This window comes from Astyanax mexicanus, chromosome 5, assembly GCF_023375975.1.
Source record: "Astyanax mexicanus isolate ESR-SI-001 chromosome 5, AstMex3_surface, whole genome shotgun sequence".
In the NCBI taxonomy this organism is placed as follows: Eukaryota; Metazoa; Chordata; class Actinopteri; order Characiformes; family Acestrorhamphidae; genus Astyanax; species Astyanax mexicanus.
Window position 1 is genome coordinate 5797717 of NC_064412.1, and position 72089 is coordinate 5869805.

At 33.9% G+C, this 72089-nt stretch overlaps 3 protein-coding genes and 1 long non-coding RNA gene across 4 annotated transcripts in view; all 4 read right to left on the bottom strand.

The window, feature by feature from the left end:
- Nucleotides 1–528: 528 nt before the first annotated feature.
- On the bottom strand, nt 529–24223 carry tnnt2b (troponin T type 2b (cardiac); the record flags this gene model as incomplete). The annotated part of the gene is made up of 12 exons (XM_022675573.2): nt 529–681; nt 7045–7085; nt 10064–10154; nt 10314–10423; nt 14180–14287; nt 14373–14450; nt 17350–17466; nt 18278–18338; nt 18442–18463; nt 19731–19757; nt 20159–20188; nt 24103–24223. Coding segments are annotated over 12 exons (846 nt in total), but the record flags the coding sequence as incomplete, so codon positions are not given.
- A 2503-nt stretch (nt 24224–26726) lies between these two features.
- Nucleotides 26727–33003, bottom strand: LOC125802211 (uncharacterized). The gene is made up of 3 exons (XR_007439207.1): nt 32780–33003; nt 32348–32390; nt 26727–29713 (listed from the first exon to the last, which is right to left on the bottom strand). It is a non-coding gene; the product is annotated as an uncharacterized LOC125802211 (long non-coding RNA).
- Nucleotides 33004–45800: 12797 nt separating this feature from the next.
- tnni1b (troponin I type 1b (skeletal, slow)) lies at nt 45801–53185 on the bottom strand. Its single transcript, XM_007237592.4, has 6 exons — nt 53079–53185; nt 52819–52950; nt 51435–51524; nt 49517–49693; nt 49271–49379; nt 45801–47388 (listed from the first exon to the last, which is right to left on the bottom strand). The coding sequence occupies exons 1-5, from the start codon at nt 53085–53087 to the stop codon at nt 49275–49277; spliced, it is 513 nt and encodes a 170-aa protein (XP_007237654.2). The 5' UTR covers nt 53088–53185; the 3' UTR covers nt 45801–47388; nt 49271–49274.
- A 17749-nt stretch (nt 53186–70934) lies between these two features.
- The window catches only part of csrp1b (cysteine and glycine-rich protein 1b), an 11811-nt gene continuing 10656 nt past the window's right edge, over nt 70935–72089 (bottom strand). The window contains exon 6 of the mRNA XM_022675575.2: nt 70935–71475. Coding sequence (XP_022531296.2) covers nt 71399–71475 — 77 coding nt within the window. The 3' untranslated portion in view covers nt 70935–71398. The remainder of the gene's footprint in view (nt 71476–72089) is intronic.

Below are 72089 nucleotides of genomic sequence, written 5' to 3' on the forward strand. Positions count from 1 at the left end.
TGAAGCAATTTTACATTAAAATGCTTTACACATGCTTGCTTCACCTAAATTGCAAGCAATATAAACAGCTTACATGGTTAATATTTGCCCTTTACCTTTCTAATGTTACATTTCTTTTAAAAAGTGCTACTCTTTTTTTTTTTATTAGTTTTTTAATAAAATGTAAAAGAAAATGAATTAAACTCAAGATATGAGTAGAAAATTTGTTTAGTTTTAAATTTACAAATGAAGCAATGTTTATTAGCCCTTGGCCAAACATACTGTATGTAATATAAATGTGTGTGTGTGTGGGGGGGGGGGGGGGGATGGGTGTACAGTGTGTGTTTATCGAAAATGTGTTTTGATATATGTTTTTCACAAAAAATGAGCCAATGCCAATGAGTTTGAGTTAGAAAAAATATTTTTTGAATATCATTTGATGAAAAATAAAAAACGGGTCCCGCAGAGGGTTAAGATGTTTATTAGCAGAAGTGTCAAAACTGTCAATAAAACAATCATATAGTCATTAATGATACACACAGTTTGAAATCAGGTCATCATATGTCATGGTTTATTAATCACAATCCATTATAGAATAACAAGGAACAGTCATGACGTCACTGAAGAACCAACGCTCCTCTGGTTCCTCCAGTGATGATGTTCTACTTCCTCAGGCCTCTTTTGCTCCTCGGTCCTTTGGTACTGAAGAACAGACAACAAATATTAAGCAGAATTGTATAATTGATACACCAGATGGTAAAAAAAATACTATGATATGCAAAAAGTCAAAAGTCATGGGACTGCAGTATGTAAATTAATCCTAACTTATGCAATAATCATATTACAAGACATGTAATGTCACAACGGAAATTACTTCAAACAAATAATGCTACAATTTACTTAATACTAAAGGCTAATTTGCTCTATTCTCAATTTCTGTTTAATAAAATAAATAATGAACCACCTAGTACCCTTTTAATTTATTCTAAGTGTGACATATTAATATATGCATAGTAAATACAGAACATATAATGTTCTCGCTTTTTTTATTTATTTATTAATCTGGCCATTTTTTCCATTACTGAATCCTAATTACTGAAGCCTAAATAAGTTTTTTTTGCCTTACTTTTCAAACAAAAAAAAAATAACAAAACGCCATATATTTTTTTATATATTGTAGCAGACATACCGACAAAGCACGATGTGACATAAACCTTGAAATGCATCGCAAAAGGCAGGCACTAATTCTCCTAATCAATCATGTGTATGTGTTTTGTGCACGTTCACGCTGTGAAGGTACAACAGCAGGGGAAAAGCAATGTTATTTTATTTTGTTCTTTATTCTGTTTTTTGTTAATGTAAAAGCTGGATTTGCGCTGTGCTGAGGACGCACAACATGCACAGAGCTCCTGCAGGGCTAAGATAGAATTTGGTGGCTGACTGTTGACTGTTGTCAGGGTTTTAATCAGTCAGTGGCGCCCAATGTACAAACATGCTAGAAATTTACCTGAACACACCTCATCTCCAGACCACCACACCCATCAGTGTAAATGTATTCCTAAACTCTTCCTAAACGCTATTTTAACAGTGCAATAGCAAGGTGTGAAAATAGGCTGTTAATGGGGTGTAAGACAGTAGAGTCTCCCTCATGAAGACATTGAGATTAAAATACCAAGAGTGTGCAGATCTGTCCTCAAAGATAAATGTGATACTTTCTAGAAGAATCTAAATTATAAAACATATTCTGTTTTCTTTAACACATGGCATGTAGCATGTCAGTGTTTTTGTTTTTACTAGTTCCTAGCAATAATAGTGGTTGTTTTTTAATATAAAAGTGAAGTTAAAATTGCACAAGAAAAATGTTTCTGTGGAAGGAGGAAGAGCAGCTGAACAAGGAAGTTCATTAAGAGTGATATTTGGAAAGACTTGGAGCTGTCATAAAAAAAATAAAACAAACCTCCCTGGGCTAAGTGTTCATTAACTGATCTTCTCCCACTCCAATCGTCCTCCTTTCACCCTGTTCTTTTTATACTCAGCTCAGGTTAAACATTGTGTTTAAAAACTCAAGCAGCACTGCTGTATCTGATCCACTCACTGTACCAGAACAACACACACTAACAACTCATACACCACCATACACCATGCTAATCAGTGCTAGTCACTGCAGTGCTGAGAATAATAATTATCCACCACCCTAAAAAAATATATATACAAAAAAAAAAATAATAATAAAATAATAATAATAATAATAATAATAATAATAGCTGCTCTGTGGTGTTTTCTCTCCTGTGGAGTCCTGAGCTGAGTATTGAAGAACTGAGTGAAAGGATAATAATAATAATAATAATAATAATAATAATAATAATAATAATAATAATAATAATAATAATAAAATAAAGTATACAGAGAAACGAATACAGAACTACAGTCTATAATTTATGTTTTTATATAATCAGTAGAGCAGATAAGATGGACAGTGAGTGTAGAAACAAGCAGATGGTCATAATATTCTGACAATAATCTGAATATCTAGTTTATCATTAAAAATGAGTTATGAATGCTGATACTGTGTTGTAATGTGTAATCAGATGGATTTAAAGGGGCTTGTGCTTTATTCCCTGATTCTCTGTAATAAGACGGATTAGCCATTAGCTCCATTTACCATCTCTGGATCTGTACAGCAGTAGATCTGCCATTCAGATCACATCCGTTTAAAAGCCCCGGCGTCTGCTCTGAGACTGCAGCGCTCAGTCTGATCCCCCGTCTGCATCACAGCCTTAACCTCTGACCCCACAACAGCAGCTGATAACATACCCCACCTGACCACTATCTCTCACTGTGAGCTTCCTCCTGACCTGGACTACAAACTCTAAACTACACAAACACAGAGAGACAGACGGAGAGGAAACAACAAAGAAAGAGACCAAAGAATGCCAGTGAATCAAAGAGAAAAAGCTGGATGGATGGATTAATTGATGAAAATACCAGATGAAAGGGACAGTGGTAGACAGACAGACAGATAAACAGATATAGAGACAAGCAGATAGATAGATAGATAGATAGATAGATAGATAGATAGATAGATAGATAGATAGATAGATAGAAAGAAAGAAAGAAAGAAAGAAAGGTATAGAGACAGACAGAGAGACCAATGAGAGATGGAAAATACCGTAATAAATGGACGGAGACAGACAGACAGACAGACAGACAGACAGATAGATAGATAGATAGATAGATAGATAGATAGATAGATAGATAGATATCGAGACAGACAGACCGATAGACAGGTATAGAGACACACAGACAGACAGATATTGAGACAGACAGACCGATAGAAAGGTATAGAGACAGACAGAGAGACCAATGAGAGATGGAAAATACCGGAATAAATGGACGGTGATAGACAGACAGACAGACAGACAGATAGATAGATAGATAGACAGACAGGTATAGAGACACACAAGAGGGTTTTCCATCCACCAAGTTTTTGCGCGTTTTGAAAATGCGCATGAAAAAAGCTGGATGGAAAAAGTCAAAAATTTGAAAAAAGCCCCAAATATCGCAAAACGATTTTTACGCTAGGAGGGGGTGGAAAAGTTAGAATATCGCATCGCCAAAATTCGGAAAAACTGGATGGAAAAGGGTTTTTCGCATAAAAAATGACGTATCAGGCCTCAAGTCATGTGATTCTGTGCCACGTTATTGCGCTGTGCTATTTCTCGCGCCTCCGTCGCATCCGGTAATGCAATGTACCGGTTCATTAGTTTTATTCGTATTGCTTGGCATACAGCGTACACACAACGATGGACTGTTGTTACGCTTACACCAAATGTTTCACCCACTACTCTGTACTCAGCACAGGTGGCCAGCTTGTATATGGCGATGGCGATTCTCTTATCAGTTGGCACAGGTGGGCGATGACTGGAAATACGTGGCCCTACATATGGTCCAATCATGACGCAAAGCTTTTCAAACGTTGTTTTGGACATTCTAAAATGCCGAATCCAAAGCTGATCAGAAAAATGGCTCTGAACGATGTTCTCCCAGAACAGTTTGTTTCGTTTGCGCTCCCAGGTATACGGTGGCTGTCGCCGTGGTCGCGCCGAGATTTCCGCCCTTAATAACATTTCCAGTGCTCGTCCTGCCCGGCGTCTTTGAACAGCAAACACCATCACCATGTAGAGATGGCAAATGGACACGAAAATAATTCTGCACAGAGCAAAAACAGAATCAAACCTCTCCATGCTTGTTTGGCGTCCTCTCCCACGTTATCTAAAGTTTATTCGCATAACTGTAGTGAATGGAAACACGGCTTAATTCGCATTTTTTTCTGCCGAAATTTGGAAATTGCGCATTCTTTTTTCGAAAGGTTTGGATGGAAACCAGACTACAGACAGATATTGAGACAGACAGACCGATAGAAAGGTATAGAGACAGACAGAGAGACCAATGAGAGATGGCAAATACCGGAATAAATGGACGGTGATAGACAGACAGATAGACAGTAATAGAGACAGACAGACAGATATAGGAATAAATAGATATAGAGAGACGGACAGACAGATATAGAGACAGACAAACAGATATAGAGACAGACAAACAGATATAGAGACAGACAGACAGGCAGACAGAAATAAAGACAAGCACAAAGACAGACAGAGAGACCAATGAGAGATGAAAAATACCAGAAGAAAGGAACAGTGATAGACAGACAGATATAGAGACAGACAGATAGATAGACTGATATCAAGACAGACAGGCAGACAGATATAGAAACAGACAGACAGGCAGACAGAAATAAAGACAAGCACAAAGACAGACAGAGAGAGACCAATGAGAGATGAAAATACCAGAAGAAAGGGACAGTGATAGATAGAGAGACAGAAATAGAGACAGACAGCTAGATAGACTGATATAAAGACAGACAGACAGACAAACATATATAGAGACGAGCACAAAGACAGACAGAGAGACCAATGGGAGATGAAAAATACCAGAAGAAAAGAACAGTGATAGATTAAAAGACAGACAGACAGACAGACAGACAGACAGATAGTGAGATAAGTAAAGAGATAAAGAAAGAGAGAAAGAGATGAACTGGGTTCAGGGTTCGAGCCGCTGTTGGAACTGTGAGGGACCTGCATAATAAACCAGTGCAGCAGTTTTAGATTAAAAGAAGCTGCTGAGAAATGATGAGATGAGGATGAATAAACGGATGTCTGCCACACGTCTACAGCAGATTTACATTCAGTCATTCCAGACGTGAGCCTGTAGACTGGTGAAGATTACGCACTCGGCCTCTGCAAGACGGCACAGATCCGGCATGAGTCAAGCACCACAGTCCTGACTCACAAACACCATCAGAATGCAGCCAGAGAGAGTCTCCACGGCACAGATAACAACAGACGACACTCTGGATCTTATCTGTGTCTTTTTAAAACACACACCTGTGAGTTTAACATTTGCTCCTGAACAGGGGGTGGGTGGTTAGGGGGGTAGAGCAGATTTGGAGCAGAGGGGTTTAAATGCCAGTGGGGCAGTTTATTTTCTACTACACCGGCTCGTATAATTATACTCCCTGACTTCACACACGGATTAGTGCGGTTTTGCAGCTGTTGTTGCTGCTCGCTGATGTATCCGTCTGGATTTGAGAGCGATTGTGTTGTTGTGTTGTGTGTGTGTGTGTGTGTGTGAGTGTGTGTGTGTGCGGGTGCGTGTGTGTTTGGGACTGGGATGCCATGCCCTGCCCTTTTCTGAGACAGTGTCTTTGTGTGACTGGTCTCAGTAGGCCTGATTTAAAGGCTGTGCCACTGAACGTTCAGTACCGCGCCAGCTGCTACTTCAAACAGCCCCTTCTGGAATGAAGTAAACATGAAGAGACAGAAGAAGAGCCTCCATAATGTCACTGTTCTATCTGATCTGGGCATTATCTGATAACTGTGACTATCACTGTGAAGATAAACTATTCAAATGTGTTGGAATAGAATACCGTATTTTTCGCACTATAAGGTGCACTTAAAATCCTTTAATTTTCCCAAAAATCAACGTTACGCCTTTGATCTGGTGTGTTTTATAAATGAATTCTACCAGTCAGGTATTTAGGAGCAGTAAAAAGGACCACTCTGCTGAAGTACAGAGTTATACAGAAGTTTCAGTTTAGTTCTCCAGCAGTATTAGCATTAGCTGCTACCTGTGCTAAGCGCTAGCTCTTTCACTGTTCAGAGGCGAGTATATTGGATTGTAGCCTGCATGTTTACCGTATTAAAACAAGCTACATAGGATGAACCGCTAGCTAACATTGCCTTGGCTTACTGGAACACTCTTAGACAATGTTTTGTTTAAGAATTACAGTTTTGTTTACTTAGCTTAGCTTTACAGATCTCATCACCCAGTGGCCCAGTTAAATGGAAACTGGAGGATAACGTTGCAAACCAACCCAGATTAAAAGTCATCCAGACTTTGAAGGAACACATAATAAATAAAAAAATCATTCAGTAAACTTGCCATTTCTAAGGCTTGTAACTCCTGATGAGTGCCAGTTTCACCATAACATTTTTGATGGTCTTTGCGACTGAACTTGAGTTCTGACTGAGAAAATCCAGCAGAGATGTGCAAAGCTGTCTAATCTAAGTAATAGAAGCTACTTTGAAAAAATCTAAAATATGAAACATATTCTAGTTTGTTTTTTGTTACGAAATAATTGTTTTATTTATTTCAAATAAGATAAAAGATAATGCCCAGACTTTTGTTTGTTTGGCGCCTTTGTTCTTGTTTTCCCGCCCTTTTCCTTCTCCTTTGTCTAAACTGCAGCAGTGCTGCAGCCATTTTGTTTCTCCTCAAATAAATTTCCTTTCTCTGAAAAGCACACCACAACCCTAAAGAGTAGTTTGCACACAAACATTTCACAGTGTGAAATCCAACTCCAACCCTGGTCTTTACACCACTCATTATCAAGTTTGGCCAGTGCACAGTGATATATGTCATCCGGAATAGTGAATGTCTGTTTGCTTGGTCTTCATTAGCAAACACACATGTGTGAAAGTGGAGTGAGTAACGTCTACTCACCTCTTCTGGTGGTCACTGACTCTGTTCCTCAGCACAGTTACCTGCAACACAGAGAAAACCAGAAAGACCAGAGAGTGAGCTTCTCTTTGAATCACCACCAACATCATGTCTGCTTCCTTCTCATGCCAATCAAATGGCTGGGAATCTATCCAAGGACTAGATATACTGTATAACCTGATAGTCTTGCCAAGTCTGGCCTGGGTGTGGCTGCTGCTGCAGGCGGTGTGAGTTATAATTTAATGGCTGTGTCAACATGCGTTCATGTGAAAGCTCGGGCTTAAACAAAAGGAGGTAGTAAAGCCGTATAACACTGGAAACAGCCCTGCCTGAAGAGTGATTGGTCAGTCGCGAACGGTCTGGCTCTAAGAGCCAGTGTTCTGTCGAGTTGTGCTACCCCTATGGATACGTGCTTCCTAAAAGCACTGCACATGCGCTGACCTACACCTTTGGATTATTTATCGTGTTTTCTTTTATAATAAATCAGTTTTTTTGGCTTTTTTGTGCATTACAGAAGCTGGACTGTCATTGCACAGAAAAACAATTTTAGTAAACAAAATTATAATAAAAAAAAACACAAAAGCAGTTTAATTACCGCTCATTGCCATAACTTCACTATGATGCAGTGATTTATGATTTATCTAAAATAGCTTCTTTCGTTTTTTCACAGGTAAATATAGTTAGTTACACTACGGTAGCACGGTTTGACAGTGTAGCAGAACTCGGCAGAACACTGACTCTTTGAAATGAACGATTAATTTATAAATTCAGTGCAATTATATATAAAGTGTAATTATCGGTTATCATGCTGTCAAACTTTTTTTTAAATATATATAAACTTTTATTTAAAGTTTTTTTTTAAGATGATACATATAAACCACAATCGAAGACAGCATAAATATAGACATTAAGGACAAAAAATAAAATAAAATAAAAATAGAGAAATATTAACGAGAGGCCAGTTAAAGCTCATCATAAATTCTTACAGTTTTCAGGCATTTCATTTTTCTTAGCAAATTTAGAGGATTTCAAAAGCGAAGTACAGTCTAATAAGAAGATATCAAATGTTGGTAGTGAAGTAAAGTATTTACAACTGTAAATGTAAGTAGTATTTACTCAATAAAATAATACAATTAATAATATACTCTATATCAAGATCAGTGTATGAAAAAAACATTATATCACTAAGGTTCATATTCACAGAAAAGTTAGTTTTATAAAAAAAAAAGAAGAAAAGATACAATGGAACATTAAAAAAGATGAGGTGATACTGATTCACATTTTGATTGACAAAAGGAGCATTCACCGTTGAAGAGGAGTGCTCAATCTACCCACATCTTACACATGTGATATCACATCACATAAACTGTGTATTGTAGCAACATCTGTTCCTTTTTCCAAAAAAGGGCAGATTAAAACAGAATCAACCCCTCAAAGATGAGCTTCTTTTTTTGAATGCCAACCTTTTCTAAAGTTCACAAAAACATGCTTGGTTTCTTTTTGATTTGCACATGTATTTTTTTATTTTGTTGAGTGACACTTTATTGATGTTGTTCTGTACTGTTTGTTTCACTGTATATAGTTGAAAATTTACAAATAAAGTACAGTACAGGCCAAAAGTTTGGACACACCTTCTCTTTTTCAATGTGTTTTCTTTATTTTCATGACTATTTACATCGTAGATTCTCACTGAAGCATCAAAACTATGAATGAACACATGTGGAGTTTTATGTACTTAATAAAAAATGAGCTGAACCTCCACAGTCACCGGACCTGAACCAAATCCAGATGGTTTGTGGTGAGCTGGAGCACAGAGTGAAGAAGACAAAGGAGCAACAAGTGCTGATAAACACCTCTGGGAACTCCTTCCTTCAAGACTGTTGGAAAACTTTTCATTTCAGGTGGCCACCTCTTAAAGAAGCTCATTGAGAGAATGGTGCCAAGAGTGTGCAAAGCAGTAATCAGAGCAAAGGGGGGCTATTTTGAAGAAACTAGAAGATAATATTGTTTCACCTTTTTTTGTTGAGTACATAAAACTCCACATGTGTTCATTCATAGTTTTGATGCTTCAGTGAGAATCTACAATGTAAATAGTCATGAAAATAAAGAAAATGCATTGAAAAAAGAGAAGGTATGTCCAAACTTTTGGCCTGTACTGTATACATTTAGAGATTGGACCTGTTTGTTTACTTGAGATAGGCCTTTGTTTTTGTATTTCATAATTTATGTTTGAATACAAAAGCCATATAAATAATACATATTTCATACAATGTATGTTTTTACACTAGTCATTCATTTTCTACATTCAATTTGGTAATAAATTGATTTAAGCAACCCAAAGAAATCTAAAGAGCTGCTTGGGAGCCGAAAGAGACGGTTCTTCTTAGTGAGCTGAGCCAGAAGAACCGGCTCCCTACAAAGAGTCTGAAGAGTGGCCTTCTTTACATACAGTACGGTTTAGAGACACCTTATCAGAGGTGGAAAAAGTACAGAAAAATTGTAATTAAGGAAAAGTACCTTTACTTTGCTAAAATCCTACTCAAGTAAAAGTAAAAGGACCCATCTAAAAATCTACTCGAGTAAAAGTAAAAAAGTACTCAATTTAAAATGTACTTTGAGTAAAAGTTACATAGTTATTTTTAATTATTTGATTTACAAATTACAAATCATAAATTAAATAATTATTAAATTAAATAATTTGGACCATTATGCTTTAACTGCTATTTACATGTTTTAAAAAAAAAAAATTCAGCTGCGCTGCCATGGAGAACAAAACTTTTTTTTTATTATTCAAACAATTTGTTTTTTTCCCCAGCATTTAATTTTTTTACTCAGTAATGGGGAGTTTTCCAAAGTAGTGAAGTAAATGTACTTGAGTAAATGTAAAATTAAAATTTAAAAACTAATTTAAAAATTACAAATCACTCATAAAATCTTCTCAAATACAGTAATGTGAGTATATGTAATTAGTGACTTTCCACCTCTGCACATTAGACACATCTTTACGTTGTAAAATCCGTACCTCGTATTTCTGGCGGGTGTATTTGTACTGCAGTTCGAATTTCTCCGCCTCCAGTTGGTACATCCACTTCCAAAGATCATTGGCTTTGTCTCTGTGAGGAAACACGTATAATAAACATGAATAACCTGTACGCCAGCAGACTGTGGCTTCACACAACGTTTATGTACGTCATTAAAGACATGTTCTTCATTACTAGACTTTATTTGGGTTGTGGTTCATCTGGTATTCCCAGTCTGCTCTTCAGGCGTACCTGAGCTTGTCTGCGTTCAGGTGGTCGATGTGTAGCTCTTTACGACGCTCAGAAAGGATCTTCCTCTTCTTCTCCCTCTCTGTTTGCTTCTTCGGGCCACGCCTGTCCGTCTGTTTCCAACATAGATGATGTAAATCGCATTAAAATCACATATAAATTGTATAAAGTCTCTGAAGCTACATGAAGTTTGGAGGTGTGTAGTGAGTGGTGAACTCTGAAGCTACATAAAGTTTGGAGGTGTGTAGTGATGATGAACTCTGAAGCTACATAAAGTTTGGAGGTGTGTAGTGATGATGAACTCTGAAGCTACATGAAGTTTAGAGGTGTGTAGTGATGATGAACTCTGAAGCTACATGAAGTTTAGAGGTGTGTAGTGATGATCTAATCTGAAGCTACATGAAGTTTGGAGGTGTGTAGTGATGAACTCTGAAGCTACATGAAGTTTGGAGGTGTGTAGTGATGAACTCTGAAGCTACATGAAGTTTGGAGGTGTGTAGTGAAGAACTCTGAAGCTACATGATGTTTGGAGGTGTGTAGTGATGATCTAATCTGAAGCTACATGAATTTTGTAGGTGTGTAGTGATGATGAACTCTGAAGCTACATGAAGTTTGGAGGTGTGTAGTGATGAACTCTGAAGCTACATGTAGTTTGGAGGTGTGTAGTGATTGGTGTAGTGACTCTGCAGAAAGTTGGAGAACTCTGTGCACTCTGCTCCTCAGCATCCGCTGACCCCGCTCTGTTATTTTAAACTGACAGAGCACAGAGTCGCTGTTGTTCCCAGTCTCTTACACTGTGTTATAATATCACTGACAGTTGGCTGTGGAATATTTAGTAGTGAGTAGTGAAATTGCACTGCGACTGGACTTGTTGCACAGGTGCTGCATCCTATCACCTGTGGTACCACAGTGCTGGAGTTCACTGACCTCCTGAGACCCAGAGACCCATTCTTTCACTAATTTATTTGTAGAAACAGTCCCAGCATGCCTAGCTGCTGCTTTCATTATTATACACCTGTTACTATAGACATGATTAAATGAATAGGCTTGTGACAGTGATCTGTATCTACTGTGACTGTAGATAAATTTTTATTGATAAACAGACCTATTAAGGCAAACAATCTGACAACAATCTACGAACTATTCAGTGTCCAGTGAACATCTTTCAAAACATTACACACAAGAGACAATAGCCTGGAGGAATAACTACACACTGAGGGTGAGTAAAAGTGAGAGAGGGACACACCCAGTATGAACCAGTATGAGCTCAACAATTTGGATGGGTGAGGTATAATTGTGTTTAATTGTCTTAACATTGACTCACATCACATGATAGAATGTGTAATAAAAATAACATTTTCTTTGTAATAAGGCCATTAATAGCAGCGACAGTGGAAGAGATAAATTGGACAGAAAATCCACACTAAACAGCATGTTTTAGTGGATAACAAATGGATTTCATATATTCCATTTCACATATAAGCACATGGAGCCAAAATATATCATATATATTATATATGATATCTTTCGGTTCCATGTGCCCTCCCATGTGTCCTTCTGCCCTCTGTTTTCTGTCTTGTGTTCGCAGCCATGTGCTCTTTAAAACACATGGGCTGCGTCCAGAAACCCCAAAAGTCTCTCCTTTTTCCTACCAATCCTCCTTCTCTCCTCCGTAATCAAATATACGTCATAAATGCATTAATTAACTAGGTTCCTTATCTTATTAAACAGCCAGTAAAGCAGTAATATAATTTATAGTTTAGATAAGCTAACACACTCTTCTTTTGCCACCTGGCTTTATCTACTGGAACTGAGCTTAAATGTTCTTTACTGCCCACATATATATTATTTATATTAACTAATATTTTCTCACTTCAATATGTATGCAAAATGTAATATTTATTATTATATTTACTATTCAATATTTATTAATATTTGTTATTTGTTTTATTACATTCAACAAAATCATATTTCACTATTAAAATAATTTAATATTGAAGCTGTCATTGGCTGGGCAGTGTCTGGCTTTTTTCCTTTTCCCCAATTACAGCTCCTTCCCTCGATTCCTCCTCCTCCTCTTCTCTCCTCCATTCCTCCACCTTCTTCCGGGGTAGGAGAGGAGGAGTAGCAAAAGTTTCTGGACGCAGCCATGGCCTTGTTTTGTTATTGTCCTGGCTTCTCCTACCCCGGCCCTAGCCTTAAGTGTTGTCACCTTGCATCTTGTTTGTGACTCCGCCCCCTCGTTTCCTTGCCCAGGTGTTCCTTATCCTCCTCGTGTATTTAAGCCCCTCTGTTTCAGAGTTCTTTGTGGAGTCATTTGTGTGCTTATGATGCTATGTTTGTGTGTCAGGTTTTTTTATTTTTTTTTATTTTTATTTATCCCTGCGTTATTTTCAGCTTTTAGGTTTCTTGTTTAGTCTTTATTTTTTGTCTTCTTTTCATTAAGTTATCCTAGCCTTGGTTATTTGTTTTTTTTTGTATGCTTTTCTCATGTTTGTTAACTGTTTATGCTTTAGTGTTCCATATTTTGTTAAATAAATATATTCCTGCTGCTATGTCTGTCCTCTAACCCTTTCCTGCATTTTATAAATATATTTAGATATGACATGATCTAGGATATGTTCGTGTTTATCAGAATTAGTTATCTAAAGGATTTACCCTGTCTCTTTACGCCCAGAGGCAAAAGCTTGTTTCCTGCTTCCTTCTTTTGGGGGCAGGTGTAAATATTTGCAATAGTCTCATACTAGTTAGTAGGTACTCATTTGTGTGGTGGAACCCCGCAAAAATGGATGCCCTACATGGACATTAAGAATACATGAACGTGTAGTGCAGTGAGTATATCTCTATTCTATGGGACAGTGTATTAATTTTGCAGGTATTTGACACTCTGATGAATTGTGTGAAGTTGTACATTTCCCTAGAAGGAAGAAGGAATTCCCCTTTCATTTTTTTCCTATGTTGTGAAAGTTTAAAATCAAACACCAGTTTTTCCTGTAGAGAAATTGTACACAGCAAAAACTGGAGATTTGAAATTTCAGAGTTAAAGAGTTGAAAGTTGATTTTCACTCTTAAAGTGTAATTTTAACTCCTTTGCATTTGAGTGGTTTTAAATTTTGGAATTATTTGTCAGAGCTGAATATTTTAGTGTAAACCCAAATAAATCAATTCTACAGAGATTAGATTAAACTCCGCCCACTTATTTAACTTTTTGGTTGGAGACAAAGTGATGTCCGCACCATCCTGTTAACCAATTATAGACAAAAAAAAACCTTTGTTTGGACAGAGTTCACAACATATTTTCAGCAAATATTACCTAAATTTAACAGCTGAGACACCCTAATCTTAGCACATTCCCGAAAACATATTTTTCCTATTTCCTAATTGGCTCCTGGCATCATCTATTTGCAATATGGGTGTACCCCCTCCTAAATCCTAACTTACCATCAGTGTGTAGTCATGCCCTCCAGGACTATCTTCTATTGGTCTGTTCTATTATATTTTACATATTTGGTTGTGCAGGGGGAAATACACTGGCAGAAGGTTCAGTACATTACACATATATATATATATATATATATATATGTGTAATATTTAGTCATATCAATTAAATTATCTTCTCATTTATTTTTTTAACCTCTTTTCAGTGTTTTAGAGAAATTTAAGGACTTAAAAAATACAAATGTATGTTAAAAACAAACTCTGGCTCTAAGGTGTTAAATATTTAACTATTTTGAAACTGTTTTAACTCTTATTTAACTCTAATGATTGTGGAGCTACTGTATAAAAACCGTGGGAAAGAGTTAAAATCAACTCTGTTGTAGTTAATTCAACACTTAATTCAAGACTTTATCCTCTATAATGAACATTACCTTCTGCATGTATCCAGTGTACTGAAGGTTGGTAAGAACTTTCTTTTTCTTGGCGTCGTCGTCGGCCTTCTTCTTCGCTTCTTCTTCTTCCTTTCGCGCCTTTTCTTCCTAAACGATGCAAAAAACCCATCAGTTCTCCGTCGGAAAACCCCGTGACGAGTTCGGAGATAAACAGTCTTAAAGGATGACTCACCGCCACCCTGTTCTGCCGCTCTCGCTCTTTCTCCGCCCGGATTCTCATCTGCTCAGCTCTTTCAGATCGTCGTTTTTCCTTGTAAGAGGAGGATCGTTTAGCTTACACTCAGCATTCTCTACACTGTGCCAAACATTCACTTTTACTTTTCTATAACAACACTGAAACTGAGTTGGCAGGGGATAAGCTGTAAATATTCAAAGACATTTTCAGAAGTATCTCAAATATCTTAATTGGTGGTTAATATGAGCTGTTGATGATTTTTTATAAATAACTGAGAAATTTCTAAACCACAAAGAATGACGTCATAAGAACATTAACATCCAGAATATTTCCTTATTTTAAAAATAATGCTTACTTAAAGCTCCACTAGGTAGGCTTGAGATTTTGTGCTCGTGGGCTCCCCCTACAGTTGTAGAGTGTAATAAATGTTTCAGGCGGATTAGTTTCTCTTTCTCGTTTTCTGGATTTCACAGACATATTCGGTCTCTTTCCAGCTTCTGCCAGAGTGTCTGTATGTTAGTTTGTAAAGAATCAACCAGTAGTCCTTGTAGAACTGTTAGAACTAAAGGTCGGAAAGCAGGTCGCAGTTCTTGCGAGCGTTGGTCGCGGCCGCCTCGGAAAACTTATAGAGTCTGGTTTGAGCTCAGAGGAGCTCCGGCACAGACACGAGAGCACTGCTATTCCTCCTATTACACCTCAATGCAGCGCTGCAGTGAGTTTCGAACTGTAATTTTACTTCTTTAAAAAGTTCAATAATCAAGGAAATCCTACCTAGTGCAGCTTTAACCCTTTCAGACTCTGTGTCAATTAAACTGAACATCATGTAGTTTCTTATTTCAAATGTTTTGCTGCACAGAACACTAGCTGAGGCCTGTTGTCCGTCAGAAAAGATCATTAACCAGCCAATGAAACAGTAGCTTAGCCCCGCCCACTGCACTGGTTAGTAATACAAGCTCATTTTTACAAATTTATTTGTGATTTAGAACTTTTTTTATCATGTTTAGAAATAAGCATTTTAGTTTATTAGATTTATTTTATATAGATTTATATTAGGATAGTAGTGCATAATTTTGTGTGCATTACAGACAGAAAACAGCATTCTTATATTTTCTATAAGTGTAATGTAATTCAGGTCTGAAAGGGTTAAATGATGAGACATAAAATGAATGCAAACAGAGTATAACACTCTTAAAATCAAAGATGCTACAAAAGGTTTTTAGATCAATGGCATAAAAGACCAATTTTTAGTTCAATTAAAAATTTGGGTAACACTTTATAATAACTTTCATTAATATACCATTAACTAATGATTAATAACTGTTATTTTTCACATTTTTAGAAACTAAAAAGTTGCTAACACATTTGTTAATACTAATAAATGCATTGGCAACATGAACTGCAATTGATTAACATTTGCCCGGTTTAAAACTTGCATTTACTAGCGAATTATTAATGTTTCAATTCTGATGAGCTAATAATTTGCCATCATTTTTAATATGAATATCCATGCTGATAAATAAGTGTCATGTGTGAGCATTTCTTAATATTCAAATTCTGATGAACTACTGCTTTGTTCACATCTACTGATCATTAGTTAAAAATATATTAATGAAAGTTAAAGTGTTACCAAAATAGGTTTGTTAAAAATATAAAGTGATGTGAGTGTCAGTAGCTTCTAAATCTGATCTAAAAAAACACATTCACATTCATATATTTAGATTTTAAAAGCTGTTCTTTCACACACATCGCTTTAACAAGCATGATTCTGTATGGAAATTATTCTGTATGGCATTTGTTAAATATATTTTTAAGAGTATTGTTACACTTTAGCCCTTGTTTATAGTGTTTGTTCATTTCTTGGTCCTTTCTGTTCCTGTTCCGCCCTGTTTTGTAATTGTCTTGTCTCCACCCTAAGCCTAGCGTGTCTATCTGTCTCATTTGTGACCCAGCCCCCTCGTTATCTTCCCCAGGTGTTTCTTGTCTGTGTCTGAGTGTGTGTGTATATATATATATATATATATACCCCATGTTTTTCCTTGTTCTCTGCTCTGCTTTTGATCCTGTCATGTTGGACTCTCTCTTGATGTTTGTTTGCTGCCCTGCTTTTTTTTGTGTCTACAAAGTTTCTGGTTTGTTATCTTTAGTTTGTTTGTTTTTGTTCACTATACTTCTTGTATATTAGTCCTTATTATGTTTTATAGTGATTTTATATATTGATTTTTAGTCTTAGTGTTTGTTTTGCTGTCGTAGTTTTTGTACTTTTTTTTTGTAATGGCAAATAAAAAACTGACATGCATTTGCATCCTGCCTCTGAAACGTTCCAAGTATAGAGTTTATTAGGTATATTTTAGGAATAAATTATATAAAAAAAACAACTTATAAATATAGTCAATAGGTTTTTAATAGCAGCAGTGGAAATTATCATGAGACAAATTCTCAATTTTGCATTTTTTCACAGAGGTTTATCAATCAATCAATATTTCTATTAATTTTTTTTTTTTTAAACAATTGTCATTTGGGAGGAACCAAGAGTTAATAGGATGAACCCATCCTCCTCTGGTCGACCCAGACAGAACAAAACAAAAACAACTGTACACAGAGATATTAGAGATAACTCACAGGTTCTAAGTTATTAGTGTAAGTAGATGATAAACCCATAGGGTTAAAGTTGAATCAATACATGATTAATGATGATTATGATCATGACTAAGGACTGGAATGGGTAGATTGACTAATACCACTGATCCTCATTGTTTTTAGACAATAGATACAACCAGACATTGGACCTTACTCATCTACCATCTACCACAAGATATTTCTTCTTAAAACCAATTTGTGCAGTTTTTTATTAAACTTTGAACAAAGTTGGAATTATTTGTTGTCTTTCTTATCCAGGAGATCACAAAGGCTCAGCACTAGACTTTCTATGAAACTGTAAATTGTCTTCAAGATTAAAGCAGTATTTATGACTCACGATTCGTAGAGTAAGGGCGACGAGTTCCTCTTCTTCTTTCTTTCTGCTCTCGAAGTGTGCCTCGATTAGAGACTGAAGCTCAGTCAGGTCCTTCTCCATGCGCTTACGGTGAATATCCTGCAGCAGAGTCATAATAGTTTTTAGTTTTTCATTATAAAAGATTATTTACCTTTTATTTTCCTAACGTTTTCAATTGTTGTAAGCAATTCTGTGACAGAAAAATAAATAATGAATGAAAACAACTAAATGAAATGCACCTGAAATCAGAAAATTATTTTCTAATGGAAAAAAAAAAACATTCACTAGTTTACAGGACATTTAAACATGTATAGAAATAAGAGAAATAGTCTTATGATGATTCATAAACTAGTGTCAACATCAGACTAAAAATGCTAGAAGTAAATTTAATTCCCTTTTTTATTCACCACATTCTGTTATTAGATGATTCCTAATTGGTCGAACAAGCTTCACACTGAGCTCTCTCTCTTAGGGGAACAGTAATGCTATTTTATTCTTTATTCTATTTATTGTTGAGTTAAAAGTCGAGTTTAAGCTCTGCAGTGTGTGTGTGTGTGTTTTTTAATGAGTGTATGATGCTGGGAGCACCTATAGGAATGGACTTTGATGATTGACTGTTGACTGTTGTCAGGGTTTTAATCAGTCAGTGGAGCTCCTGTGTTTTCCACTACCAAAATATTTAGAAACACACCAGAAATGTACCTAAACACACCTCACTTCCAGACCAACACACCAGACCGTCAGTATAGATTTATTCCTAAACTCTGAAGCTATTTTAACAGTGCGGGCACAAGGTGTGAAAATAGACTGTTTACAGGGTTTAAAATAGCAATGAGCATCACAACATGTTTTTGCAACAAAACCTTTGCATACAACTTTAATATTCAGTCATGCTTCCAGCTGTACTCACATCAAAGTCAACTTTCTCCCCATCAGGGATTTTGGGAGGTACTAAAGGTGGTAGAAATGATCTGAAAATGAAGAAATAACATTGTTCATACTGTATATAAACCAGTTTACTGTGATTTAATATCAGAATCTGTGATGCTGTTTTACAGTCGCACTTTCACTCACTTCGGTTTCGGTTTTGCCTCTTCTGTAAAAACCCAGGAATTACATAACAGAAAAGAAAATATAAAAAAAAAATCACAATTCATCCAATGATCACAATCAATTTCTTTGTAATTCAGTGATTTGAGTGGTATAATGTGATAGAACTGATTTATTTCCTACAGTGGTGCTTATAGAGTTCCATATTCTATCAAACATAGATATTTATTTACCATTTCATCCCTATCAGGATGGGATTAGTTTCTCAGGGGGGCATCTGTGAAAAATATTTCACATTTCTACTCAGTGATAAAACTCTTGCATCCGGACTGCAATTGAAAAAAAAAAAAAACAGGAGGATCCGTACATTTTTAGGCTGTCTCAGTCACTTGACATCACGTTCAGTAGCTCCTCCTTTTCCACCTACTGTTGTTTTTTACATGGATTTCCATGGAAACGTGTGCACAAAGTGTAATTACGATGCGCGGCAGTGGACAAATAGCTATTTTATTAAACATGAGGAGACAAAACTCAGGGACTAAAATTACTGGAGGACCATGGAGTTCAGCAAAAAACAGTTGATAATTCAGCCTGTAATTTTCTCAGGGGACGTCTGAGAAACACATACATGGTTGTTCCGGACAGGAATAAAATCAGAGGACCCTCCATAAAAGAGAAAAAATACCCCAGGACCCCCCGAGAAACTAATCCTATCTGGATAGGACTTTAATAGACTAGATTACAGAATCTAGCTACAGCACCAGTCAAAGGTTTGGACACACATCTCCTCATTCTATGTGTTTTCTTTCTTTTTTTAATGTTGAAGACTATGTTAAAGCTATAAACGAACACATGCGGAATTATTTAGTTAAGAAAAAGTGTTACGTAAACTAAAAAATATTTTATACTTTAGATTATTCTAAGTATCACATTTATCTTTGAGGACAGATCTGCACACTCTTGGTGAGATCTTAATATCAGTGTCTTCATGAGGAAGAATCACCTGGAATAGTTTTCTCAGTGTCTTGAAGGAAGGAGTTCCTGGAGGTGCTGAACAATAGTTGCTGCTTTTCCTTCATGCTGTGAAGCTCCAGCTCATCCCAATTAAATCACCTCAAATCACCATATTTTTTAAGGTGTATACGTAATTCCATATGTGTCCCTTATTTGTTTTTTTTTTATGTCTTTAATATTAATCTACAATGTAGAAAATGAATTAAATAAAGAAATAAAGTAAATAAAAACACATTAAATGAGGTGTGTATTCTAGCAAAAAAGTTGTGTACAGAGACATAAATGAAATTTCTTCTTACCTTCCTCTTCATGTTCCACAGCCTCACCTAGGAGAAGAGCAAGGTCAAAGGTCTATAAGCAATGCCATCATGTCTAAAGGCAAGTAAGTGCAAGACCAGACACAGCTCTAAGATGGACGATGGACAATGCTCTCTGGAGCCTGGAGGCACAAAACTAATTATCATAAAGGAAGCTATGCTAGCTATGCTCGCTAATGGAGGTCCAGGTGAGACGGTGCTGTAAGGGATCGATGCTTTCTAACAAATCCTTTTCTGTCTGAAGTGATTTTGGGGGTCAAACAGGTCACAGGTAAGCTATAAGGCTTAACTCTGAATGACCTGGAGAAGTTTCCACATTTTTAAGAATGACTTCACTGTTCTTCGTGGAGAAACCTGTCACACGGCCACGAGGAGGAAACCCCACCGTAAACCTCAGAACTTCTTCTTACCTGTTTCCTGACCAGCTGTGTCCTCAAGGGCTGATAAAGAAACACACAAAAACTGGTTAACTTTACAGCTTTTGGCAGAAGCCCTTACCTAGAGCGACTTCCTGTTTGTGCAGGTTTGCAGAGTTTTGATTCTTGGCCTTTGCTGAGGTCTTTCCTTGGTATAGCTTGGTGTTATCCACTATGCTATTCCATTACCAAAACTGCATTACAAAAATATAAAAAAATGAATTCTAAACTAAACTTAAATATAAGAAAAATGCTTCAAAGGGTGTATTAGTGATGCCATAAAAGCGAAAAAAAATTTAGCGATCTAGGCGACATATTGATTTAGAGCATGTAAGTGTGTCTTTGCTATCATAACGACAGGAAAAGTACACCTTGTGCTGCTCGAAATGTGCAAAATACAAATTTTCTTAATTCATAATGGGTGTGTTTTGGGCGTAACATGCAATAAACCAATCAAGTGTCACTTTACATTCCCTCTAAGAGCCAGGTGAGCTATGACTTTGGCGTATTGCTATTTCAGGGGCTATTTTAACTACCTGGACGTGTCCAGCGCTCCTCAGCAGAGGGTGTATGCATGTTGGGAACACACCTGTGTTGACAATTCACTGCTAAGATAATAATGAATGTCTGACTGTTAACTTCTGTCTAGGTTGTATTCAGTCAGTGTTGCACCTGTGTTTTCCATTGCAAAGATAGCAATACACCAAAAATGTACTTAACTATTAAGCAGTGTTGTAGGTAGGTACTGTTATTTGTGACCATCATTTTGAAACGTTATTGAACTGATAGAGATGTGTGAACAAAGTGTAAAGAACATTTTTTACAGATGTCTACAGATGTTCTTTAGATTTACACATCACTATTAAGAAAACACCTTAGCTTTTTTTTATAGAACCAAAAGTAGTTAATCAGTTAAAGAAACATTTTTAGCACCTATATTTTGTATTTTTCTAACTATAGGCTACATACTGTTACTGTATATTTTCAACCATCTAATTTTTCATGGTCTTCTTGCTTCATTAAATGGGTAAATAAGGTTTATATACAATGAGGATTGATAGGCGTACAATACAAAAACATACATGTACAGTATATCTAACAAATATCTCTTCAATATTAGCTATAAATAACCTTAAATTAGCTTAGCATCCTTAGCATCCTTGTTACTGTCTCCAAATAGCTGTATTTCACAACCGAGTTCAGTGTAATGTTTTTTGTAGTTGTATTTGTTTTTGTAGTTGTACTCTGATCCTGATTAGGTCATATTTGGATTCTTCCACCGTTTGATCACTGTTGCTCTACGCTCAAACAGGTCGGAACCCGTACGTCTCGTAGCACCTTCTGTTTTAGTGAGGTATTTCATCAGCTCTTCATGTTCAACAGATGGAACAATCTGTATTTTATGTCATGAAAACTGATCTTGTTGTGTTTTTTTATGGTCATTATTACGTGACTCTCAGAGTTTCAAAGGATTTGCTCTACAATTGTGAGCAGAAGGGTAAAAATAAAAAACTAATTTCTAAGTTCTAAAAGCTAATCAGTAGCACAGTCTCTGATTGGACCAAATGGCACTTATGGTACCAATCTTAAAAAAGACTTTTTTAATTTTCATAATCATAATGCTAGTGAATGGTATGGTATTTATTATCTGTTATATATGTTGATAATAAATATAAATGATTAGTTAAGCAGTTTAAGCAAGTAATTATCAGTATTGTTTTTTATTATATTGAGCATAAAATGATGCCATTGACTCAACAACTGGACATTATTCAAGTGATACAGTAACTTGCCAATGACCACTTGCAGATTGCATCCAAACCCATGTACTAATACAATAAATATTAGTGCACTGGGTAAATGAGTGGGTTATTTACTAGAAACAATGGTTATTTAGCACAATGACAACATTTAATAACCCTTATATGACCCTTAGTTCCTTAAATGGTTCTTGCATTGGTGGGTAACACTACATAGTCAGTTTCTATACCAACAAAAACCTCTTTGACTGCTAATGTTTATAGTGTCCTTTTTTTGTGTAGGAACATGACTCATGTATGGTTTATATAGTGTTTGTATGGTTTGTACGGTATGTGGTTTTGGACGCAGCCCAAACCACATAGTATACTTTACACTGTAGTTATTATCTGGCAAGGTGACAATTCTCCCACTTTATGAGGGCCATCAAAACCATTTATACTGTTTACAAGAGCAGCTTTTACAAGCTTTGCAGAATTTTCGGGTTAATTTGTAGTTTTACCCCATTTTTAACCCAATTTGAAAGGCAGACTACGCTATTACCATTTATATGAACTTCCTCAATCACTAGAAATTCCCCAATACAAGAAAAGTAAAGACTAGCACATGCTACATGTGATACATGTGAAGCCAGTCTGTCGCTAATAATATAGCATAATAATATAGTATCACAGCGCAATCGGAGGAAAGCACCGTATCCCCAGCTCTGATGCATCAGCTACCAGAGGCATGTGCTGACCACAGCCAATTGTTCTGTCTCGGACTCCAGCTGCTGATGGCAAGCAGCATATGATCTGGAGTTTGAACCAGGGATCCTAAACTGAAGGACTAATTAATTTCAACAACATATTTTACATCACTAATAAAATCTGACAAAAACCTCATCAGTACTTTTTAGAGTTTGGCTCTATTTTTATTTGGCTTGTTCTGGTTACTGCGCTTGCACAGATCTCCTCACTAGCACACTCCTTTACTCATTGGCTCTTTTTCTTAAAGGGCGGGACTTAATTATTGAATGGACGTTAACTGTAGCATTACGAGAACTCAATACAAAGTCAATTTCACATAGTGGTTGACAGAATAAGAGTTTCAGCCGAATGCTATAAGTAAAAATGTAAATGTAATGTAAAATGTGGCAACTACTGTACAGGGTGAGCCATTTATATGGATACACCTAAATAAAATGGGAATGATTGGTGATATTAACTTTCTGTTTGTGGCACATTAGTATACGGGAGGGGAAAACTGATGAAACTGTTGAACAGATGGGTGGTGACCATGGCGGCCATCTTAAAGTCGGCCATTTAGGATCCAACTTTAGTTTTGTCAATGGGAAGAGGGTCATGTGACGCATCAAACTCAGAAACTTGTAAATAACTCATGAAAGGATAAACAACATTGTTTTTCTTGTGAAATTCTCAATGAGTTTAATGTGTCACATGACTAATACTAATGTACTATTGTGCCACAAACAGGAAGTTAATATCACCAACTATTCCCATTTTATTTAGGTGTATCCATATAAATGACCCGTCCTGTATATCCATGCTTTATCAACTGTAATGGCTAGCAATGCTAACTTGGGATTTCTACATGTTTATCTGGAATGCAGTAAATTCAGTTGTGACATTATTCTTATCTTCAACAAGTGTAGGTGATACAAAACATACAAAACTTTTTCTCTGAAGTAAAATAATTTCTTTACATTCTGAAAACTTGAAGGTATTTGCATCATTAGCATTACAATTACTTAGCATTAGAAATAATTACCATTTAAACAACATATTTTACATCACTAATACAATCTGACAAAAAAAAAACTAATAATTATTTGTAGTGTTTGGCTCCATAATGCACTAAAATACAAGCATAGCAACCAGATAGTTAAATAGAAATTACCATTATACTATCTACATGTTTTCTACATGTTTAAATGAAATGCAATAACTCAGGTGTGACATTATTCCCATCTCTGACAAGTGTAGGTGATACAAAAACCTTTTTCTCTGTAGTTAAAATAAGTTTTTTACATTCTGAAAACTTGAAAGAATTTAAAGTCTCTTACAGGGCACTTAAGTTACTTAAATGTTTTAAAAATATATTCTATTATGATCACAATTCAGATTTTGACATTAGTAAAGCCACAGCATCATTAGCATTAGCTTAAGCAGCAGCACTACCTTCCTCCACCTCCTCCTTCAATTCTACCTCCTGCTCCTCCACCTCCTCCTCCTCCTCCTGCTCTACTTGCTCCTCCTCCTCTGTGCAAAGAAGCAGACAGCACAGTAAGATAGATGACGGTCATCCTCTGTCGTTAAGAGAATGACGACAGCATCCTGCTCACACACATGAATCACGGTTAACATGCACAAAAAAAACAAAGCCACAAATACAAATTCTCAAACTGACCATATATTGCAGGGGTCGGCAATTAAGTTTGGCCACCAATTAAGTTTTGCAAGCCATCAAAAAAATTCTGTTTTGGAAAATGTGTAAAAGTGTAATGGGATGGAGTGCTACAGACTAGTAGCTCTCCAGCCCAGAGGGTTGTTGAACCCAGTTGTAGCAGAACATTTGATCTCAAAGCAGGTAAACCCAAGAAGAAAGGAAAAAATAAATAAATAGATAAATACACCGCTCCTCACGCGGGATCAAACCCTTGTAATCAGGGTCGTGGTCTACCGCTGCCCCAGCTAGTGAATTGGGACACGGCCGTGAAAAAAATACGCCCTTATAAGGAGATAGTGAGCCCAAGAACAGTCACGCCGAGCGCAACAGAGAGAGACAGGGGAGGGATGTAAACAAAAGCTCACCAGAGAAGCATTTTATTTTATATATTTTTTTCATCATCGTTCATTTTAGTTCAAGGAACCTCACAGGTCAGATGTTTCATGCTTGCGAGCCACATCTGGCCCTCGTGCCACCTATTGCCGCCCCCTGCTCTACTGTCATGCAACAAAATGTACACAGATGAACACAGGTTAATGTATTTCTAATGATGGAACAGGCAAGAGCAGAGTATCAGAATAGTGAAGTACCAGAGGTGTGTAAAGTATTCCCTAAGTGTACATAACTGTACTAAAATGGAATTATTTTAAATATACTTAAGTAACATGTAAACATACTATTTCTTGTATGTAACCCCATATTTTAATTAATATTAATACATTTAATGAGTATTACAACCGTATCACTATTATACACCAGGTATATTAGAAATGTACTAAGAATTCATGTTAAATATATGTGATCTATTTACATTAGAGTATAAATTTTTAATTTCCCTGAGGGAACCCTCCCAAAGGGATCAATAAAGATCTATCTATCTAAATATGTAACAGTAACTATCTAAACTACTGTAACAGTTGTTTTTAACACACTTTGCTAAAAATGTACAAACTTCTATTTGGAAATGAGTATTTTAGAAATATACTGAATTGAATTAAACTAAAAGTGTACTTCATGCACCATATTGTACTTTTTAATAAGTATGATCAAAGTTTACTTACAAACAATTGATGAATTAATGTACTTTTAATAAATTTTAAGTAAGTACATAAATCTGTTAGCATATTTACAGCATACTTAGACATTTTTCAATATGTTTTAAGTAAAATTATATATATATATATATATATATATATATATATATATATATATATATATATATATATATATATATATATATATATTTTCACTAGGGGTAAGGAGGCTATTTTTAAAATGTAAGGAGTAGAAAGTTCAGATTATATTACTTATAGAATCACTATATAGAGTAATTATATTAAATAAAAAAAAAACTGCTGTTTTTAAACAAAGCTGATATTCTGGCCAAGTTTAGCAAACATTTCTCCATATATTGTACAGTATGATTTGTCATTCATGTAATTATCATGACAGGCAGGCTCAAATCTAATATAAATTAAGTCAAATAGAATAAATATAGCCTTTTGATTCACTTTCACACAGACTCAATAAGTTAAATTATTGAGGGTGTTTCCATTTATTGTATGATAAGTCAATAATGTAATTATTTTAACAGGCCTATTTAAAACAATAAATATGTTTGAAATATACTGAATAGTATTCGTAACTGACAGCACTACTAGGCTTCTTCAGTATACAGGATATAGCACTGAAACATAACACAAGTTAAAAATGACGACGGAGTTGAGTTGAGGGAATTCCCAACTATTCATCTGAAGAGGGGTTTTATTGAACGAAGAGAAGCCTGAATGAAAACAAGCTGAAATAAAATAGGAGCCCCTAGTGAAAAGAAAGTAGATTAAAGTATACTAAGCATTATTATGATATAGTGCACTGAAGTGTTCTTGTACAACAAAGACTTACTTAAATTGTGCTAAGTGTACTTAACTGTACTAAAATGGAACTATTTTAAATATACTTAAGTAACATTTAAACTACTTTAAATATTTTAAATATGCTTACAGTACAATTATAATACATTTAATCAGTAATACAACTGTATCACTATTTATTACACACCAGGTATATTAGAAATGTACTGATAATTATTATTCAATATATTTACATTCGAGTAAATAAGCTTTTTTGTTCCTGTCATTTGTACGTAGCACAATTCTAGTATACATTTTTGGGTGTAAAAATATATTTTAATATACTGTACTACAATTTTTAGCGTGTTACAAATTTACTTATATTATACTAATATATAGCACTGAAACATAACACAAGTTAAAAATGACGACGGTCCAGACCTTGGCCTGAGGAAATTTTCTCTAACTGGACTGAACTGAATTCTAATTAAATACCCCTGCTGACGTGGCTCAGTCCTCTGTACAGCATTTCCCCCTCTCTTACAGAGTGCACTGCAGCTCAGCAGCACTCAGAACAGGATACAATAACACCAGTATGAGAACGAAGCTCTCAGAGCTCCAACCCACAGAGTTCCTCAAAGTTAGAAACCTGAGCTGTTCTACAGGGAGCTGAAAGCAGGAGACGGACTGAGATTAGCTTTGTGAGGCGAACAACGGCACCTTTCTGTCAGACCTCACTGCTTCACTGATAGCTCAGCCTCAAACAATGCAGCTTTTCTCACCACTAATCAGGGCAGAACCACTACAGTTCCACTCACTTTATTACTACAACCCTGAACCAAGCATACATACCAACCAGATCACAGTTTCTGAATCACTTTCTCTGATTTTGCTATTTATAGGTTTATATATGATAGTTATAGGTATGTTTGAGTAAAATGAACATTGTTGTTTTATTCTATAAACTACAAACAACATTTCTCACAAATTCCAAATAAAATATTGTCATTTAAAGCATTTATTTGCAGAAAAAATGAAAAATGGCTGAAATAACAAAAGAAAAACAGATGCAGAGCTTTCAGACCTTAAATAAGGCAAGAAAGAGTTCTGAAATCAATATTTGGTGGAATATTCCTGTTTCTTAATCAAAACTTTATGCATCTCTGCATGTTCTCCTCCACCAGTCTTACAAACTGCTTTTGGAAAACTTTATGCTACTCACTCCTGGTGCAAAAATTCAAGTAGTTCAGCTTGTTTTGAAGGTGCATTGGATTATAAGGTGCAATAAACCACACAAATTTCTCTCCTTATTTACAGTAAGCTTAGATTTCCAGATTTCCACTAAGGCTGGGTGCAGCAGCATTAGCATTTGCAGCTAACTGGCTAACTGCTAGCCACTGTTAGTGCTAGTAAATGCTGCCCGACAGCGCTACCCTGGGGAACCCTGAGTGTTCCAGTAATCCAGGGCAATATTAGGTAGCCTATCTGTCTGTCTGTCTGTCTGTTTGTCTGTCTGTCTGTCTGTCTGTCTGTCTGTCTGTCTGTCTGTCTGTCTATCTATCTATCTATCTATCTATCTCTGTTGTATTAAATCAAAATTCTTATAATATATGATTATTTATCAGGTTTAAACTGATCTTAAGGAATACTGTATGTCTGATTTACTAACAAAGAGCCAGGTGAACACTCCCACTGCACATTTTATTGCCATGTGCTGCACCTTTGCATGTTTGTTCCTGTGCCAAAACCTCCAGCGTAATTCTGACAGAGACTGAACAGGTGTTGCCAAAACATTACCACACCCATCCCATAAAGAACTGTGAGTCTTTACCAGAGACTTAACAGACTTTAGAGTGAGTGAAGCCCACATGTGCCATGGGTGCGGCCGGATCATCACTGCTGCTGTTAGGAGGGCTCTGTTGTGGCAAGACTAAGGAGCAGAAACTATTTATGTTTATGAGCTTTTATTTTAAAATATGGAAGTGGTTTAATACATAAATATATATATAAAGGCATATTCTGTTGAATCATTTCTGTCTGTCTAAATAAATGTGCACATAAAATAACTTTAAAATTCATTTTATTATTAAGAATAGTGTCTTATACATTGACAAAACAAATTAATTAAAATATGTTATTAAAAACAATAAAAAACTAAGAAGAACACTGAGAAAAAATATGCATTTGTTGCTTGTCCCCACTCTCTAACTATAAACTTTACCATGAAATATAATTATATATATTTTTTGCATTGTTCTGTGACTCCAAATATATATATATATATATATATATATATATATATATATATATATATATATATATATATATATATATATATATTTTTTTTTTTTTTTTTTTTTTTTTTAATAATAAATCCATAGTATTTAAGTTAAAATAGTACAATTTAGTTTGGAAAATTGTCCATGTTGTTTTTTCACTAAGTCCTGTTACCGTAACACTTTACCCTGATCATTTAAAACATCTGAAACATTCTACAACAGGAAGTCACATCTACAACAGGAAGTGACATCATCAGCTGGTCCTTCTGAAGATCATGGGAAGACCAAACCTAAAAAAAACTATTTTTTTCTGTATATTTGATCTTATTGTATCGATGACTAGGGAGTTCAATTTCTACACTCAGTCCTGTTACCTAAATAAAATTTCTTAGATCTTATTTATTTCTTTTTTTAAATACAAATTTTGGGAAAAATCACTAAAAAGTGATCAGTGTCTTCGTGCTATTAGCGTAGTCGCCAGTTAGCTATTTTTCATGTTTTTGCTAATTTTATGCTAAAAACTCATTCATGTTACTTAAAAAATAAAAAATAACAGGAGTGAGTTCCAGTAACAGGAGTGATTTTTTTTGTCCTACATATTAATTATTTGAACAAGCAGTCAACCATTTCTTTAAAATAAAGACTTTCTTGAGAGAAAATCAAAGGAATTAATTAATTTGCTTTTAAACATGCTTTTTTTTTAATGTTTCATGAGTTTTGGTAACAGGACTGAGAATAATTGAACCATTTTTTTCTTGTTAAACATTACGTGAAGCTGCCTAAATGTTGTTAAACATGTTTTAAATAGTTAAATATACATGTTTTATTAGCTTCAGAGTTGAAGAAAGATAAAAAAAAAAATAAAACTAGTTTAATTTGGAAGAGTTACAACAAGCAAATGGCACTCATTCAGTGGAACGGCCCAATTTATATCAAATCATCTCTATTCAAAACACACAGTTGAAAATAGCCATGTCTCTAAGCAAACAGATAAGCAGAGCATTAAAAGACAATAGTTTTGTATTTATTTTATATCTGAGAAGAAATGAAAACATGGCTCATGTTTGGTCACGGTGCATTAATACCTGTCATCTCGTATCAATAGACTGAGGTTTCTGGCTCTGTTCTGTTGAATTGAGGGATTTATAAACATGATTTCTCTTTTTCTCTTTTATATGTAAAAGTAAAGCCACTGTAACTTACCCTCCTGCTCCCTAAAAAACAAAAAATAAAAAAGAACAGAAACAAGGAGGAAGAAAAACCTTATTAGATGAGCTGCTAAAGAGGAGCAGTATATATTTTGACTGCATCTACTGTTAATAATACAGTAATAATGGATTTCATGAATAATTAAAATGCTCTAGATTACTTGTAATAAGTGCTGAGCATTTTTTGCAATTAAATCAATTTATTTGATATACTGTGAATTACTCAATGATTGCCAGTAACAGGAGTTACTTTTTTTTGGTCAAAAATATCCATTATTTGAACATGCAGTCAACAGTTTCTTTAAAATAAAGTCTTTCTTGAGAGAAAATCAAAGGAATTAGTGCACTTGCTTTTAAACATGCTTTTTCTTTAAAGTTACATGAGTTTTCATAACAGGACTGAGAAAAATGTAACCATCTTCACCAGTATGTATTTTGACTGGATCTACAGATTAATAGTACATGCATGTCTCCATTTTTTGCATTTTTTAACTTTAACACAATTGTTTTTCTTTGTACCTGTAAGTTTTCATGAAGAATGGACCAATTAAAATGCTCTTAATTACTTATAAAAGATGCTGACCAACTTTTGCAATTGAATCAATTTATTTGAATTGCTGTGAATTAATCAATCCAATTTTCCAAATTGAGTAATCAAGTTTATACAGCTTTAGGTACCACTATAGCTTTTTTTTTAGTTTACAGGAAAAGTAAAAACTTAGTCATGTTTAATAGGCATTAAAGTAAAAAGATTATTTTCAGAGTATTCAGAGTACAGCTGGGTGATATTGTAAAAATATTGCAATAATTAATAATCAAGTCAATTCAATTAAAAGAAGGAACATTTTGTAGATGTTCTAAAGCAGTATCAATCAGCACAACTTTACGCTATTAAAAATATACAAAATATATGTATTTTTTTTTGTTAAGTTAAAACCATGCAAGACAAAAAATAAAACTTGAACCCAAAAAATCCAGCCCGACCCGACCTGCTCCATAAACTTCCATACGCCCAAGCCTGACATTTTATTATTATTATTATTAATAAAGAGCGCTTAAACAGAGCTTTTTAACTACAATTCCAAAGTTTTGTGTGATTATTTGTAGAGAACTAGAAACTATATTTGTGTTTATATATATATATATATATATATATATATATATATATATATATATATATATATATATATAAATTTTCATTGGTAAAAACTGCCTATATTATTTTTGTGTTCAATTTGAAGACTGTGTCCCTTATTATTGTTGTTGTAATTTTGCCATATCTTTGTATGTAAAGTGTCTTTGAGAATTAAAAAAATATATATATAAATACAATGAACTATTATCATTATTTATTTGAATTATTATTACATTCTAACTTTTTTAGGGTTACAGTTGTTACTTTATTTGTTATTGGAAAATTGTAATTATATCACACCATATATTTATATACAATTATTGTTCAATATTAACACTAGCTAAATTAAGCATTTAGTTTTTGTATTGGTTAGAGTTTAAATTCTCTTCCTAAAACCCAAACCTGACCAAATGCCCAACCCGAACTCGGGCAGAGATTTCCCACCACTTTCCACTGGCTCTGTCTGATCGGGCTCAAGAAAGCGGTTGTTACTTTTTATTTTATATAAAGATATGCTGTAATAATCACAATATAGCAGTAAAAGTAAAATAACAAACCAAACTGTGATCCTAAAAAGTTAGAATGTAAAAATTACGCAAAACATTCAAATTAAAAAGTTAAAAAGCTTAGTTTTAGAGCTGTTTTTACTAATAAAATGTCAGACTTGGGAATATATCAGTTAATAGGGCAGGTCGGGGTCAGGCTCAGACAGAAGGGGCCAAGTCGGGCTGGATTTTTGGGCCCAATTTAAGCTCTAATATTGGTTTTATAATTTTTTTTACATCTAGTATGGTTTCAACTTTTGCTAATAATTTTAAAGATTGTGGAGTTTTTTTTAAACAATATATGATTTTTTTTCCCTTTCTTTACAAAATACTTTTACAATATATATATTTATATATTTTTGCAATACTAAAAGTATTTTTTTTACAGTTTTTAGTTCATTTGTTTTCTTAAAAGTGATTTTCATATATATTACTTCATATATATATATATATATATATATATATATATATATATATATATATATATATATATACTATTGACCAGTAGTGTATATATATATTGTAAAAAAAAAAATTACAATATCACCCAGTTGTACTTGAAATAATACATTTTATTTTGACGTCTGTTTTTTTCTTCTCCTGTAAACTTTTGCAATTTGCAATTTTTGCTGTTTTAGACATACAACTGATATTATATACTCTATCTAAAAATAAATAAAGTCTAAATATGTTATGTGTATCTTGCATTCTTCTACATCAATACTAAAGATCAGAAAGCTTGTATAACATACAAATATAATAAATAAAATAAATTAAACAAACTTCTTAACTTTCAAGGTAAAATAGAGGTCAATGCGGAAAAAAATGGAGCATTCCTATTGGTCAAGTCATCATTAATTTTTTGACACAATGTAAAGAACAATAGCCAGATTTACTTTATATATTTGTATATGGTATATACAGTAGGTAAAAAAAAAATAAAAATTACACAGTACTTACTCATATTCAACTTCTTCTGTGTCTGACATATTTGGATTAAGACCTGTTTTACACAAAAAAAAATCTTTTAGATTTTGATTTTAGTTTATTTTTTATACATTACAATTTTTTTTTATATAACTTATTTTCACACATTGCAATAACATTGCAATATTGCTTGTATTATCACATGACAATAATGATGATGCTAATAACAGCAGTACAAATGGTACTACTGTGGCATTACTGTCATTGTAATAATTCAACACATTTCTATAGATATTAAGGTCATATTGTGTATTAAAAAAACAAAGAAAACGTTAAATAATTCAAAATCTACTAAAGTTATACTTAAAATATCTACAAAACCAAAGTAATTTCCTGTATTTCAGATATATCAGCGTTTTTAAATTGATTTAAAGCACTAAATATGAAATATAGCATGACCTTTACCTGTGTTTTGTCCTGTAGTTTAGGGTATCCTTCAGAAGTATCTAGACGCCTGTGTTCTAACTCAATCGGCTTATAAAGCGTCCCTCAGTCACATGACTATCTATAGTGTTTTATCTCCATACGTGCCTCAGAATGGAACAATGGGTGGACACACATTCTCCACAGAGATCCATCGTGGCTATTTATACATGCTGTGTGCAGCTGGCCAGCGCTGAGCTAATCTCCCCAGCACGGCTCCTGAGAGCAGGGGTGAAGATATGGGGTGTGGTGGGGGGTCTCTGTGAGATAGGGTATATATACCCCCTAAAAGTGAGTCGGCTGATAAGGGGGAATGCGAGATTGTGAGCTTGTGTTCTGTATTCAGCTTTTGCTGCCCTCAGACCCCCTGATTTACACTGCTAAACTCTAGGTGAACTAAACTTGAAGGTGCTGATGAGAAGCAGCTCCAGCACTGCTTCTGCTTTTAATCAGGAACCTCTCAGAGCTAAAATTTTAGAAGATAAGAGAAAGAGGAGGAGAGAAAGGCACAGGGAAAAGCTGGGGGCTATGTACCAGAGATTAAGAATTTTTATTATACTATTATTACTGCAGTTCCTCTCCTGTCAGACCTCTACTTCCTGTGCTGGCATCTTTACATTGGCTCCCCGTTGCTTTTAGGATTCAGTTTAAAATTCTGGTTTTAACATATCAGGCTGTACACGGTGATGGACCAAAATATATTTCTGAGCTTTTAGTGCCATATTCTAGTGCCAGGGCACTGAGGCAGCTAGTCGGGGGCTTTTAGCTGTCCCTAGGACGAGGCAATTATTATTATTATTATTATTATTATTATTATTATTATTATTATTATTATTATTATTTATTTATTTATTTTTTATCATTTTATATGTATAGTATTGCAGGTGAAGCACTTTGTAGCTTTGCTTGGAAAAGTGCTATATAAATAAATACTTACTTCCTTAATTACCTCTAACTCTAATTCTCTTCCCTGCTGAAACTGAGACTTAGTCCAATCATGTTAATCTGAGGAGCTAAAGGCTAAAGCTGCTGTTTCCATGTGGGTCAGCCAGACGTGACTCTTACAGTAACAGTGTTTTTTCTCCAGTTTCTAAGAGGCTTTATTTGAAGGTGTGGGAAACAGTACTCACCGCTCTCTGGCTTCATCTGTAATTTCTCTAAAGAAAGACTTCTACTTTTAATATTTACAGAGTTCGCTGTGTTTCTGTGTCTTTTTCTTGTGATGATTATGAATAGAGAGTGCCGGTGTTGTGAATTATGAATTCAGCACAACACCATAATGCTGCAAAATATACAATTTCTTCCCTTTGTTTGTTTGTTTCTTTTTTTTTCAATACTAAAAGTGCTGTTTTATTTTTTATTTTATTTATTTATTTGTTTTTGTACAATTTTAGCTCATTTAATTACTTAAAAGGACCTGGCCCTTCACAAATTTGTATCCTGGACTTTATATATTATTATTATTTTTTATTATTAGTATTAGTTTCATCTATGAATAAAATAATATTTATTTCTGTTTATTTTTGTAATGCAATTTCTACAAAAAATAAAACAGTAGATAGAAATAGCAGTAATATTTCAGTTTTTGTCAAATAATACATTTATCGTAACAGAATTAGTACCCATTACAGTACCCATAGAGTATTGGTACTAAAAGTAAAATGTCATGGTTTGTTCACAATACTAAAAGTGCTGTTTTTTTTTTTTTTTTTTTTTACAATTTTAGCTTATTTGATTAGTTAAAAGGCCCTGGCCCTTCACAATTTTGTATCCTGGACTTTATATGTTATTATTAGATTTTTATTATTAGTCTTAGTTTCATCTATAAATAAAAAGAATATTTCTATTTATTTCTGTAATGCAATTTCTACAAAAAATTAAAAAAATAAAACAGTAGATAGAAATAGCAATAATGTTTCAGTTTTAGTCAAATAATACATTTATCGGAACAGAATTAGTACCCATTACAGTACCCATAGAGTATTGGGATTAAAAGTAAAATGTCATGCTTTGTTCACAAGTGGTATTTATTGACAGATGGGACTATTTCAGTGGATTAGTGATTGGTGATTGATACGTGTGTGTGTGTGTGGTCTGTGGTTTTTGTTCCTAAATCCCCATCACTTATATGACATGGACAAAAAATCCTTTAATTAAAATTTCTGCTGAATTAATATTTATACTATATATTTCTATTATAAATACTGTAGTGTAATCTGAGGAGCGGTGGATGAGTGTAGGTGTTAATTTCTCTGCTGCTGTGTTTTACTGTAGCTGTAATTCTGTTCTGTCAGGTTAAGCTGTGGTTTAATCCCTCAGCGCAGGGACTCTGAGGACCGGGGTGGAAAGATTGTGGTGATATTGGTCCTCACACTCTCCAGCAATGCTCCCTTAGCAGGTCACTAATATGGAGTGATCTTGCTGCTGGTGAAAGGTGTGAGTCGTGGCCTTTATCACCTCGCCAAATCTCCTGATTCCCTGCATGTCTTCTAATAATAAACCGCGCTGTGGTTCCAGTGAACGAGATCCTCTACTGATGCCAAAGAATGACATTCATTCCTGTCAGGAGCGAGTAAATCACGGCCTGACGCTGCGGACCCTCCTTTAATCCTGGAGCAAGGGAATGTGTCATTTTATCAGAGTGTGGAAACATCTTTAGATCAAAGATGAAAGCTTACTGATGACTGATTTTGTCATAAAACAATTTTACTAAAATATTGTTGTAAAATCTAATACCCCCAGTGAGGAAATGCTGATCCCAGGACAGATTATATGAGTTTTGGTGTTTGGTGGATTGAAAATTATGTCATGTAATAATCAATATACAGTTCTGGGAAAAAAAGAAAATAAGAAACACTTAAAAATGATGAGTTTCTTTGATTTTACCAAATTAAAAACCTCTGGAATATAATCAAGAGGAAGATTGATGATCACAAGCATCAAACCAAGCTGAACTGCTTGAATTTCTGCACCAGAAGTAAAGGCATAAAGTTATCCAAAATCAGTTTGTAAGACTGGTGGAGGAGAACATGATGCCAAGATGCATGAAAACTGTGATTAAAAAAAAAACAGGGTTATTCCACCAAATACTGATTATTTCTGAACTCTTAAAACTTAAAAACTGTATGAATATGAACTTGTTTTCTTTGCATTATTTGGAGTCTAAAAAGCTCTGCATGGATAATACTACTAATAAGAATGATAATAATAATAGTAGTATTAGTAATAAACAGAAGCAAACAATAATACATAGTAAATGATGTATACAAGATGTTTATTGGCCTACTTATCAAGTCACGCAATTTAGCAATGGGCAAATTCCTTCAGAAATCTGACACCAAGCAATATATAGATTTTATTAATATGACATGTATTAAAATAAATGGAAATCCCTGTTTAAACACTCTATATAATGGTCACATAGTCCAGTGAGTTTTTTTTAAATATTTGTCTCATATATTTAAGATGTGTATCATGATATACAAACATGTATGTGTAACATTTCGTCGCTGTCCTGTGAAAAACACTTATCTCCATTTTTGTCGATTTTTAGTTTACTACATAATTTGAACAGATAAACTGTCCCTTACACTGTGCCAAAATTTCTTCATGAACAGACCAATAGAAACTCTTCAAAACGACCTGAAATAAACCCTTTTTACATTGACTTCCATTGAAAATTCACAAGGTTTTTTTCTCTCTCCTGTAAATTTGCTGTTTTGGAGATAAGTGTAATTTAATGTCTGGAAACAAATAGTTAAAAATGGATTTAAAAATAATAATGGAATGTTTTACATGTTTTTTTAAGAGCAGAATGATGTAATATTATGTATAATATATTTACAATGTAAAAAGAAATAAAAAAAAAACACACTGAATGAGATATGGTGTGTCCAAACTTTTGACTGCTAAATATACTGCTACACATTTATATCCAGCCAGAAACAATCAGTAAAATAAAGTCAACAGAAACAGACTGAGGAACATCAATATAAAATGTATATTTTGATTAAACAAAACAGAAATATTGTATCAATTAATTCATAAATCTCTTAGCATAATTGTATTCTATTTTTAGATTAATAATATTATTCTATTAGCTTGACATTCATTTAAATTCATTCCTTTAAATCCAAATACACTGTGTTAATACATGAATTGATAATAATAATAATAATAATAATAATAATAATAATAATAATAATAATAATAATAATAATAATAATAATAATAACAATAATAATAATAATTATGTGTAATTTAAGCAGTGCTGCTGGTTCAGTGTGTTTATCTCACTCTGCTGTAACTGATTGTGTGCAGATGGTGAGAGTTGTGTGTAAATGTCTAAAGATCCACTTTCTTCCATTGTTCGGCTTGTTTTTAGAAGATAAACTCTCTTCAGGCGGTAAAACTGTCAGCTAATTTGTCAAGAACTCCACCCCCGACCGTCAACACGAGCGTATATCCCTGTTACACAACCACATCACACCTTACTGCCAAACACTGCATTATCTCCCTCCTATAAATCACTTTTAATCATATATATTACAGCAGTAACATAAACACACAGAGGAGAAGAGGAAAAATATAAATATATTACAAATAACTTAATCTTAGGTATTTAGAAAATATATTTATATTTCTCTGTTTATGCTATCTTCATTTTTTACAGTGTGTGTATTAATAAATGTGTAACATTTATTTAATTTTATCACAAATACAAATAACATAGTTAGAATGTATTGTATAGTAAAATGTGTATTGTAAAACAACTTGATATAGATATAACAAATTAAAAGTGTGCTTTTGTGCTTTTGCACAAACTATATTACCACAAAAAATCTGACCTGGAGCAAAATCCCCAGAATTGTAACTTAAAAGAGTTTTTTGAGCATTTCTGAGTTTTTTTTTTTAATTAATTAATTTATTTTCAAATGTTTCCATAATAAATTGGAGAGCTGCTTGAATATAATGACATAATATATTTTTTGCATTAAAAACTTGGAAAGCTGCTGTTTATTTTATAGACTATATATTATATATCCTCTTGAGACCCTACGTCCTCATAAGTGGACATTCAATTGCTGCTTCTCTGCACCATGATAATAAATTATTATAATATTTCTTTAAACTCTTGACCCTTTGGCCTCATATAGAGATACTACCCATAGCAACTAGTGTTCACATAACAACATTATACTCAACTGATTAAAAAAAAAGATGGTGGGAATCCCACTCAAAAGTTTTTACAGCCAGTCCAGGCAGATAAATGGTCCAGGTAACAATTCTCATTGAATTTTATTTTTGAATGTAGTTAATTCTACTTTTTTTTTTATTCTATGTTTTACTACTGTCCCCATATAAGGACATTGTTTTGTTTTTTTGCAAAAACAATTTCCTGTACAAAGACAAAGTTTAGTTTTTTATACATGGTAGGCCCTGCCAATCTTAAATAGCTAGGATAAATTTAAAATACACACTAAGCAAAAGTCTGGGTCTCAGGAGGATGTATGCTTCATTGAGTTTTCTAATATTTGTCTCATATATTTTAGCTGTATATCATGATATACAACCGTGTACATTATTATTATTAATAATAATAAAAAAGAAATAATAATAATAATAATAATAATAATAATAATAATAATAATAATAATAATAATAATAATAATAATAATAATAATAATAATAATAGCTTGTAGCAATTAAATGCAAACAAATGAAATGAAACACAAATAAATTAAATGTATAAATAATATTTAAAAATCATTTAAAAATTACATGCTTTGCAGCTGTAAAGTTACTTGGCTAAACTATAGTTGTCTTGAGGTCTTGAACTACTGTTAAAAACACCAGAACAGGTGAGTAGAATTATGTAGTGTTATGTATATTAAATTTATAATGTAAAAAGAAAAGAAAAACACACTGATATGGAGATGTGGTGTGTCCAAACCTTTGACTACTACTGTATACTGCTACACATTTATATCCACCCAGAAACAATCAGTAAAATTCTACAGACTACAAAAACAGACTGAGGAACATCAACATAACATTTAGATTTTTAATTCATAAATCTATTTACAATTCATAAACATATGTTCAGATTAATAATATTATATAAATAAATAAATACATTAATTAATTAATTAATTAATTAATAGTGCAGTCTCTGTGTTTGTAAATAGAGCATGCACAAATTGTAACACATTGTAAGGATTTTGTTGTCGGGTCAGCCTCCACATCATGAGTTTCATCAGCGTCTGAGTTTTAGAGCAGAGTGTGAAGCTCAGTCTGACTGATGAGTGTTTACAGTGCCGGAGCTTCTGTATCCAAAACACTGAACACTGACGACTCTGACTGAGTCTGACCTTCAGCCTGGATCTCTCCCTTAACTAAATATATTTAAACTATTCCCATTCATTACTCTGCAGGTAGAAGTATAGATACTAGGGTTTAACCCTTTGAACTCTAGCCTGTTTTGGTGTTTTTGTTCTTCATTTTTGTCAGTTCCTCTTTCAGGTCTTATAACACAGTAATTATATCAGACAGTCACACGCCCTGATCTCTTTTACTCCAGAAGCCATACGGCTGCTCAAAAATATAATCATTTAAAATGTAAAAGGAAGCAGAATTGTTATATTTTTCTGGAACTGATCATGTTTTAGTCAAAAATTTACAGAGCACCTGACTTTAAATATATTCACACCTAAGATATCTTTTCAAAAATGGTTAGATTAGCGTGTTTATGAGTTAAAAGCATTAGAATATTGATGATATACAGTTCATTACATGGCTTATTAATTATTACTTTGATCAAATACATGGAGAAACAGCATCAGGCGGATTTATTTTTCTTGATAATCAATAATCACACCTCTAGGATACATGTAGATACTAAAATCCTGACACTCAGAGCAGCCTATGCCTTTCAGTATTTTAATCAGGACACACAAAGAAAACTACAATATATACAAAAATGTAAACTTTTTAGTTTACATAAATAAAAATGTTTTGTGCAAAATAACTACTAGTAAAAATGTGCAAGTAAAATAAAAACTATATAAAGTAGTGCGCACACCATACCTAGCTTTAGTTTGAGTAAAGCAGGTAGTTTCACACTTTTTCTGTGGACACTTTTGAGTCTTTATTTACCGATATTATTTGGGTTGAAACATCATATAAATATGTTTGAAGCACTAAAGGTAAATAATATTGGTTGAGAAGGAGATCTCACTTTTTTTAGGTGTTTTTTCTAAGGGATAAATACTTCTGTAGAAGTTGAAGAAGTATCAACTCAAGCTGATTTTTACTCTTTAAGTAAGAGTACTGTAAAAGTACCTTGAAACTACTTAAAGTATAAAAGTAAAAGTAATGTAAGGGGAAAAAATAAAACCATTAAGAACAAATGCTTAGGCCACGCCCACAGAGTCCTATAGTGCACTGCCCCCCTCTCCAAAACACATTTTTCTAAAAGCCGTAATGACTATAATGTTAAAATATTAAAATGTTAATGTTGATAATATAATTTGGGATGCACTAGGCTGTTCCCTAGTGTTTCAGCTGCATATATGCTGATTGTAAATGAATGTATTTTAGTAGAATGTACATATATTAAAGTTAAAGCTTAGTTGGACTGGAGTTTGTCAAGTTCTCTTGAGTCTCTGCACAGATCATCTTCATACTAGACTACATACGTCTGCTATGTTCTTGCTGGAGTGTGTGTGTAGGGGGAGATTGATATGATATATAATTATACTTCTCTACATCCAATCAGATTCACTCTATCTGGATGGAGCGATTTATCTGGATAGGGGTTTTATTGAACGATGAGAAGCCGGAAGGAAAAAGAGCTGCAATGAAATAGGAGAAATGAGGCTATTTTTATTAAAAAGTAATTAGTAGAAAGTTTAGATAATTGTGTGAAAATGTAAAAATAATTACTACGGTAAAGTATAGATAACCTACATTTCAGCTCATTTTTTTCCATTTACACGCTTAAATTAAACGTTTTACGCTCCATATAACTAGTTCTGATATGATTTATACAATTCAGTGTTTAAATACAAGAGCTGATATTGTAGTTTCTCGATTTTAAACTTTAAATATTTACAGTAAAAAAGAAAAGACCAATGAACTGCCATTTTTTTTTACTTTTGATTTTTGTATAATTATTTTAATAACTGGGTTTGGGCTCTTATAATTTAGATTGATATAATTAAAACCTGTTGTTATTATTTATGTTCAAGAGGTGTTTCAATTAACAATAAAAAAGTAAAAAAATCTTTCGATCCATGTACTATTATAGTTACATTTGATAAGATATTTCTGATACACATTACATACTTTTTTTAGCTTTAATATACTATTTTGTAGTTTGACTAATATGATTTTATTGTTTTATTTATTGCCTTCATGAAAATGTTTTAAAATAGAAATTTCAGGGTTTTTTTTTTTAAGTAAACAATATATATATATATATACATATATATATATATATATATATATATATATATATATGTATATATATATATAGGAGAGAGTATAATTTGGAATAAAGCAAAATAGACATTTATTATTTTAGCTAAAAAATATAAAGTAAGTCAAGTAATTATAAAAGTCAGTTCTGAACACAACGACTTAAAACATTCAGAACACTCAGTAACAGTAAATTAAAATGTAGGCGGACCTGTCGCCTTTAAAAATCCACTCAGCCTGTTGGTAAAATTCCCTAAACTCAGCTGATGATGCATCACTGGTTTCGGATGGAACAGGTCCAGCTCAGAGAGAGCTGTACACCAATAGTGATGTGGCACCAGGATTAATTACCAACAAAACCTTTATTCAGAGGTGCAGCGTGGTCTAAATCCACCCTTAATAAAAACATTGATACTGCAGAGTAATACTGTAATCATATGAGTAAAAGCAGAAAGAAAGGAGCTTAAAAACTACGGAAGTACTGCATGACACACATGTGTGTGTGTGTGTGTGGGGGGGGGGGGTGCAAGCGCTGGGAGCACCTTTAGGAGTGGACTGTTGTCAGGGTTTTAATCAGTCAGTGGAGCTCCTGTTTTTTCCACCATCAAAATATATAGAAACACACCAGAAATTTACCTGAACACACCTCAATTCCAGACCACCACACCCATCAGTGTAGATTTATTCCCAAACTATGACACTATTTTAACAGCGCAGGGGCAAGGCAAGGCTGTTGATGGGGTGTAAGATAGGGCCCAATGTTTTACATGCACAGTAAAATCCATAATGTAAAAACACAGTGTAAACATGTTTTAACTCTCTGTGAGTTTCTCTAACAACCCTCAGTGATAAACAACTCACAGAGTGTGTGTTATTATTCAGAGTTAGTAAAATTAAACTCTAACAGGCTCCGTCTCTTAATTCTGCTGTGTGTGTGTGTGTGTGTGTGTGTGGTTAAGCTTAGTTGTGGTGGTTCCCCTGATGGAGTGTTTTATTCACCCTCTTGGTGTTGGGTTGGATAGTGGATAAGGGTCTCCATCCAAGAGTTATTGTGTTATGAGAAATCCACTGCTTTTTTGTCAGTTTTTGATGGTGTCTCTTGTTATAAATAAAGCTTAGATGGTATAAAAAGGTAATTTATTCTAACATTTTATAATGTTTTATAGATACTCTGGTGTATTAGTTTTTTGGGTAAAAGTCACACAAACATACACAAAAATAAGTTCAAACCAACTTAAAAAAAATATCAACAATTGTTTTTTTTACAACCCTACAGTTTTACAACCCTACAGTAATATATGATTCCATATGGTGTTGAATTAACTCTTGTAGTAAAGTTATTTTAACACTATAGTGAGTGGGACCATATGTTATCTGGGACAGTGTCAAATTAAGCTCTTACAGAGTAAATTTGACACTGTCAATTTTGCTGTGTGGACAATGTTCAATCAATCAATCAATCAATCAACCTTTATAAGAAATAAAATAATAAGAAATAAAATAGTAAAAAATAATTAGAAAAAAATAAGTACTGATTTTAAATTAACATTTAATAAATATATATATGTAAAACAGAAAATTCTAAAATACTTAAAAAAACAAAGTTGACACATAAAAAGTAAAAAATAAAATAAAATATAAAGTAAGTAAATAGATAATAGTAAAAGTAAAGTAAAATGTTAAAAAATGATAAGAAGTGATTAAATGAATAACAGAACTTAGAACAAGAATGAAAATGTAAAACATTAAAATAAAATAAAAATATTGCGTGAGTGGTCCAGCAGTCTAAAGCGCTGCCACTATGAGCGGGAGGTCACAGGTTCGAACCCCCGCTCATGCAGCTTTGCCATCAAGCTGCAAATTGGGAGTAAATGGGGAAAAATCAGAAATAAAATTATAAAATAAAAATAAATAAATAAATAAATAAATAAAAATAAATAAAGAAAGAAATAAAAGTAATAATAAATAAACAAAAATAAATACAATAAATTAAAAAAGATAAACTAATAAAAAAGTCATTTAAAATATGAATATGAATATTTTTGCATATTGTAAAATGACTAGAGTGTTGAACATTTTTTTAGATAAAATTTTAGATTTCCTCTCATATTTAATTAAATAGAAAAAAGGTGTACATTAAAAACTATCAGAAAAGAAATCACTCTTTGTAGCACTACAAGTACTACTAGGTGTGTTCATGCCATTATAAGGTTGTTCAGACTTTTAGAAGTAACAGCTGGTAAACACTGCCCCCTTACAATATACATCTGTAACAACACATACTGTAATTTACCACTGATCTCATGGGCCAAACTAGCAGTCCTCAAAAAGTGATCAAACAGCATTAGGATATTAAACCAAATTAAACAAGACTAATTCCAAAGATAAACTGTGGATCAGTGTGCATCATTGTTTAAGCCTAATTTCTGCATGTCACAAAATCCCTGAAGGTCCAGAATATAATATCTACAGGGGTTGGACAATGAAACTGAAACACCTGTTATTTAGTGTGGGAGGTTTCATGGCTAAATTAGAGCAGCCTGGTGGTCATTCTTCATTAATTGCACATTGAACCAGTAAGAGCAGAGTATAAAGGTTCAATTAGCAGGGTGAGAGCACAGTTCTGCTCAAAACATTGCAATGCACACAACATTATGGGTGACATACCAGAGTTCAAAAGAGGACAAATTGTTGGTGCACGTCTTGCTGGAGCATCTGTGACCAAGACAGCAAGTCTTTGTGATGTATCAAGAGCCACGGTATCCAGGGTAATGTCAGCATACCAACAAGAAGGACCAACCACATCCAACAGGATTAACTGTGGACGCTGTAAGAGGAAGCTGTCTGAAAGGGATGTTCGGGTGCTAACCTGGATTGTATCCGAAAAACATGAAACCACGGCTGATCAAATCACGGCAGAATTCAATGTGCACCTCAACTCTCCTGTTTCCACCAGAACTGTCCATTGTGCTCCAAAATCAGGTGTTTCCGTTTCATTGTCCAACCCCTGTAGTTTGAAATGCAAATATATTTTGGCCCAGGAACATGCCACACTTCTGAGAGTGTATTTGCATGGATATCTGCGCTGCCTACTGTTCACTAACAAGCTGGAAACAATGATAAGTCAATCTTCTTCTGCTTATCAGGAGTTACACTGTCACACCAAGAGACCCGAACATCTATTTTTAACCATATCTAAGAAAAGCATGGAGCTTTCAGACCTGTTCTGGAAGTGTTCAAGCAACTTCTTTATTTATTTAGAATAAGGACACACTGTGTGATACTATATCTGATCACTGTATTTATTATGTAAGGGCAGTATTGTTGAATATTTTTGCAAATGATGAAACTGAGAGAAGACTTTTTATTCATACACACATTTCTATGAATGTCATGTCTATTAGGCTATATAAACATACTCATAAGATATTATAATGCATTCATAAGGCATTATAAACATGGTTACAAATAGTAAAAATGTATAACACAATATAACCATGTTTATTATGTATTATGAATTGTGATTTTAATGCATTTAATTCCATCAGTTGTGCTTGTAATACTTGTAAAACTTTACACATATGGATAATAACATATATAAATTATCATGCATCTGGCATTATTCATTCCCATAATGGACATTTGTCACTTTATAATACATTCTAAAGTGATATAAGCTATCATAATAGTGTAATTAAAGTGTAATTAATGAATGGTTAAAAGTGGTTGATTTTAGCATGCTTTGTAAAGGCAGCTTTGTTAAGGTTCTTGATATTGGCATATATGTTATAAAGACAACTTATAAAGAAGGTGCATTATAATCACAGTTAATAATGCATAATACATATGGCTATAACATGTTATACATTTTTTTTTTTAAATGTATAACCATGTTTATATGGATGCTTTATGGATGCATTATAATGTGTTATGATTATGTTTATGGAGTCTAATAGGGATTCATAGAGATATTCATAGAAAGTGTTTATCACAGTAAATATTTGACTACTTAAGGAGGCATTGCTGCCATCATACTGTATTCAGTCCTCCTTAATTTCCTTCACGAAAAAGTTTGGACACCTCTTCTCATTCAACGTTTTTCTTTCTTCATTTATTTATTTATTTTCATTTTATTTTATTTATTAAATGTTTACATTGTAAATTAATATTAAAGACATAAAAACAATTAGGGACACATATAGCATTATGTAGTAAACAGTAAAAATAAGATTTTTACTTATTTTTTCTCCTCATTAATCCCCTGATCTAAACCTGATGAACTGAGATGGTGATTTGAGGTGATTTAATTGGGATGAGCTGGAGCTTCACAGCCTGAAGGAAAAGCAGCAACTATTGTTCAGCACCTGCAGAAACTCCTTCCTTCAAGACGCTGAGAAAACTATTCCAGGTGACTCTCCCTCATGAAGACACTGAGATTAAAATCTCACCAAGAGTGCGCAGATCTGTCCTCAAAGATAAATGTGATACTTATTTAGAAGAATCGAAAGAATAAACCATATTCTGGTTTGTTTAACACTTTTTATTAACATTATAATTTAACATATGTTCCTGTATAGATTTAATATAGTCTTCAATAATACATTTTACAATGTAAAAATCATAAAAAGAAAGAAAACACATTGAATGAGAAGAGGTCTGATACTGTAAATCATTATAACAGATATTTTGCCCAAGTCTTGCCCAAGGACTCTTATTGGTGTAGCAGAGTATTCAGTCACCCAGGCCAGGAATTGAACCCCAGTCTCCCACAGTGATGTGGTAGCTCATTTGCAGATAGTGATGTTATCCACTGTGCCACACCAGTAACTTAACATAACTGATTTTTGTTTAATGAAGATAATAACAAGTCAAGTTAAGCGCTTATACTTCATAGAAAATACTTTATTGAGCTCATAATAAAACACATTTGGACTGACAAAAAAATCAGTGGCTGTATTTTCTTATCAAATCTATTCATTTAATCAGAAACATATTACTGGCCATTTACGTAAATCATTATCGGTAATACATTTTAGAAAATACTATCAGGACAAACTGAAAAAAAAAAAAAAAACTGGTGTGTAACAGCAAAAGCCTGTCTGGAAAAACAACAAACCATTCAGACTAATTTCAAACAAAAGTCTAATTTTTCATATATGCGGGCAATACATCTACATATACCATACAGAGAGCATACAGTACTGCGCAAAGAAAAATTTTAGGCACCTCAGATAATTATAATGAAAACATTTCCTTAAACAAGACAATCTTACAGCACTTCATGCAGATGTGGATTTCATTTTCCAGCAGTATTTGGCACACAATTTTCTGAGACACTATTTTTTGGGGGGGTTTTAATTGGCTGTAATCCATAATTAACAACAATAAAATAAATAAACGCTTAAAATAGATCACTCTGTGTTTAATACATCTTTATAATATATGAGTTTCACATTTTTTTACTGAAGTACTGAAATAAAGTAACTTTTCAATGATATTCTGTATATTCAATACACTGATTATCTGAAAAATGTTTTTATTAACATCAACAGTAATAATTAGTCATCCATGTAGTTATGCTGTTTATTTATTGTCTTAGATTTATCTGTTTTCTGATTTTTTAATTATTGCATGTTATTAATTCATGTATTTGTCTTTTTCAACTTTACTGTATAATAACTTTTTTGTTCTCTATTCTCTTTCCTTCTCATTTTGGTCATGATTTAATTTGGTTTTGTCTTTCATTTTTTTAATGTGGTTTTGAACCTATGTTTTCATTGGTGTGTTCTCTAGGGTTACATGCCTCTCATTTGCAATTAATTCCAATTCCAATTAAAATTATTGTTTTTATAAAATAAATAAACTAAAATTAATTTAATGAAAAAATTCTCCTTAAAGGAGTGAAGTGTTATTTGTAGCTTTCATTAAATTAACACCGGGTTTTGTAAATCAGAGCTTAATGATGTTAAATACTGTAAAAATGTGCCTAAAACTTCTGCACAGTACTAAAACACAAATATTAACAATGTTGGATGTTTTCAGCAGGCTGGGTGTGGATAAACAGACATCAGCATCTTTATTTCTTTATTTCTCCACTTCATCGTCTCCATGACCTGTTAAAGAAAGAAGAGTGGTTTTATGAGGTCTGTGAAATATTATTTTTAATTTTTTACATGATTTATTTCACTTATGTGTAACAGAGTGGACTTTTTTGAACATCTAGCACAGTTTCTGGTTGAGGTTGAATAATGTACAGCAGCTGCAGAGACATGTCCTCATGTGGCCACCTCCTGGAGATCTGGGTCAAACAGGGTTTGGTTCAAATCTTAATCTAACATAACATACCCATATTTCACAATGCTAATGCTAATGCTAATGCCTTAATCTAGCTAATAAAAAATAAATGTTTAAAAATATATCATTCACATGGATGCTAAAACAAATGGATAAGTTTGGTGACCCCTACTGTACAGAGGATAAAACTGCAATGCAATTTTTTAAAAATGTGTTTGAGGTGGGAATCCACAAGTATTGACTAAATCTACCACAAACAAAAATAAGACAACTGGTGCATGTCGTTATTGCATTTAGCTAAGGCTATTACTATTGTTATTTTTAAATGTTCCGTATTGTAGATTAATATTAAATTCATCCAAACTATGAAGAAAAACATATGGAATTCTTTAGTAATAAAAAAAAAGTGTTAAACAAACCAGAATATGTTTTATATTTTACATTCTTCAAAGTAGCTCTTCTTGCTTATATGATCAGTTTTGCACGTCTCTTGCTGGAGTTTCTCAGTCAGTTTTATGAGGATTCATGGAATTCAGACTTTCAGTTAACAGCTGTGCTGAACTCATCAAGAGTTAATTACTTATTAATTTCTTGTCTCTTAATAAAGTGTTTGAGAGCATCAGTTGTAAAGTTGTGTAGAGGTAGAGTTACAGGTATACAGTGAATAGTGAATATTTGAGTAATGTTCTAATCCAGATTATGAGAAGCAAGAACTACTCAACTAAGTAAAGAGAAAAATATTTTAGGAAATGAAGGTCAGTCAATGCGAAAAAGATCAAAAACGATTGCAAAGACCATCAAAAACATTGGCACTCATCAGGACCACCCAAGGAAAGGAAGAGCAAGAGTTTCCTCTGTTGTACATGATAAGTTCATCAGAGTTACCAGCCTCAGAAACTACAAGTTAACAGCTCACCAGGTAAGAGCACCTAAAAGCTCCTTCACAGAGTATTTTAGTTTGTTTAACACTTTTAAGTTACTACATGTTTCCTTATGTGTTCCTTCGGAGTCTGGATCACTTCAATATTTATTTAATTTTGTATGAAAAAAATAATGTGAAAATGTGTAATATCGGATATTGGCATCTCCCAAAATCCCCACATTGGTGTATCTCTAGTTTTGCTGTTTATGGATTAAAGCAGCATTTTGTGAGAACTGGCTTTTCCTATTCACAAGCTCCCCCTACATTCAGGAAGATTGAAGGATTCTATACAAATATGACTGATTATTCAGTGTTACGCAGTTTTTACTAATAGTCCCACCCATTCAGCTGTTACTCAGCTGTATATCCCCCATTACTAGTGATGTCACAACACAACACGCCTCCTCCGACACATGTGAAGCCAATCGCCACCTCTTTTCAAACATTGCCCAGTAGCATCACAGTGCACTCGGAGGAAAGCGCAGCGACTCGGTTCCTATACATCAGCTCACAGACGCAGCCTTGTGCTGATCCACATCATCCTAGGAGTGATGTGTGAAAAAAACGCCATCTACCCATCTAGACAGAGCAAGGCCAATTATTATGTTCTCTCAGGGCTCTGGCAGGTAATGGCAAGCTGCATGACCGGGATTCGAACCAGCAATCTCCTAATCATAGTGGCATTGCTTTAGACCTGAAGCTGATTTTTTTTTTTTACGTAAAAATGTTACTTAGTCTTGCTTTAACTGAGCGTAAATAAGGGTTTATTTAGTACTCACTAGTTCACTGTGTAGGCCCCTTGGCAGCATCAAACATTTTCTTACGACCCTCCATCCCAGACATGGCCTCCACGTTTTTCCTCCAGTCACTGACCTCCACTGACTTTTCCTGATTACACACAGATTACACACACACAAACACACACACACAAACATTTAGAATGGACACAGTAAACTGCTTTCATTACATTTTGATATGTTACCTACAGTTCAATCTTTCCTGTTAATAAACCATCAGGCTCATACCTTCTCTGTATCCTCTTTCTTGACTGATTTGAGGTTTGCTCTCAGGTCCAGAGAAACTTTGTGTTTGGAGCCCAGGAGAGAGCGCAGGATGGCGTCTGCAGAGACCCTCACCCTCCTCAGGTTGGGCCGCTTGAACTTCCCTCTCAGGTCCAGGACTTTAATGTTCAGGTCTTTTATCTGTAAAAGACAAAAAATTGAGGAAGAAAGCTGTAGTATGGTGGTGGTGGAGGACAGTGGGGCATCAGCTACTCAGCTAAGACATTTTGCTTAATAGAACGTTTTGTAAATGTTAGAGCAAAAACAATCTTAGAACATTTAATTTTCTGACAATTTTTTCTCATAATGTCACTGTCACGTCTCTTGTGTGATTTTTTTGTTTTTATTTAGTTTTGGGAATGTTGGTGTGAACATTACCTAAAGCTGCCAGCCATTATCTGTAATTTGACAAGATAATCTGATTAGATAATTGTCTGAGAACTGACTCAAGTGTTCCTCATGAAGCTCTCAGTAAGTGTATTTTAAATTTAAATGTACATTCTGTATTACATTAACATCACATAGGCCCAACCAAGGACAGACACATGCAGTCAAACATTTTATTAATAAAGGGGCTAGGCTTACAGGGGTAGTCAGGGACAGGCAGGGTCAGTATCAAGTATGTATCTGTATCAGTAACTGTGTTTATACACAGGCAGACAGGTGTGGGTAATCAGAACGCTGTAGCATCACGTGCAGAGGTGGAAAGTAACTAATTACATTTACTCACATTACTGTATTTGAGCAGATTTTATGAGTAATTTGTAATTTTTAAAGTTGTTTTTAAAATAGGTAATTATACTTTTACTCAACTACATATTGACACAAGTAATTTACTTCACTACATTGGAAAACTCCCGATTACTAAGTAAAAATGAAATGCTGGGGAAAAAAAAAAAAGAGTTTTGTTCTCCATGGCAGCACAGCTGAACTTTTCCCAGCAGTGTTTATTATGGTTAGCAGGAGGGACGCTGTGTGAATCAGCTGTGCTCGGGGGAACCGGTGCTCTGTCGAGTTATGCTACCCAACGATATGTGCTTCTTTACGGCACTGTGCATGCTCTAAACATTTTTTTTTTTTGCTGTGTTTTCATGTTTTTCATGATAATTCCTTACGTTTTTATTGGGAACATTAAACAATCTGCTTGAACGTTAAAAAAAAAAAAACATGTAAATAGCAGTTAAAGCATAGCAATGGTAAGTTAAAAAAATAATAATGAACTGTAAAACTATAAAAAATACAGTTTATAGTCACCTATATTACCATAATTATTAACAGTAAAGAAAAAAAAGGATGATAGAAACCTATACCACTTGTTCTTGAAAATGTTTTATGGGGTGGGCTGAACAAATACTGCCTGAAAGGCCCAAATTATTTAATTTAATACTTTTAATTTAATTTATGATTTATAATTTTTACGTCAAATAATTAAAAGTAACTATGTAACTAAGTACATTTTAAATTTAGTACTTTTTTACTTTTACTCGAGTAGATTTTTAAATGGTTACTTTTACTTTTACTTAAGTAATATTTTAGCAAAATAAAGGTACTTTTACTTAATTTTTCAGTACTTTTTCCACCTCTGATCACGTGATCAGCAGAGTCAGGAAGCAAGCAGACCGACAGCTACAGGACTGACAATTAAGCTAGTTAGCTAGTTTGAACTTAACTGTGCTTGTATTAATTTGAGCAGCTGTTACAGCTAAACCCACAGTCTGTATTCCTTTCATTTATCTGTTTACTTACTGTTTATCTTGCACCCCGTCAACAGTCTATTTTTAACAGCTTGTGCCCGTGCCAATAAAATAGTGTAGGACTTTAGGAATAAACCTTAACTCTAAATCCAAATTCACATGTTCACTCGATGTGTGAGTGTTTTCACCTCTCTGGTATTATGTTGCACTTTAGCTTCAATATCGTAGCGCTCCTCATCCACTTCATCTATCTTGGCATGAAGCTCTCGACACAGTTCCTGTGAATGAAGAGAAGAACAGACATTATTTTTATTTTTATATTTTTATTATTTTATTTTAATCTGTCTGTGAAATAAAGTAGCAAGGATTGCTCTACAACCTTAAATCAGAAAAAAAGGTGGGACAGTATGGAAAATGCCATCAGCAGCCAGAGTCCGAGAGAGCACATTTGGTTAAGCTCTCTCTGGATGGGTACAGTAGATGGCCCAATCCCATTTCACCCCATTTCACCCTTCTTTTCTAGTGTGAAATCCTCCCCCTAAGAATTGGGACAACACTTTAAGCACCCGATACGTCGTCAGGAGCGCTAAAGTTCAGTAACCTAACTGCCGTTGGTGCAGGAATTAATTATTACTGTCCATTTCTTAATTCCTTTGTGATGAGGAGCTAAAATTAGCTTTGATTAGCTTTTATTTTATTTCATTTTTTCTGTTCCGTCTTAAATGCTGCAGCCCCTTTCTTCTGTTGCACCATTTAAGGTGGAACGGGAAAGTTAGATAAGCTAGCTTTCCTTGTGAAAAAAGATATACTTAATTGTACTCAAAGCGTATTGTGAAATGTCTAAGTATGCTGTAAATATACTAACAGATTTATGTACTTAATTAAAATATATTAAAAGTACATTATTATTATGCTTTGATCAAGTGTTTGAAAGTAAACTTTGATGATACTTTTTAAAAAGCACAATATAGTGTATAAAAAATGGTTGCCTATTAAACATTTCGTTTAGTGTAATTGCACTATACTTCTAAAATACTTATTCCATTATTTACATTTTTACATTACATTTACATTACATTACAATACATTAAGGTATTACAATAATATAATAACAGCTACATTTTATTTTAATGCTCTGTAATTATAATTAGGACAATAAAAATACAAGTCAATTATAGGACACAGTGTTAAATACCATTTAACTGTTACATAAAAAATGTAAAGTAAATTGTTAACATGATAAAAAATGTAGCACAGTATATTGAAATATATTTTTTACTTCAAAAAGACAGGAACATGAAGCATATTTGTACTCTAATGTAAATATATTTAACATAAATTCATAATACATTTTTTAATATACTCAGTGTATAATAGTGATACAGCTGTAATACTAATTAAATGCATTATCATTTTACTGTAAGCATATTTAAAATATGGGGATACATACATGAAGTGGTATGTATAGTATGTAGTATGCATCTATAAGTGAGATATTATAAGATTATATGACACAGTGGAATATGAGATCCCTAATGTGTTGTTTTAGTCCAGTTTATGCTGCTGGAATACCTGGAGCTCTGCAAAAGACATGCTGCTGGTCTGTAGGGGAGGAGCTTTCTCAGACAGATACCTCAGCTTCTCCTCCTCCTTATCTTCCAGCTCCTGCTCCAAATCCTCTTTAGCTTTAGCCACCATCATACTCTGCACCATAAACACACATTCATTCACACAACACAACACACTTAGTATATAGATGAGTAATGGTTTATAGTAAAATAAAATAAAATAAAATAGTACAAAAATATTAAAGGCCTATTGTGTCTGCTTACCTTCAGCATCAGCTTGCGTGAGGCGGAAATCTTGGACTTTTTCTAGTGAATATAAAAAAAGGGCCCTTATTGAGTAATATAAGTTAATAAAATTAGTTTTGAATACAGTAACAGTCAAAAGGTTTGGACACACTTTCTTATGTAATGTTTTTTTCTTTCTTACATTGTAAATAAATACAGAACTCTTGCTCTTTCTTTCTTGGGATGGTCTCATCTTGGGATGAGAGCCAGTTTCATCATAACATTTTTAATAGTCTTTGCTGCTGCACTTGAGAATATTTTCACTTTAAAAAATTATTTTTAAAGTGTTTTTCTTTTCTTTACTTAGTTGAGTAGTTTTTGCTTCTCAAAATCTGCATTAGAACATTATTTAAATAGAGCTATTCACTCTATACCTGTAACTCTACCTCTTCACTACTTAATTAAAAAGGGCAAGAAATTTAAATAATGAACTAGGAAAATAGTGAGATGTGCAAGATATTTGAGAATCTTAAATATAATACACATGCTAGTTTGCCTAATAAATACTACATATAGTTTGGATGACTTTAGTATTAATCTGCACAAACATTGAATTTGCTCAAAACCCTTGGTAGAACCCTTAGTTTTAGGAGTGTCATTCAAGTAAAATGTCTATATTAAATGGCCTCATTTAATATCATAAGGTCAAAGTTGAGCATTAAATGTAGTTTTATAGGGTTTATAGATATCTTGATGGTTTAACCCCTTAATGTGCCTTATCCTGTATATGGGCTACAGTTTTTTTCTGCAGTAAATTAAGTTATTTACACTCTGAAAATATATTTGAGGGTTTTGAAATCTCCTACAGGACACTTGGAGTAGCTGATTATTTTCTCTCTAATGAACTTAATAAATCCAGATCAGTATCAATCAATCAGGAATCAACCCAAATTCTGCAATGTTTGAAAATGGACGTAAAAACTAGACAAACTAAAGGTTTGGAGGATGTGAACTCTTTGATTTGTATTCAGGATTTATATTGATTTTAAAATGAAGTTCAGGAAGGAGCCAATTTTACGATTTTATTCATTATATTTTGACGTTATCATATTTACTTAAATAGTTTATTTTATATTTTGTATTACAATTGCAATTATGATTTTATAGTAAAGCTTGAATAGAATTCCTCAAGATTTAGTGGTGTAATAACAAACAGACATTTGACAAAAATCCTGGTCTGTTAAGGACCGGTACATACCTCTTGCCTGCAAAATAAAAAGAAAGAAAATTATTATTAAAATCATTAAAGATTAGCCTCTGATAATAAGCTCTGTATTCAGAAAATCCACATCAATCGGAAACATCCAAAATAATGACATTACTGTTACTATAAGCCACAGAAAGGTATTAATATTCATTCAATTAGCAGATAGCAATGCATATTGGAAGCAGACGGCTATTCCAGGAATAGCTCCCATTTGTTCAGAGGGTCATCAGGGAAAAAGGGATGGAAAACAAAAGAGAAACACAATCTACTCACTCCGGCATCTTTACAATGTGGCTTCAACCTAGAGGACAAAAATAAAGGCTTTAGTTTCCAAAGTCGAGGACCAGGGGGAAAGCTTTACTGCTTTAGATACACAGACTGAACCAGAGATCAGAGGTCTGGTTTCAGTCTCCAGCATTTCCAGTCTGAATGCTCACAAGTTAACACCAATTCTACACTCTTAGGAAGTTTAATAAGTGATGATTAGGGTTTTTTTTTTTTTTTAACAAGGGTTTGGTTTCAATGCAATTTTATAAGGTTTTGTGACATACAATATATAATTCACCATGACTTATGGAATAAAACTGTTTATATTGAGGCTTTCATGCAAAAAATAACATCTTAAAAAATAACATATCTTCCTTTTCGTTGTTTCTTGCTTTTGTGATATTGCAAATCTAACAGTTGTTCTTTACATTATATTAACATTTTCTAATGAATAAAGCAAAAAAAAAAAAAAAAAATACTAGCTAAATTTTTGGGTTTCACACCTTTCCATACCATACTTTATTTCTTAATTAATTTATTTACAAATTTATTTATTTACTTACTTAATCATATGTCTATAATGTTACATGGTAAGGATCTACATCCAATACAATGAGGCACACAAGTGGTTCATACATAAAAATATGTATATGTGCAAGAATATGTATAAAAAAATATATATATATATATTTGTCTGTTTATACTCTTACTATATTCTTTCATTCTTGTTGTAATCTTACAAAAAAAATTGTTTTTTATTCATTGCATCGTGCAGTAAGATCACTTTGTTTTTTTCTCATCTCTGCTCTTGTAAAAGAAAAGTGTACTTAACATGGAAAAATACATATTTAAAAAAAAACTAAAAATTTGTCCCTACATATACAAATACATACTAAATGTTCTATTTTGGAACAACTTATTGCAACTTAAGTATATTTCAGTTGTAATTAAGCTATTTTAAATACAACATAAAAGCATTAAATTAACTTCTGCAAACTTAAGGAGATATAAGTTTGTGTTTTTTAAACCTCTTTTTTAAATACACTTAAAGTATATTTTGTAAATGTACTACTACATATTGTGTGCATTCTAATCTGTATATCATGCAACAATATATATTAAACAACATATAATTTAAAGCTAATTTATAGTTTAAAAAATGCATTTTATGGAAATACAGAGAAAGTATGTTTAATGTGTATTTTCATAAAGTATCTTTTAATTTGAAAATTCTTTACCTAAATTAAACATACCACAAGGGTGGTCCTGAAGACCTTCTACCCTGCATGTTTTGATGCTTCCTTGCTCTGAAACACCTGATGCAAACTGTCATGTTTTATATTTTATGTTTTAAGGTCATAAATTAGTTATTTTCCAGCCAAATCTATAAACCACATGATGCTCAGTTCTAAATCCTCAGAAAGATCTACTGCAGCATCAGGCTGGAGCTGTTTGGCTCTGCATCTGTGGTCCACTTTGAAGTGATGACCCCAGCCACACAAATCCCCCCACTCAGACCCTGCCCGAGTTAACCCCTTAAAAAGAAAGTGATGGCAGACGCGGTGTGTGTGTGTGTGTGTGTGTGTGTGTATGTGGGGGGAGGGATTAGAGAATGCCAGAAATTTCAGACAGATAACAATCTGGCTTTCTTCTGCCCATTTCCACCAGAGCTGATCCACAAATAGACATGCATCAAACCCATCCTAGTGAAAAAAGTAGATTAAAGTATACTAAGCATTATTATGCTATAGTGCACTAAAGTGTTCTTGTACCACTTTATTATTAATCAGTATATTTAAAAAGTGCTAAAATGGAACTTTTTAAAATTGAATTTTTTACTTATTATACTTTAATTGTACAAAAGTCTTACTTAAATTGTGCTAAGTGTACTTAAATGTACTAAAATGGAACTATTTTAAATATACTTAAGTAACATTTAAACATTTAAACTACTTCATGTATTTAATTCCATATTTTAAATATGCTTACAGTAAAATTATATATAATACATTTAATGAGTAAATACATATCTAAATATATGTTTAAAACATTTTTCCAATGTAGTATTTTAATTACTTTCTAAAAAGTTACATGCTACATTTTTTTAAGTGAACTACTGTAACAGTTGTTGTTTTTAACACACTTTGCTAAAAATGTAACAAAAGTATATTTGGAAAGTATACTAAATTACATTAAACTAAAAGTGTAAAAACTTCATAGTATTTTTTTAATACACTATATTGTACTTTTTTTCAAAAGTATGATCAAAGTTTACTTTCACACATTTGATGGAAGCTTAATATTTATGTACTTTTAATACATTTTAAGTAAGTTCATAAATCTGTTAGTATATTTACAGCATGCTTAGACATTTCTCAATATGTTTTAAGTACAATTAAGTATACTGTTTTCACCAGGGCAGTTAAAGAGCCACAGACCTTCAGGCACTTTTACAGAAACCTAAAACACAATTATACAAATCTGGGAAAATACAAAATGTGCTGCAATAAAAACTGCCTGCGTTAAATATTTGAAAAGGATTGCAATTAATGCATTATGCATTTTATTTGAGATGAGAATAAAGTAGCTGAAACATTATTAAAGCACTATTACTATTAGTGGAAATATAAAACATGGAACTATATATTTTTAAAGCTAATGCATCTAAAAAAAAGACAAGAAAAACACATTTTGTTAGCATTATTTTATTATAAAAAGCATGTTCTTACCTCTGAGTGCTGCTGTAGGTGGAGTGATGCCCCTCAGAATGATGCTCTGGAACAATGTCTCCTTTTAAACCGGCCCCTTATTGTTCCCCGCCTGATTTTAACTGGATGATATTAATAGAAACACACAGAGTTCTTATCCAGCAGTCGTGGTGATAAGTTGTTTTGATCTCTCTGGTGGTGATTATCTCAGGGCCAGGGTTCAGTCTTTCTACAGGACTGATCCACAGTTCAGCACAATCTTTTCAAATGTACAGTAGACATACTATTTAAATTATTTTATCTAAGTATACCACTCCCACCTCATTTATCTTAGTCTTCTAAATGATGATTCAGACCTCCAGGGTACCCTTAATAAAAATAAAAATTACTCGCAGGTTTACAGCCACCAAGAAAACGATCCTGCAACGTTGGATTTCTCTTCAGCTTTCAGTCTTTTTTTTAAATATGGTTAGAAAGGAATATTTAACAATTAAAATGAGCAAAGATACATTTTCAACAATCAGTAACTGGGACAATTTAGAGTATGAGTCTGTCCAGGATTGTGTACTTATTTGGTTCATGTTTACTCATCTGATTGTTCTTTAGTAATATTTTATCTTGTATTTATATGTTGTCTGTGTTTAATTCATTGTATGATGTCTGCTTCCCTGTTCCCTGTTATTTAAAAAGTTTCACAAAAAATGTAAAAAATGTGATGTGATGTGATTAATTAACAGTACTTAATAAAGAATGTCTCAACTAATCATTAGTTTACATTAGTTAAGACATTATTAATCATCATCACAAATGTCTTAACTAGTGATGCTACCCTTGAACCTGAAGCTTCGAGGCGTGTGTTGAAAAAACGACACGCATTGGTTCGAATCACTGAGCCGATGCTTGATTCGTTCTACAAAGATCACGTGACCAATGACGTCCGAAGCTTCATTTCGGCACACAACCACGTGACTGCTTCAGGGAAAGATTCAAAAGCGGCAAATCCTGGCGCGCAGTTCGAGGGTTGTTAGCGGAGATACAGATACAGAGACAGAGAGCGAGAGAGAGAGAGAGAGAGAGAGAGAGAGAGAGAGAGAGAGAGAGAGATAGATAGATAGATAGATAGATAGATAGATAGATAGATAGATAGATAGATAGATAGATAGATAGATAGATAGATAGATAGATCATATATAGATAGATAGATAAGATATAGATAGTAGATAATAGTGATGGGCAGATGAAGCCTCATTGGGTGTATGGCACATTTCCCAAACTGTATCGACACTGTGTTGAAACTGTGTTGCTGTATCACTTAATGGCGACATCTGCTGGACTAAGAAAGTCATTGCAAGCAACTGCGCGAAGAAATGCATCGGTCACGTGGTTTTCCTTAAAATGATACGCGGTCTGACACAGGGGTTCGCCTTGTTTGCTCGGTGCATGCGCTGAAGTTTCAGTGTCGTCAGACCCATCGCTACCAAACGATACAGGAAGTGTATCGGTCACGTGGTTTTCCTTAACTTGATACGCGCACCGACACGGGGTTTCGCCTTGACAGCTCGGCGCATGTGTCGAGGTTTCAGGGTCGTCAGACCCATCACTAGTAGATAATAAAATATTAGAATGGAACCAGTAAGAAAAAGAGGCCGTTCTGAAGTTTGGGAACACTTTGAACTTTTGCCATCAAATAAGGTAGAAAATTATTATTTAGAAAATATAAACTTTGAAAGAAAACTATGCCTTTTAGACATATGGCATTTTATTAGTTCTGTAAGAGTGTACAATAATTATATATATATATATATATATCCTCATAGTTCAATGTGTGTACTGTCATGGCATACATCCAGTAAAAGTGTTGCCTTATGACAACATATTTTGAAATAACCAACTGAACCCCAGCACTGTGGAAATTTTTTTATTCCTAAATAAAAACTAAATTACACATGTACATAACCACGTCCATTAAATATGTGTCCCCTGCCCCTTACACAAGCACCTTCACCTTTATGAGCATACATTTCTTTAATCAAATTCTTCCATATCCCCCATGCAGCATATCTACATGAGCCTTGCCTATGGAAAAATAGGCAATGGACTAGTGATACATGTAAACATGTTACAAACCCTGCTTGGAAAGATGTGAATAATAGTGAATAATATAATTTTAAAATTTGGTATATTAACAGATTAATAACATGGTGAAGGGAAAAAAGCAACAATGTGAATGCAATTAGAATTACAAGTGTAGTTTCTCCAGTGTGCCTTATCAAGGTACATTCTAAGTGTATTATATATTAATTAAAAATATATTACAGTTATGTCTTTTAATATAATGCATTAAATTATCCAGACATCAAAGTATTCTTCCATTTCCTTTTTTCAGTTTTTATTTAAACCTCAAATGTCATGTAAATGCACTGGAACAGGTTTAAAAACTGTAAAAAGACAAAAAAAAACGCCCCTCGTCCTTTAAATACACAAAGCACTTTCAGGTTTTGCCCACCAGGTGCCGCTGATGTCCACTGTGTTATGAAGCTCCGAGTAATGAACCTTTTTTCGATACAATTAGGAAAAAGGCTTCAGTGCTTCAGAAAGCCTCGGTTTGCCATCACTAGTCTTAACTAATGACCCAATTCATTATTATTTACAACATTCTTGCACTCTAAAATGTATCAATATTTTACTGTGTAATTTTATTACTTTAAATCAACACTTTTCTGCTACTAATTGGGAAAATATATGGTTTTGTGGCTCTTACTCAAAATGAATCCTGTCTCACAACAGTACAGAAAGTATAGTGAGCCCCAGCAGCAGCATAGCTGGCTCACAATAGCTTCCCCTTGTAGACCTTCCCCACAGAGGGCTCTACCTGCCCTTTAATACCTCTAGCCCCGCCCCTTTTCTAATCGGGCCATACCATTGCTACAGGTAGTGGTACCTTAAAGGTATACACATCCATTTACATACACACACATTTACATATATTACTGTTTTGTTTTTTTTTTTATACCAATTTTACGTACAGATTTCTATACATATCACTAGATGTCGAGTATTAATACATATTTGTTCTAACTCTAACTCTTTTTCCCCCAATGGTTTCAGTAATGAGTTCCTCCCCCCCCCATCTTGTAGCACATCCAGAGCTTCAAGAACACTACAAGAACAGGAGTTAACATGGCCGCCATTTCCCTAGGTATCCTCCCAAAGAGAACAACCAGGTGTGTACAGGTAAGTACAGTATATTCATACACTTTAAGTGGCTCATTAAACCTCTGCCATCATCACAGGGACCAATATTTGGTTTCCAATTCAGATAAGAATGCCAGATAATAATTGAAAAAAAACAAAAAAAAAAAAAAACAACTAGCATAAAGTGATTTTTTTTTTGGTATTTGGTGAAACTGTGTTCGACCTAGAGCTGCAAACATTCTGGATTGTTCATGGTGACCTTGTTTTGTTTCTAATATACTTTGTGATTTGTTAAATTATTTGAATTACCTTGATAAATTAGCACAACAGGTTGTACAGCTTGAGCTTTCTCAGCTAATTAAACAATAATCAATATTTGGTGGAATAACCCTGGTTTTTAATCACATTTTTCATGCATCTTGGCATCATGTTCTCCTCCTCCAGTCTTGCACACTGCTTTTGGATAACTTTATGCTGCTTTACTCCTGGTGCAAAAATTCAAGCAGTTCAGTTTGGTGGTTTGATGGTTTGTGATCATCCATCTCCCTCTTAATTATATTCCAGAGGTTTTCAATTTGATAAATAATATAGAGCTGTATATTTTAATTTAAGCTGTATATCATTTTTTATTTGAAAGCCAGACAATTTTGGTTATAATGCTCTTGACACATATTTAGTTGATGATAATGTTTATAATCTTTACTGATATAAAACAAACATGGGTACAAAAAATACTTTCACTGAAGGGTACTCTATTATCTTAGTGTGTAGAGATAATATGATAAATATTAAGTGTAATTAATATTATTACTTGATCATCATGCATCAGTAAGTGTCTATAGTTGTAATATTGTGGTGATTCTTAAATAGTATATTGTTACACAGTGTTTTTATGCATTTTAACAACTATGCTACAAACACAAAAAGCACATTATATTAATATTAACCTCTAGAGGAGTGTGTCTAAGAAAAGCATTTAACACCAAAAGGTATTAAACGATTACTCTAATAATATTAATATTTTATCTATGAATAGTATATACAGTACAGGTCAAAAGTTTGGACACACCTTCTCTTTTTCAATGCGTTTTCTTTATTTTCATGACTATTTCCATTGTAGATTCTCACTGAAGGCATCAAAACTATGAATGAACACATGTGGAGTTTTATGTACTTAACAAAAAAAAAAAGAGCTGTCCTCCACAGTCACCGGACCTGAACCCAATCCAGATGATTTGGGGTGAGCTGGAGCACAGAGTGAAGAAGGCAAAGGAGCAACAAGTGCTAATAAACACCTCTGGGAACTCCTTCCTTCAAGACTGTTGGAAAACCATTTATCTCAGGTGACCACCTCTTAAAGAAGCTCATTGAGAGAACGATGCCAAGAGTGTGCAAAGCAGTAATCAGAGCAAAGGGGGGCTATTTTGAAGAAACTATAAAAGTTATTTTTTTTATTATTTCACCTTTTTTTTGTTAAGTACATAAAACTCCACATGTGTCCAGTTATAGTTTTGATGCTTTAGTGAGAATCTACAATGTAAAGAGTCATAAAAATAAAGAAAACACATTGAGTAAAAGAGAAGGTGTGTCCAAACGTTTGGCCTGCACTGTATTATGTAATATCTGAAAATATCAGCAGATGTAACATAAAGCTTTAGTTTTATGTATTTTTATTCTAGTATGCTAATATAGAGGAGGTATATAAAGAAATGTGGATTATCTGATGCATCCTGAGTTATGAGTTTAGATACAGTGATCTAGAAGGTGGTACTAAATGCTCTTGAATGCCCACAGAAATGCCAGTTACAGTGATTAGTAATAAGTGTGCTGTTAGAGATGCTGTTGGTCTGTATTCCCCTGTGTGTCTCTGTCTCTGATTAATATATTAACTGCAGACAGCTCTAATCTTCCAGCTTTGATGACAGGAATGTAATATGGTCCATACGCTGGAGGGGCTAAACATAGAGCGCTGTGCCAGCTGATGCTGCCACTCGTCTTCTGCATTAAGGACTTTAATATCTGCGTCTATCGATTAGCTACAGTTACCGTCTGTGCTGTGGAAGCGTACAGGAAACCATCAAACACAATGACCCAGCATGATCCTTAGCTTGTGCTTTCCTATAATACTTTAAATTAATTTATTAATTACTGTTAATGGGTCAATACTAATATATCATGCATTTTGTGTCTGTTGCACAGGCATGTAAATGTCATACAAACTCTGATGTATGCGTTGTGCACGGTGGCTTATTGGATAGCACATTCGTCTCCCAGCACTAGGGTCTTGGAATCAAGTCCCTATCTGTATAATATGGGAAAGTCTGATAGATGCAGTGTAAAGTAAAGTGCAGGGTGCAGAGTTTGTATGGGTGTCAGTCGGTGGGGTGGGGTGGGTTGGGCAGAGCACTGTTCTACTGGTTGTTCCACAGCCTGGCCGCCTGGGGGAAGAAGCTGTCTCAGAACCGGCTGGTTCTGGTCTTCAAGCTTCTGAGCTTCCTTCCTCTCGGCATCTGTGAGAACAGGGGAGTGGCTTGGATTTGGGTGGAGTTTAGGTGGAGTTTCCATTTCAATTCTGCATTGTCCAGAAAAATGTTATACTATAAATTCATCTGGTGTGTGTGTTTGTGTATGTGTGTGGTATGTATGAAGTTTTGACTGTGTGCCCAGATATGCCAGATATTGGCATTTTGTCCTGGGTAAAATTCTGTAGTGCCCGATGCAGTCTTCCAAGTGGAGGGTTGTTTCCAGTTGAGAGTACGCTGTGCGCTAATGGCTGGCGCCTTTTACTGATCTGTGGATGTGTACTGAGTATGAATGGTTGTAGGTAAAAATGTGTAAATTGTAATGCGTCCTTGGGTTTCTAGAAAGGTACTATATAAGTTAATCTTCATTTATTGAACTTCATTCATTACTGTAACTCTCACATTACTACAGATATAGAGCAATATTTATGCAGTTTTCTTTAATGTGGGAGTTGGCTGATTATTTTAAGTGGCAAAATAATGCATAAATATGCATAGTACCAAACCTTTGTCTTTAATTTGAGTGGCTTTTCATTATTTAAATATTTTCTGCATCATAAATTAATACTGAAGTCATCCAAAGATATTTAAATATTTAGAAAACCAAAAAAATCTAAAAATAGATTCTTAAAAGTAGCTATTTTTGTTTAGAAGACCGTTTTGCCCATCTCTGCTGGATTTTCTCAGTCAGCTTTATGAGGTAGAGTCACCTGGAATTCAGGCTTTCAGTTAACAGCTGTGCTGAACTCGTCAAGAGTTAATTCCTTGAATTTCTTGTCTCTTAATGTGTTTAAGAGCATCAGTTGAGTAGTAGAGTTGGTATACAGTGAATAGCTCTATTTGAGTAATGTTCTAATCCATATTATGAGAAGCAAAAACTACTCAACTAATTAAAGACGTTTTAAGAAGTTTGAAAATATCCTTAAGTGCATGATTATGTTATGATTAAACTGGCACTCATCAGGACCGCCCCAGGAAAGGAAGAGGATACGTTAATCAGAGGTACCAGCCTCAAAAACCACAAGTTAACAGCTCCACAGATGATAGCCGGTAAATAAAATAATTGTGCATTTTTTTTAAATAAACAATTCAACATTTTTGGGAAATTCAACAACCATGTTTGAAAATAAAAAGTTATGAGCACCAAAAAGCACATCTTTATAATAAACCAGAAACATGGTGTTGTGTGTGTGTGTGTGGGTTTGATATGATCTGTGTGTGTATTTCTCTGTATTGTTTCCTCCTCTGTAAATCAGGGTATGTCTGGGTGATTATCAGTTTATATCTCTCTTGGCTGTTCTCCTCGGGGTGCCACTAGGATCAGTTGTGTTTGGGATGTGAGTAGGTAATGGAATATGACTCAGATTCTGGAATCTTCCTCACTTGCTGTGCCAGTAAACCCTCCCCAGAAATTACTACAGAAACACCTGTTAAGTTCACTGACCTGTATCTGATTTTTATTGGTGGTTGTGTTTTGTGGACCATGTAAAACCTTCTGGCAGAAATACTTGTTGTTTTCTGCCAAAACAGTGAATTTGGCTTTTTTAGTGTGTAAATGGAAATAGATGTCAATTTCATTTATTTGGAAAAGAATGTTTTCAAAAAATATTTTACTGTACATAGTGTAGCTAATGAGCATCTGAGCACATAATTTAAATAATGCGCTACTAACAATATTAATTCATTAATTAATGGATGGTCATCATGTTTTGTTGTGTTTTTTTTTTTTTTTTTTTTTACATTTTAAGCATATAGAGCCACAGAGAAACTTCAATACAGAATGGTAAGATGTGTGCAAAGTTTTGTGAGTTTTATCATTTTAATACACCCCCAAGATGTAGTCTAGTTCCTATTTTAACGAGGCCTTTGTATTAATGCAATAATACAAACAATAAATAAACAAAAAAACAATACGGGTAATACAACAATAACAACAAAACCAATCAGTGTGCCAGTTGTCATTCTCTTTTAGAGGCAGGTGAGCTCTGACTTTAGCGCATTCGTATCTTAACAACACGGTGCTTTTGCACGTCTCAGCAGAGGATACTGAGCTGCTCGTTCACACTGTGAAGATACACCAGCAGCTTAATTAAGGGAACACTGTTATTTTATACTTTATTCTGTTTATTGTTCAGTTGAAAGCTCTGTTTGTGCTGTGCGGCATGTTTATTTGCCTGTATGTTTCACAAGCGGGGGTGTATGTGCGCTCCTGCATGGTTGACTTGTCAGGGTTTTAATCAGTCAGTGGCGCACCTGTATTTCCCGCTGCTAAGATAAAAATCACACCAGAAATTTACCTGAACACACCTCACTTCCAGACCACCACGCCCATAGGATAGGAATTAGCATTGTGACGCGCCTGCGTAGGGTGTACGATAGGGCTCCTAGACTCTGTGGAGAGGTTTTTGTATGATTATTATTTGTATTTATTGTAATATTAGTACTTTACTGAGTAAATACTTACTCCATTGATAAAAAGCTTTAATTTATTTTAAGTTTAGATGCTTTAAACTTTGCACAGCATTATATATCACTCAGACTGCAGCCTCTCACACAGTAAAACGCCCCCCTCTTTTATATATGGATCTAAGATTAACATCCAGGACCTTCTGACCTGTGCTGGGCTTTAGTGAGCCCACCAGATAACTCTCTCTCTCCTCAGCTTTGTGTTCTGAACATGCCAGAGCTTTGTTGGCTCACTATTTCCAAACTGTAAATTTCATTTATTTTTAACTCAGCCTCTCATGAGTCAGCCTGCTCCAGATATTCCAACACTGAGCTGATAATTAATCACAATTTACAAAGAGACATTGCTGTGTGTTCAATTAGAAGAGCTTTTATTTACAGTATGAAGACGCATCACCATCATATGTTTATTTAAGTGTACTGTTAGTATACATATTTTAAATTAAAATTAAGAAAGTATGCTTTTAGTTGACTTTTTTTGTACTTATCAGTGACATACTAAACATAATTATACTGTACTTAAACATAATTGGCTTATACTGACAAGTATACAGAAAAGTCTAAGTAAATTTACCATATACTAGTACTTAATCTTTTAAGTACAATTAAGTACAATTAAGTATTTTTGCCTAGTTTGAGGTGGAATAGCTTTGAGTAAATAGTACACAAGTGGAAATTAACCTGATTATTTAAAATGTATTTAACAAACACAGATAAACAGATCAACATTCAGCAGATTTTATTGAAAATATATATTATATATATTATTATTTAAGGTATGAGAGTTTAGTAACAGGCTTTTTTCATATTATAATACATTACCACTCATATCATGAGTATTTCTTGCTTATTTTTATATATGTAGTCTAAAAGTAAATCTAAAAATTAAAGAACAGTTAAAAAGATCCTACATCTTAACCTAGTAGATATATTTTACACTGCAAAAATTATATATAAGTAAACAGTAAGTATTACGTCAAGTTCACTTAAAAGACTTATAGGTATGCTTTAAGTATAAAACCACTAGACTAGTAGTTTTCTGAGAGTATACTTAAAAGTGTATTTTAATAAGCTAAAAAGTGCAGTGGAGTGTATTAAACTAAAAGTGAACTTACAGTGCCCTCCATAATTATTGGCACCCCTGGTTAAGATGTGTTCTTTAGCTTCTCATAAATTGAGTTTTGTTCAAAATAATATAGGACCACGATGGAAAAAAAAGAGTAAAATACAACCTTTACCTCAAGTGAATTTATTCAGTAGGAAAAAAATCCCACATTAAGAAATAATTATTTAACATCAAATCATGTGTGCCACAATTATTAGCACCCCTGATTTTAATACTTTGTACAACCCCCTTTTGCCAACAAAACAGCACCTAATCTTCTCCTGTAATGTTTCACAAGATGGGAGAATACAGAAAGAGGGATCTTTGACCATTCCTCTTTGCACATTCTCTCTAAATCATCCAACGACCTGGGTCCTCTCCTCTGCACTCTCCTCTTCAGCTCACCCCACAGGTTTTCAATGGGGTTGAGGTCTGGGGACTGAGATGGCCATGGGAGGAGCTTGATTCTGTGTGCGGTGAACCATTTCTGTGTAGATTTGGCCACATGTTTAGGGTCATTATCTTGCTGAAAGACCCAGTGACGACCCATCTTCAGCTTTCGGGCAGAAGCCACCAGATTTTGTTTTAAAATGTCCTGGTATTTTAGAGCATTCATGATGCCATGCACCCTAACAAGGTTCCCAGGGCCTTTAGAAGAGAAACAGGCCCACAGCATCACTGATCCCCCGCCGTATTTCACAGTGGGCATGAGGTGCTTTTCTGCATACTCAGCTCTTGTGTTACACCAGACCCACTTAGAGCATTTGTTGCCAAAAAGCTCTATCTTTGTTTCATCTGACCAAAGCACACGGTCCCAGTTGAAGTCCCAGTACCGCTTAGCAAACTCCAAACGTTTGCGTTTATGATTGTGAGTGAGAAATGGTTTCTTCCGTGCATGCCTCCCAAACAGCTTGTTGGCATGTAGATAGCGCCTGATGGTTGTTTTGGAGACTTTGTGACCCCAAGAAGCTACCATTTGTTGCAATTCTGTAACAGTGAGCTTTGGAGAACTTTTTATTTCTCTTATCATCCTCCTCACTGTGCGTGGTGGCAAAATAAACTTGCGTCCTCGTCCAGGCTTGTTTACCACTGTTCCAGTTGTTTTAAACTTCTTAATAATTCCTCTGACAGTAGATATGGACAGGTGTAGGCGAGTAGCGATTTTCTTGTAGCCATTGCCTGACTTGTGAAGGTCAACACACATCTGCCTCACTTGAATGGTATGTTCCTTTGTCTTTCCCATGTTGAAGATAAATGGCCTCTGTGTCACGTCATATTTATACCCCAGGGAAACAGGAAGTTGTGAATTACTAATTAAATGTTCCTACATACTCTGATCAACTTCGTAAACTACTGTAGAAGTGACAGAAATACTTTTATTAAATTTATTTCCTAAGAATTGTTAGGGGTGCCAATAATTGTGGAACAGGTGATTTTATGAAGAATAATTATTTCTTAGTCAGGGATTTTATTTCCCCCTTAAAATTTACTTGAGTTAAAGGTTGGACTTTACTTTTTTTTCCCATCGTGGTCCTATATTATTTTGAACAAAACTCAATTTATGAGAAGCTAAAGAACACATCTTAACCAGGGGTGCCAATAATTATGGAGGGCACTGTATGAGTTCACTTTTAATATAGTTCAAAATGAACCCAAACTACAAAACTAGTCTTAGATGTAAACTTCTCAAAGTTTTTTAAATGTGCAACTAAAGAACTAAAAAATCAACTTTTTCTTTTATAACCATTCTGAATGACTTGTGTGCTTAGGAACACGGTCTTGCTGCGTATTGCTGAGGTTTCATTAATGATGGCCAGTGGTCTTGGCCCAGATGCCACAAAACAGGCCAAAATCATGATGCAACCAACACCATGTTTTACAGATGGGATTTTTTTTGCTGCAATGTGATATTTTTCTTTCTCCAAACGTAAAGTTTCTCATTTAAACCAAAAAAAAAAAAACATATTTTTGGCTCACCTGTTCATCAGACATAGTTCCACTTGTCTTCTGGCCTGTCCATGTGAGATTTAGTAAATTGCAGATGGTCAACGTTGATGTTCTTTTTGAAGATCAGAGGCTTTCTCCTTTCAGTTTTGCCATGAACACCACTGCTGTTCAGTGTTCTCCTGATGGTTGACTTGTGAACATCACAATCAGTCAATGTGAGAGAGGCCTTTAGTTGCTTAGAAGTTACCCTGGATTGCTTTGTAAGCTGAATACTAAATAACTGTCCTCAATAAATAAGTGAGCAGGTCTAATATTTTTGTCTTATTAGGCAAATGTGTTTATTTTATCTGCTTTCAGGACAGGAAGTTATAGGTCACGTTAATGCAGATATGTAGAATGTTCTGAAGGGTGTGCACATTTACAAACACCAGTGTAAGTAATGATGAATGATGATTGTAAATGTTATGACTAGTGTATTAATGTTATGCTTACATTATCCATAGCACTGCTGTCCTGCAATATAATCTTTATCTTCACGAAAATAATCACTAAAATTGAATCTAAATGCAAACTGTTTGTCAAAAAAGTAAAAGAAAATGCAAATATGGAGATACAAGATACTTTTGTGGAACAGAGACAATATGCAAATAGTAAAACAAAAGAAAAAGCCCAGTAGACTAGTTGATGTGGTGCCCCCAAGTGACAAAAATATGTACTGCATTTTATACTCTCTCTCTCTCTCTCTCTCTCTCTCTCTCTCTCTCTCTCTCTCTCTCTCTCTCTCTCTCTCTCTCTCTCTCTCTCTCTCTCTTTTATATATATATCATCAATGATGCTTTGGGAATGTCTACATGCAATCTGGATCTAATTTATTGTTTTATTTTCAAATCAAAGGTATTAAAAAAGATTTTATCCAGCTTTTGTTGGAATAAGTGTCTCTATTGCCAAGGAATCTTGTACAAATGTGTAGATAATACTTGCAGGAAATGTATGCAGGATAGAAAAAAATGACATGTTTAGCCTGAAAGCAATTATTTTAAAATAGCAGGTGGTTCACCAAAATGAGCAAAGTTTATAAAATATACTTCAAAATGTAATATAAATATTAAATATAAAAAATTAGTAAATTTACAATATAATCAGTTTTTATATAAAAGCTTAGTAAATAGCATGGCGTCTTAAATAAATTACACGGTGTAAACTTTTTTTTTATGTATAATAATATTAAAACTCAAATTTAGATTGATTAATTGTAAATTATATTTCTTCATACAATCTGTTTGGTTATAAAGACTCCGCGAATTACAATAGTTCCACTGCTGCTCTGTTTGAAGCTGCGCTGTTTGGCTTGTAAGCGCTGCATCGTTGCTAGGTTACCTGTATGTGGCGGAGTAATACAATAATACATGGAGTGCTTCAGTTACAGTGCATTACCGGCTGATAACGGCACTCACGGAACACCTCTCAGCCAATCACATTGCAGGGTCGGAAATAACTGTGGTATAATTAATTTTTAATATTAGCTAATATTACTTTTTGTGAGGAAGATCTTTGACCTAAAGACATGAAAGTTGATTCAATGTCATTTTTTTTTTATTTCAACATTAACCAATTAAACAAAGTTTAAATAAAGGTTGTTTTAAGGTTGTTTATATCCATCTGCAACCATAAAGTTTGTTTTAAGTATATTTAATGTTCTTTGCTGTGAGTTTGATGTGAATCCAGCCACCAGAAAAGATAATATTAGTGAAAATGATGCAGGCATTATTTAACACACTATTTGATTTATTAATGTGTTCTTAATGCAAAATATACATTGATTCCAGTATGTATCAGTAGATTTCCAGTATTAATATTTTGGGTACCACCTTAAAATAAGACTACCTTTATAAAGGGTTTATAAATGCTTTACAATTTGTTTATTAATGGTTACTAATTAGGTTGTAAATGCCTTAAAATCATTAATAATCAGTTATAACACATACGTAGAAAGGGCAACAATTACCTGTTGTTTGCCAAATAGTGAACCCACAGCCGTCTATATTGTTGCCCTTTCTATGTATTAGTTATAACTGATTATTAATGAGTTTTAAGGCATTTACAACCTAATTAGTAACCATTAATAAACGAATTGTAACCCACTTATAAACCCTCTATAAAGGTAGTCTTATTTTAAAGTGGTACCAAATTTTGTTTATACTATTATATTGTGTCCCAGAATTCCCTCACCAGCTGTGAGCCTCTGTCTCCATGCCAGTGCTGTGTTCACTGGGGTGGTGACCGGCTCAGACAGATAAGCACCCATTGTTTCTCCACAATACTCATCGCTTTTTGATGTTGTAATGAATGATGTCAGAGGTAAAAGAGCATCATCTTTTTGGATTGGTTAAAAAGACTGAAACAGGCAGTAGAATATCATAGTGTATTATAATTTCTTTATTCAGATTTTTTTATGAACCCCCATGACCACATGTTATATCTAATATTGTTGTAATACTGTAGTAATACTGTATGTAGTGTTCATTTAGAAATATAGTTAGTAAAAAACTCAATTAGAATAAGAATAGAACTTTCTGTTGCTGGAACAATGTAAAACAAGAATAAAACAGTGTTTTATTTTTTGTTACTGTAATAAATTAGCTCTTTCTGTTGCAAAAATTATTTTATTATTTAAAAAATAGAAATATTAAACCAACCCCAGTAGATATAATTAGCCAGTAGCCGTTAGCATGTTGCCAAGTCACTTCTGGGATTTGTTCCATCTCAAACAATGACTATAAAATATAGTTTCATTTACATTTAGAAGCATTTCTAAAGTGTGTAAACTGCACGTGTTTAAGACTCTGCTGTAGAAGCTGGAGGATCTTCAGGTCTCTGCTGCTTTACTGAGCGTGAGCTAGAGCTCCTGCTCCCTGACCAAACCCGAAACCTTTAGGTCCAAAATTCTTAGCATAGCATCCTGTGGATTTAAAGCAGAGCAAGAACAAAGTTACTCTCTATAAAATAAAGAAAATCATAGTATTGATATTAATGGTCAGTGCAACGTTTATCAGTTAATTATTTTGAATATATATAATATATATATATTTTCCAGTTAAAATAGTGTAGAATTTTTTTTTTTTTTACTTTTTTTTTACATCTTTTTTTTTTTTTTTACAGATTTTTGCATCATGTAACAAAAAAATCTGATGGTATTAACCTAAATAAATAATGGTAAAATCTGATAACTACATAGGTTCATTTTTTAAATTGTTCCTAAAATTCTGATTATGATTTGGTGCAGAAATTGAAAACTAAAAAAATATATAAAAATAGATTCAACTTGATTAGCTTTTCTCTATTAAATGGGGAAAAAAAGATAAATAAGTTTCACTCAATTTTCTGTTTTTGATTTTAGCCTCAGAAAATAGAACTGACCATTAATACATATAGTATTATTAATTTATTTAAAATGCTGCTGTTCAGTTATATATATAAAAAACACAATACTGTTTTTGCTGTGAATACCCAAAATACCAAGGATTTAGAAACTTGAACAAGTAGGCCTACTGCTGAAATAATTGCCATTACCTG

What these genes read in the sequence shown, in the direction of transcription:
- tnni1b (XM_007237592.4), bottom strand. An exon ending in TGCAACATAATACCAGAGAG is followed by an intron (nt 49,694 to 51,434) that starts GTGAAAACACTC and finishes TGTCTTTTACAG; the next exon opens with ATAAAAGACCTGAACATTAA. An exon ending in AGAAAGAGGATACAGAGAAG is followed by an intron (nt 49,380 to 49,516) that starts GTATGAGCCTGA and finishes GTGTGTAATCAG; the next exon opens with GAAAAGTCAGTGGAGGTCAG.